Source organism: Sinohyriopsis cumingii, chromosome 8, assembly GCF_028554795.1.
Source record: "Sinohyriopsis cumingii isolate HCF-2022 chromosome 8, ASM2855479v2, whole genome shotgun sequence".
Taxonomy (NCBI): Eukaryota; Metazoa; Mollusca; class Bivalvia; order Unionida; family Unionidae; genus Sinohyriopsis; species Sinohyriopsis cumingii.
Genome location: NC_142968.1, coordinates 77,697,939 through 77,770,027, shown reverse-complemented (window position 1 = coordinate 77,770,027; position 72,089 = coordinate 77,697,939). Strand labels below are relative to the sequence as shown.

Sequence of the window (72,089 nt, the reverse complement as noted above, 5' to 3'; positions counted from 1 at the left end):
AATCGTTCTCAATTTTGAACCTACGAGTGGACGTGTACAATTCATGGCGATTAATAGTTGCACCTCAGTTTGTAAGTAGTTACAAGAATAAAGCAGGGCATAAACATATTTTGATAATTGTGTTGGTGGTAAATGGAAGTAAATTGTGTGGGATAATATTGTGTATTTTTTGACGGATATATATCTCTCTATAGGCCAGGGGCCCCGAGTGACCGAGTGGTCTGCGTGGGTTTGAGTCCAAAGCTCAGCTAGCGTGGGTACGTGGGAAAGCCTGCCAGTAGCTTATCGCGAGTCGGTGGTTCTTCTCTGTGTTTTCCAGGGTTTCTCCTTCACCAGTTATACTGGCCGCCATGTATAGCCTATCTTGTGCTGAAAAATGGCGTTAAACCCAAGAACAACAAAAACAACCACTCTTTAGACCACGTGCACAAGCACATAAACTTCGTTTAGTAGTACAGTACAGCACAGTACAATGCCGCCAAAGCAAGCAAGTGGGAGCAAGGCTTGAAGGGTTGGCAACCAAGAGCATTGAAATACGGAGCGTCAAACATCGGAAGCAAGAATGTTACAACTATAATTTTCAAGAATACAGAATCAATGGTTTATATTAGTTAATACAGGACCATAAACAAGAAATTACACAGATATACAAGAGGAGAAAATATAGAGTGAACACTATTCACGCACAAGGAAAAAAAACAGAAACATGGCGGAGGCTCACAATGCATTTAGGAAACTAGAACTGTTCTTCAAGGCAATAAGAATTGAGACTGAAGAAGGGTCTTTTATTGAATGCAAATATCAGGAAGGTACTCAGGAGTTAGACATGAGACCTATACCGAGGGAAAGAGTTCCGAATAAATCTACAGTAATAATAGTGTTCAAAATGATGAACCCGTACATTTTCGAACAAATCTACTCCATCAACCGAAAAGGATACGAGGGATACATAATACTCCCAAAATGGAAATTACCGGCTTTACAGTTTGGAGAAAAAAGTATTTCTGGAGTAACTGTAATAGTTAAAGAACCAGCACCCATTTTAAAAAAGATCAAGAAACAGATAGGAGAACTATATTTATCGGATATCCCTATGGAAATACCCCTGGAAGAAACGGTTGACCGATTCGAGAACAAATTCGGTATAAGAGTAGAGAAATCAAGGCTGGCGACAGTTCCAGGTTTCAAAATATACAACGGTACCAGAATATTGGAAGCTGAAAAAGCAAAACTAAGAGAGATCAAAAGGGCTTTCTACCTGTATGGCTTTCTGACAAAAGCTTGGTATAAGGGGTGTGTATACCACAGAAAGTGCAACAGATGTGGAGAGACACCAGAAAACCAGTTAACGAACACAGAACAAGTCTAAACATCTACACTGGAAATCGTCCCAACTATGAGGCAACAAGGAAATAAACAACAACAACAAGGGAAAACACAACAACAACAAGGGGATCAGGAACGACGGCATAAAATAGAACAATGAAAAATAACATCACAATCACAACAACAACAAGAACCAAAACAACAAAAAAGGAAAATACAACAAAAATGGCAACAACAAACGCAACAAAATGGACAAAATAAACTCCAACAACAGCAAGAAAAACAAGAGATACAACGGACAAATCGGCACGAAAAGCAAGAAAATAAGAGCTTAAAACAACAAGAGAAACAACAACATCAATTAGTAATAAAAAAAAACACCAACAACAACAGAAATCACAACAACTAACAGGAAAACCAGTAGAAGTAATCCAAAAAACATCAAAAGAACCCCAACCAACAACATCGCTAGAAGAGGAAATAAACAGTGACAGATGCAGAAGGAGAGCATTTAAGAAACAAAAGAGAAAAGAAGAGGCAAAACTGAATCAAACCTGCATATAGAAGATGATGAATGTATTGAATAGAATATTCACCTTATGTTCAGCAACAACAACAAAATATGTAAGAAAAATCATCATGTAAAAAAAATTAATATATTTTTACAATGCTATATAAAAATGTATACAAACATGTTTGAAAATCATAAAAAGATGGAACACTATAAATAAAGAAAAAAATAGCACATACAACCACAAGTAGAGCAGGAGAGCCTCCCGAAATGGTCTGCAAAGATCAACCAGGGAGAGCACCCTCCAAATAAATCTTTAAAAACGTTCGACCACAGGGAAGAGATAATAACATACTCTATGATTGCTGCTGCATGCCAGTTTTAGTGACTTCAGTATAGATTTTCTATAGACATAAATCATAATTCAAGTCAAAAGATATACAACTGCATATCAAAGTTACTGATATGATGGCATAGCTTCTCTATGCACACTTCATACATTCTTTAGCCTTACTTGACATACATAATGAAGCTCAAGTGCCAGAAATTTAAGGTTCAGACCGCCACACAATATGAAACCCCATGTAATATCAATAATGAAATACACAATGCTAAAGAACGATTGACTATTGAGCCAGAAGATTACATTAATCGACAGTAACAAAATTCGTTATTGTTCATCAAGTGTGATGCATAAAATTCACCGTATCTCATCAGTATGCACACACAAAAAAAAACACAAAAAGGGGGTGGGGTGGGAAGTTGCATAGGACCGGAGGTGGGACTTAAAACTTAAAATTCCACACCAAATATTTTCTAAAACCAGGATTGCATTTCTCTGCTCCTCTGCCGTTCAGTTGAAAGTGACGCTAATTACAATTCAAGTAACTGTGCGCAGTTGCAAGCCCTGACAAATGATTGGCCAGTGAAACCGATGTCACCACTACGGGACAATTCAATTGGCCCTTCTGGGCTCTGTTCATTGTCATAACAGAGTAAGCTAAAACATTGACACAACCTCCTCACACCACCCATAAATGTACTTACGCAGGCGTAAGTAGTTTTATGGTCTTCGTTCTTTTCGAATGCACAGATTATGATTTGCAAATAAAGATTTCAAAACTAATTAACTGTATGAAAAGCTACAAAAACTGTATCATCTCATATCAATTTTGTTGTAGGCCACGTATGGCCGTGTAGTCTACAGCGCCCGCCGTTAAAGATCAAAGGTATCTCGCCTGAACCCGACTCTCATACTCAGCCAGCGTGAGCGTCTGAGAAACCTTGCTATTAGTTTCTCGTGGTACGGTGGTTCTTCAGGGATTATTCCGGTTCTTCCTCCACAAGGTATACTGTCTGCTGATTAATTATTTGTTTCAACATTTATCGTTGTGTCCTCTTGTCTGTAGCACTTCCTTATTTGGACAACTGATGTTAGTACCATAATAAACAACGGAATACATATTTAGATGCCCCCAAAAGGGTAAAGGTCTTGATTAAATGTTCTACTTACGGCATTAAAATCACCATTGATTTGTTTTATTTCAATGATTTTGATCTTATGAGCTTAAAAAGTGTGCTTTCTGGGCTCATTTTAAATATTGTTGATAGTACTTGTTGTGTGATAGGATATGTCTGTTGTAAACTGTTCTTTGATATTTTAGAGTGAGCATAATTTGAAGTAAAACTCAAAAAAATTGTGAACCTGAACCCTGACAATTCTGTTAAAAGATGGAAAAAGGTACGGTGACATGTATTTCTGACATCTTGATAATGACATAACGCTTGTCATGTTTCTTTTGAACCACGACGCAAAGTCTCCAGAATGTATCAACATCGTGAGCTCAGCTTGCACTAACTTTAGTATAAGAATAGTGAACTGAGTCTTTATCGAGACGGGTATATACGTCATGGGCCTGTGTTGACAGGGATATAACTAGTATGGGCTCAACCTGTATTGACATGGGTATAAATATAGTGAAGACAGCCTGTAAGGCATAGTTAGAGAAATCAATATCTCAACCTGCATTGGTACGGGTATATCTGTCGTGAGCTCAGACTCTTGTGACAGGGTTATACTATCACGAGCTTAGCCTGCATCAACTTGCATGTTAGAAACATGATCTTAGTTTGGCCTGTATCGACCAGGGCGTGAATAACATAATCTCATCTCAGCCTATATAGCCATGGATATATATATATATATATATATATATATATATATATATATATATATATATATATATAGCGGACTCAGCTTGTAGCAACATCAGCATAAAGACCGTAAGCTCATCCTATATTAAAATGGTTACAAATATCATGAGTTCTTCCTGTATCGACATGAGTATAAACGTCATGAACATGTATCGATAGTGATATAAATATTACGGGCTCTGTAGCGACATAAGCATGAATATTACGAACTCAGCCTGCATCATATGGGATCATGATCTCAGAGTCTACTGACAAGGGTCTAAATGTCATGATATCAGCCTTTATCGTCATAGGTATTTCTGCTATTAGCCTGTATTAATAGGGTATAAATTTCATAAGCCCAGTCTGTATCGACATGCGTATGCAGGTCATGAGCATGTATCGACATGGATATAAATATCAGGGGCTGAGTCTGAATCGAGATGGCTCTAAATGAACCTTTCATCCGCATGTTTGTGAATATCATGAACTCAAATTGATTATAACTAGCTCAACCTGTATCGAAATGAGTAAACCTCATGAGCATAGGTACAAATATAATAATCCAAGCGTGCATCGCCATGGGTACAAATAAATGGCCTGCATCTACATGGATATAAATAGTATGAACCTAGCCTGTTTAAAAACATTGGTGTGATTGTCATGATCACCGCTTGTATCGACATGAACATAAATATTATGAACTCAGCCTGTACAAATATTGGTGTGATTGTCATGAGCTCCGCTTGTATCGACATGAACATAAATATTATGAACTCAGCCTGTACAAATATTGGTGTGATTGTCATGAGCTCCGCTTGTATCGACATGAACATAAATATTATGAACTCAGCCTGTACAAATATTGGTGTGATTGTCATGAGCTCCGCTTGTATCGACATGAACATAAATATTATGAACTCAGCCTGTACAAATATTGGTGTGATTGTCATGAACTCCGCTTGTATCGACATGAACATAAATATTATGAACTCAGCCTGTACAAACATTGGTGTGATTGTCATGAGATCAGCTTTTATAAACATGGATATAAAATATATTGACAAGGACCTTGTGCTTACTTAATTATTGATATATGATAAGAAGTTCGACAGAAATTCAAGCTATTTAGTAAGTCGAGGTTTCTATTGGTTTCGTTTGGAGATAAGAAGTTAAAGGTTATGAATACCACACGTTATCGCAGTCAAGAAATAGAGACGTATAATTGCTTATATAGGTAGCAATTAGAGTTGTGTTTAGGTGAATGTCGCAGTGATTTATTGCATCGAACTTGTGTGGAATTAAAACAGAATCGATTATTTTACGCAGTTTGCTTATTTCAGGCATCAAATGGCCAGGGTAAATACTTGTTTTATGTGTTACTTTGAAAAAATTATAACATTAACCGATGAGAACTGAGCTACTGTAAGCACAAAGACAGTTGAAATATGACACTATTATTATCTATGAATATGTTGTAACTGACAAATCAACTGAGGAAAGGAAGACTGTTCGTTACTTTTCATTTTGTCTTTACTGTCTTTTTGTGAGGGTTTTTTCATACAAGTAAATTATTGCAGAAATCAATATATTACGTGGTGTTTAATGTCAACATATAGCATATAAAGTCACCAGCCTGATTCCACCTTTGTAATTGTAAATTATCCAATTAAATTTATGAAGCTAAAACAAACGTTGAATAAATTTCAAACAGAAAATGTATTTATATTGGACTTGCAAAATCTAGCAAAATCAATATACTATGTTTAAGTTGAAGGTTATCAACGCATCAATTATTGTTCCAAATAATAAATCATGTCTAATTTATAATATCATTTCAGACAAATATCACACATTATCGATAATTCAGGGAAATTTTTGAGTTAAGGCGAAAAGAATTATCTCAAATTCAAGCCCAGCAATAATTTCAGGTGAAAAATGTAGCGGTCTCTCTGCATGAAGCTACCATAATACAAAAGCACAAAAACAAGCAAAGAAAAAACCCAAACACCAACCACTCATTTAACAACAAGCAAAAAAGCCCCCCCCCCCCAAAAAAAAAACTAACAAACAACAAAATGAACATTTGAGCGCATCCATTATCCAAAATGATTTGAAAACACATTTTTATTAATGATAAGTCTGCGAAAGATTAAAATGAAATAGAGGAATCATTATCATTTACATGAGAATCGCCTACCTAATTATTTTAGAGTGACAGTTACGAGAAATGCAAATTGTCTATATGTATATCCAAATACAACATAGTCATCGACCCAAACAAGAAAGTTACATTTCATAAAGTATTTATAGTGATAGAGTCATTAGCATGTTGGTATCTCTTTAGGCAGTCACATGATCAAGTCCTGTCTGCTTTAATGGATGTATTTACTCATTATACAAAGGGAGTTTCTCTTCAAGTATATATTCTTTGTACATTGCGTGCAGCCTAAGCACGTATAGTGAACAAAGGGAGAGAGATAAGGGCTGGAAAATTTACCACAATATATAAAAAAAGCGGAGGGCCTATATAAAAGAGAGGAGTTAAAGCGGGGGTGGGATATATTGAAACTTTACAAATTAATGAAGGAAATGTTTCCGACAGAAAGAAAAATTTTAAAACATATTGAAGAATTTTATAGTAAGCTGTATACCTCACAACATATTAATAATAACTCAATAGAGGAGTACCTACAAGGAGTAGATTGCGAGATGATATCATCAGAACACAAGAACTTGATGATTTCATCTCAAGAGAAGAAATTTTAAATAGTATAAATAACTTGACTAAAGGAAAATCCCCAGACAGAGATGGACTAACCGCGGATTTTTATATGAAATTCCGTGGCGAGTTGTCGCCCATTTTAGAATGGTTATACAACAATATTCATTTGAGAAATGATAATATGACAGAAAGCATGAGGGAAGGGATTATAACACTAATATACAAAGGGAAGGGGGATAGGGAAGATCTATAAAAAAAACTGGAGGCCCATCTCACTCCTAAATACGGACTACAAGTTATAAGTACATTTTTAGCAGAAAGATTTAAAAAGGGAATGAATATAATCATAAACATAAATCAAACATGTGGGCTAAAAGGGGATATTGTATTTTTTGACCAGCAGAAAGCATTTGACAGATTAGAACACAACTATATGCAAAAAGTCTTAGAAAAATTTGGATTTAGAAATAACTTTCAAAAGTGGACTAAAATCCTGTACAACAAAATAACCTCAAGAGTTCAGGTCAATGGAGCGAACACGGGAAAATTCGACATACAATGATCAGTGAGGCAAGGATGCACACTATCTGTGCTATTAGATGTAATAGCAATTGAGATCCTAAGTATAAGACTGAAGTAGTGAAGGGGGATATTATAGCGTCAATGGGACTTATCATTAAAAACACCCCTGGGAACATATAGCGTCAAGGGAAATTTAACATGGAGAAAAATCGTGGGAACATATAGCGTCAAGGGAAATTAACATGGAGAAAAATCGTGGGACTGTTGAGCGTCAAGGGGATTTGAACATGGGAATAGGGGACTGTATAGCGTCAAAGGAATTTAAACAGGGTGGGACTGTATAGCGTCAAGGGAAATGGAACATGGGATTTTTTTTATTAAAAAAATAAAAAAAATAAGAAAGGGTAGGCACTTCAAAGGCTATCTCTTTTCGAGAAATATGGCTGGCCCTGAAAAGGGCCTTTGGGTTTATGTTAATGTATTCATTAACATAAAGGGCACCGTATTGGTCTTCTTCTTGTCCTTAGGCTGCGTCTCACTGTTGGCCCGTAAACCAGCACTCTTTTCAGGCATCCTTGTCTTTCAACGTAGATCCTACGTATCCACAGGCTGGTGTTTGTCCTGTGGACAACGGTCCACTTGGATCGGACATACATGAGCAAGTCTGTCCGAAACATCATGGAAGACACAAGGGTGGATGACTCAACTGTGGCCCACATCTTGAAGCGACGAGAACAGGTGAATCAATGCACTGAACTGCGCTTATTATTAAGGTACAGGTAGGATTGAAACGGATTGAGTTCATTCACCAATCCGAACACGCGTTACAAAATTCAGTCAGCCCGCATCCAATCCGAAGAGAGCAGTCTGTGACGTCACGTAGTCTATATAGATTCGTTAGCGCTTGTGTGCAGTCAATCTATGCGACAGTGATTCAACATGACGGAAACTCAGAAAACGATCCAATGGGGTGCACCAGCAGGGGAGACCACCCAAGGGAACCCGGACTTACTTTCAGAAGAGGTGAATTGGGATTTTGTGGATTTTCTCTCCTCGCAAGAATTTGTTCCGGAACCTTCGTTACCTTCTTTATTACCGCAAGTGGAGAATTTTAGACAGAGACAGAAAGAAGAATTGGAGAAATTTATACAACGACAAAAGGAAGCGGAACAGGCTTTTCTCCTACAGCAACAGCAACAAGAAGAAGAGGTAAGAAAAAAACAACAGCAACAACAGCAAGAAGAAGTAGCAGCAAAGAAACAAGAGGGTGAAAATCAAACGGTCACGGTACTGTTGGACATTTTAGCGGAGTTAAGAAGTCTGAAACAAATGTATCAGACTTCTTTATCACGACCGAAGAGAATACGACCTTCCCGAGCTAAACACGTCAACCCTGTGACTAAGCCTACCGTACCACCCTTAGTGATTTCAACCCAATCATCATCAACATTACGCAGTTCAGAAGTAGGCCTTGGCCGTGGCAAAGGCATAAGGCAGTTAAAGTTGATTGCTTAAACTCACCCCTACACCATAAAGAGAAAAAAGGCCCTTTTCAGGGCCACCCACATTTCTCGAAAAGAAATACAATTTCAATTTGCCAATAACTCAAAAAAAAACCCCACCCATTTTACCTTTATAGTACGTGTCTGTGTATGAGTGCGTGAGTGTACGTTCTTATTTTAAAATCAAAACTAAAAGACTCTTACCTTATATCATTCATTTATTCTTTTATCCATTTTTTTACAATCCAATTCACAATTCACAACACAACACTTTAATAAAAAAGTTCAGTGACTTCTTCTTTCTCCTTCTTTAGTCTCTCTGTTTTTTGAATTTCTTCACCGTCTTTTCCTCATTTTCTTCCCTTCTTCTTTTCTTCTTCTCCTGTTTCTTTGCCTCTTGTAAATAGAATTGTCTTTTTTCTTCCTCTTCTTCTGAAGAATTCCTCTCTTCATCCGAAGAATCCCTCTCTTCTTCTGAAGAATCCCTCTTTTCTTCTGACTCCTCTTGTTTCCTTTTTGGGCAATCTGGAGACCAATGTCCTTTTTCTTTACAATAATAACAGGTATCTTGACTTTTGTCTTTTTTAGTCCCTGTTTTTGTTCTTTTTTGACGGTCTGGACACTCTGAAGACCAATGCCCTTTCTTCTGACAGATATAGCAAGTATCTTGACTTTTATCTCTAAAGGAAGGAGAGTAGTCCGTAGGCTGGTCTGAAGAGAATTTTCTAATGACCCCTCGCAAAGCTCTGACGAAACGTTCCATCTGGTTAGTCTCTTCCATCGTTGTGCTCGGCTTGAGAGTGAAATGAATAGTGAAAGGACAAGACACACACCCTTTTATATACGCTGGTATGCTATGACTATAAAGTAGTTCATGGTGTTTGAACTTGAGTCATTTGACTTTTTGCTTTCAAGATGAAACGATCTAATTCATTCGAGAACAAAGAAGAAAGAAAGAAGTAAGAGGCAGAAACGTGATCTATCGCCTCGTACCAGGGCTGAAATCTTGGCACAAATTCATGCCAGTGATTTTGAAGGGGACATGAGTGAACCAGAATCAGAACCCTCTAAACCAATTTCACCACCCTTAGTTAACCCTGAAAAGTACTATTCTATTCGAGAGACGGAAAAGCGCTCCTCTAGAAAATTTAGAACTACGGCTTACAAATACACGGTGAAGTTTAAAGATTTCAAGGCTGAAGTGCCGTTAGAGAAAGCAGAAGTGTTTATCACTGGGGTGTGGGATTCTTTGCTCACTGCACTCAAGCAACAATGTCAACCCAAAGAAGACGATCGCTTGAGACTTTCCATACAACACGACGGTTTGAAATCCCCTGTTTGGATCGAGTTTAGCACCCCTGCAGAATTGACCGCTTCCAAAGTCATGGACAAGATTCAACACGTGCAACAATCTAATGACCAGTTTGACATCACCGATGGAAAAGCCACATTGGACATGACCCACGTCTCTCCTCCTCAAGGGACCGGACGCAAAAAGATGTTATTGGTGAACGACCTTCGCAGCATTAAGCGTAGCCTTGTCCAAATTCACAACCCTCATGACCAGATGTGTTTAGCCCGTGCCATCGTGGTGGGACGAACCTATGCCAACAAGAACGACACGGTAGAATGGAAAAGAACCTGGAAAACTATTCAACAATCCGACCGAGCCAAACAACGAAACGAAGCAGAACTTCTGTTACAACAAGCCGGACTGTCCAAAGACACACCCTGTGGCATTCCTGAGATGCAAAAATTGCAAGATGCCCTAGCTCCACGTTACACCTTGAAAGTGCACCCTCAAGAAGTGCGCGGGTCTTTGTTGTTTCGAGGGCAAGACTTTAAGGACGGAAAATACATTCATGTTTATTATCACGATGACCATTTCGATACCATTACCACTATCACCGGATTCCTGGGATACGGTTATTACTGTGAGAAATGTGACCATGGTTATAATAATCGAGAGCAACACAAGCATTGTGGATCGAAATGCTCAGGATGTTTGGCCTCTTCACCCTGTCTGAGCGAAGAACCAGTGCCTTGTTCAACTTGTCTGCGCACGTTTGTTAGCCCTACCTGTTACCAACAACATCTGAAGACGCAAGGTTCACAGAAGAAATGCGCTTGTCAACTTCTGAGATTGTGCCCTACGTGTGAACAAGTCATACGTACCAATAATACCAAGGCACACGTATGTTCAGGAAAGAAAAAATGTCACATTTGTCACCACATCGTGGACTTGGAACACCAATGTTACGTGCAAAAATACCAACCCCCACCAGAGAAAGAGGACGGTCACAAGAAGAAAGGCAATTTCATCTTTTTCGATTTCGAATGCATGCAAGAAACCGGCATTCACATTCCTAATTTCTGCGTGGCTCATCGAGCGTGCGAGAAGTGCATTCAAGAACCTATCTTCAGTCATTGCCCTCACTGCAGCAAGATTCCTGGAGGACGTGAAAAAATCTTTTGGGGACCGAACACGCTAGCCGATTTTGCCCAATGGGTCTTAGACCACGTCGACAAGACGTGGAGCCAAGAGGACATCGAACGTTAGGGAGATTGTCATCGTCATGCCACGGCGATGGCTCACAATTTCTCCGGATACGATGGACAGTTTCTTTTGAGGTACTATACGGAACAAGGCACCGAGCGTCCTAAAGTGACTTTGAACGGAGCCAAAATCATTTTCATGCAAGTGGACAAGTGCAGTTTAAAGATTCGATGAGCTATTTGGCCATGCCTTTGAGTCGAATGCCTAAAACGTTTGGAATGACAGAAATGGCTAAAGGTTATTTTCCACACTTTTTCAATACGGAAGCCAATCAACATGCCGTTCTACCCCATTTACCCGAGGCTCACTATTACGACCCCGACAACATGCGTACCGAACAACGAGAAGCTTTCTACGCTTGGTACCAGGCTCACGCCTCGGACCCTTTCGACTTTCAGGAAGAAATGCTAAAGTATTGTCGTTCAAACGTGGACATTTTACGGCGTTGCTGTGGAAAATTTCGAGAACTGTTCATGGAACACGGAGGGGTCGATCCTTTGAAAGAAGCTTGCACCATTGCCAAAGCGTGTTCCTTAGTGTATCGACAACGATTCATGCCTGAAAACACCGTGGCTGTCATCAGTCCTCAAACGACCCACTATGTCAAACGTCAATACTCGGTCAAAGCCCTACGTTGGTTACATTACTTGTGCGACAAGGAAGACAAGTGGATTCAGCATGCCCGCAACGGAGGGGGCGAAAAGACCATCGGAACGTATTCGGTCGATGGCTGGGACTTAGAAAACCCCAAGATCGTGTACGAGTTTAACGGTTGCTTATTTCACGGATGTCCCGTCTGTTACCCTGACCGTGGCACTAAAAATCAGTTTTTGCAACGAACCATGGAAGACTTGTACCAGGACACTTGTCAGCGGCGCCTAAAGTTAGAACAGCAAGGATACCAAGTGGTGGAAATGTGGGAACACGAGTACGATCACCGTATGAAAACCGATCCCGAGTTTAAACGCCTTGTGGAAAGTTACCAGTTCATGGATCCGCTGAACCCGAGGGATAGTTTGTACGGAGGAAGGACCAATGCCACCTGTTTGCTGTACCAAGCCGACGAAGAGAAAGGAGAAGAAATCAAATACTTGGACGTGTGTTCGCTGTATCCCTACGTGTGCAAATATTGTCGCTTTCCTGTAGGGCACCCGCAATTGCTGACGGAACACATCGACCTGAAAAACATTCGACAATACGAAGGCTTGATCAAGTGCAAAGTTTTGCCTCCCACGAACCTATACCATCCCGTCTTACCTCACCATTGTCAAGGCAAACTGATGTTTCCATTGTGCCGTACTTGTGCCGAAACGTGCAACCAAGACCAACCTTGTCATCACAACCAGGAAGAACGTGCCTTGACGGGAACCTGGGTCAGCGTGGAATTGTTCAAAGCTCTGGACATGGGATACCAACTGTTAGAAGTGTACGAAATTTGTCACTTTCCCAAGACACAACAATACCGCAAGGGTGACCCCACGCAGAAAGGCATTTTCACAGACTACGTGGATGCCTTTTTGAAACTGAAGCATGAAGCCAGCGGCTATCCTTCCTGGTGTCACACTCCCGAAGACCAAATAAAATTCAAAGAGAAATACTACGAACAAGAAGGCATCACTTTAGACCACATCGAGAAAAACGAAGGCAGGCGATCGTTTGCCAAAGTGATGTTAAATTGCTTGTGGGGTAAAATGGCACAACGACCGTGTTTACCCAAGACGGAATATTTGACAGAACCTTCCCGCTACTTCCAGATGATTCACGACAAAACCAAATACATGAAACACGTGGACGTCGTTCGAGAGAATTTGATCTTGGTCAATTACGAAGAAGATCTGGACTTTGTACAAGACGACCCTTTTGGAAATGTCATCATTGCGGCTTACGTGACAGCCCATGCTCGCTTAAAATTGTACGAAGCTTTAGAACTGTTAGGGGAACGCGTCCTGTACTTTGACACGGACAGTTGCATTTACATCCATCACCCGATTCAACATCACCCTAACATCGAAGGAGACCGTTTAGGAGCCTGGACAGACGAGCATCCCGACGACAAGATTTTAAGTTTCGTCAGTGGCGGTCCCAAAAATTACGGCTACCAATACCGTGACAAACAAGGAGAAGTGCACACGACGTGCAAAGTGAAAGGACTGACTCTGAATTATCGTACCAGTCGTGTGGTCAACTTTGGGGTATTGAAAGAAGCCTTGCAATCGGGAGAGGATGGAAACTTTAAAGTGACCACCTATCAACCGAACAAAATTGTACGTTTACCCACTCACCACATCGTCAGTCGACCCTTGGAAAAAGTCTATCAAATCGTGTACCAGAAGCGAGGTCGACTTCCCAATCATTTCACCTTACCGTATGGACACGTTGGTATAAAACATTGGTTGTAAGAGGATAGCCACCCACTAGAAAGATGACTTCGCCACAGCAAGAATCGAGTGAGAAACCCGATGAGAACTCCAAGTTCAAACCCTACCATTTTCCAGTCTTCTTACCTGACTATTGTGATAGTGCCCGTCGATTGGACACGTTTCAGAAATGGCCTACGGATAGGGAAGGATTACCTTCTTCGCATGTTTTAGCTAGAACAGGATTTGTCTACTTGGGACCTGAGTCAGGATTGGGATACGAGGTACAGTGTTTCGCTTGCGGACTGAAGTTACGAATGGATCTATGTATCTATAAAGATTCAGCTATTCTGGAACATACTCGATGGTCTCCGCACTGCCCTTACCTTTCTATGGCCTTTCCACCCATCACACTACGGTACAATGTTGACGGTACCTTAGAGACGGTACCTTCCGAAACAAGACATAAAAAACGTAGAAAAGGAAAGATGTACAAGCTGGAGACTGCATTGCGACTAGTATAAAAAAGGGCTATGGTCAAGATCGATAGTTCATTGTGACTACCAAGACCGAGCGAACAAGATGAATACTTTGAAAGAGACATCGTTCCAGTTTGGGGATTGTAAAAAAGTTGTATCTTCCTCTAGTGTGACTAATATTGGATGGATAAGACCCAGACATTGCGACGGAAAATGTCTGGAAGGAAACTGCGATTGTCCATGTGGTTACCATTGTAATTGCGTAACGGAGTTTGCAGACGAGTGCGATTGTGAGCCTTGCGATGGATACGATGCTGTACCTTGTGACCTGAGCGATGCCGTAAAGCATCATGGGAACTTTGTTCTCACTGCCCCTATCATGGAAAGTGATGTTGTGCGTGTCAAACCTGAGGGATGCGAAAGCGATGCTGCTCGTCCTCTTAGACATTTTACCGGGTTTAAAGGGGAATGTCGACCTTCACGTTTACCTCCCTACGGATGTCATCCAGCCCTGAGTAAACTCCTACCCATGTCACTCAACCCTCATCGAAACGAACCTGTGAAAGACGAATATTCGTTTCCTGTGCGTTTGTCGGAATACTGCGACTTTGAAAATCGTCTTCAATCGTTCAAAGGAAAATGGCCAAAGTATCTGGGAGGACCGACCCCCGAAGAATTAGCCAGAGCCGGATTTTTCTACTTGGGCGAAGGAGATAAAGTCAAGTGCTTCAGTTGCGGTGTGTCACTTCACCACTGGGAACCGCAAGATTCGGCCTACGTAGAACATGCTCGATGGTCACCGAATTGTCATTACTTACCCTTAGTGGGACCGAGACATTGAAGTAACTTCTTACCATAATAATCTGTTCATGGATACTTTACAAGAGAACATTCGTGCTTTGCCTGTGGAGTTGAGAGAACGCATTTACCGAGAGCTGGTCAAAATACAAGTGAAACGTAAAGAACAATTGCATCCGTTACGTCACCGGTGTTTGAACCACTAGTACCTTCAGGCTATACAAGGACTGATTGAGTTGAAAGTGTTCCATTGGACAGACATTGATCAACGACCTCCTGGTTATAAAAAGGAATGGTTTGGTATTGACGATTCTATCTACTACATTGTAAACGTACTGCATCGAATTCCAGAGGAAGAGTTAACGAATTACCAACATCTTTCACGTAATGTCAACTTGGTGAAAGAGGAAACTTCTGAACGAATTGTAATGTGTAGATTAGTGGTGAAACGATTTAGATTCGACAATGAATTAAAACCATGTTTGTGCAAACAGTACATTTCTTGTGTCAGACCAAAGAGGATTTAGTATGACCTATTCATGGATACTTTACAAGAGAACATTCGTGCTTTGCCTGTGGAGTTGAGAGAACGCATTTACCGAGAGCTGGTCAAAATACAAGTCAAACGTAAAGAACAATTGCATCCGATACGTCACCAGATCTTTAACCACTGGTACCTGAATGGTATAAGAGAACTGATTCGTCAGAAATTCTTTCAATGGTCAGATATTGTTCAAAACTTTGAGGTCGCTAATGATCGACATGTTCATGATTATGGTTACTTCGAGATTCACCTAGTGCAACGCATTGAGGAAGACAAGTTAAAGGATTACAAACATATTTTACGTGGAATCTGCTTAGCGGAAGAGGAAACACCTAAACGAACTCTGACGTTTCGGTTACAGTATGCAAGATTTAGATTCCCTACTGGAGAACGAAGATCTCTGGCTAGAAAGTACGTGTATTGCATCCAAAAAAAAAGAGAATATAAAAACAGGCTGCCATGCCACGGTTTATGTCACATGTCATCCAACAGATTCCGTGGAAGGAACTCAATGACCATATTCAAACCGTGGATCATTACCATCAATTATTACAAGAATTGTATCCATTCAATTTGGGACGACAAGTGGTGTGTGCCTTAGTGACTTGTTTTCTGGGATTTCGTTTACCAGCCGATTCTTTGTGGACTCTTTACGATCAGTACTTACCACCTCCATGGCCTTAAATGGTCACGAAAAACTCCTTTTGCTCAAAGCCTTGCGTTTTCATCTGGATACTTCTCGACCTCAACAGGAGAAAAAGATTCGTCAACTTTTAGCTACCCAAGACGTGTATGACGATGTGTGTGTAGCTTGTGACTTACATCCCCATTGGACAGATGTCTGTGCCTGGAAAGAATGGGGTTTTGAGGCTTGGACCCAAGAAGTGGCCCAGTATGCACGAGAGTTGTTCAAGGAAAAAAGTTACTTTTCAACCCGTGTTAGTGACGGTGCCAGAAGAACCCGTCACCCAGGACAGGACTGTCGTGGACAGGCCTGAAAGACCCTTTCGGGAGGACACTTGTGTGACCTTACCCCCTACTATAGAACTGGTTAGAACATTACCCAAAACATGTGGTTGTTGTACAGACACTTGTGTTTATTCCACATTCATAGTTATCATGTGCCTTTTATCCTTGTACTTAAGCCTTTGGCTTTTATGTATTTTTGTCTTTCGTATTCATGTTTGAAAAAAAAAACATTCAATAAACGTGTTCTGAAAAAGTATCTAAACTCTTGTCTTGTTTGTTTTTCGTGTCACAAGTGACATTTCTCACACCATGGCTACCTCTACTGTCTCTGCTCCCTCTTCCTCTACTGTCAAAGTCATCGACGAACACTTAGATCGTGCCAGTTGGGAGGCTTTGTATCTTCGCCATCCCTTTAACATGCTCATTGCTGGACCTAGCGGTTCAGGCAAAACCGAATTCGTCAAACGTTTGATCGAACATAAACATCATTTGATCGATCGGCCCCCTCAACGGATCGTGTGGTGTTACAAAGAGTGGCAATCGGCGTACAGCCTCTTGCGAGAAAGTCAAGGCGATTCCATCGTGTTTGTGGAAGGCATTCCTAAAGAAGACGACGGCATCGTCTCTGACTCCCGTCAAACCCATTTGGTCATTTTCGACGACATGTTAGGAGAAGACGAAGAAGAAATTAAATTGTGGTTCACGCGCAAAGGGCATCACCGTAATGCCAGTGTCGTTTACATCACCCAAAATTTGTTTCAACAAAGTAAAGCCCATCGCACCAAAGGTCTCAATGCGCATTACGTGGTCTTGTTTAAAAGCCCTCGAGATAAATCGCAAGTGCAAGTCTTAGCCAAACAGTTAGGAACGCCTTGGCTGACTCAGGCGTACGACGATGCCACTCAAACGCCACACGCCTATTTACTCGTCGATTTTAAACCTACGACCCCCGAGGATTTGCGATTTCGTACCCACTTGTTTCACCACTGGTGCCAAGACGGAGGGTCTGTCCTGTACACGTCTCCGTCCTCGACTTCATTTCACTCCCCATGAAAAAAAATCTATAAAAACCTCAGACCCTTTTTCGTCTGTCTCACACAGTGTGAACATGACGTCCCTTCAGTCGCATCTTCCCGTCAAATTGATTCGTGCCTTGTATGGCATCAGTCGAGAAAAAGATCCACAAACACGAGCTCGTGTCTTAGAAGCTAGTCTCAAAGAAGTCTTACGATGGTTCACGGTGACGGCACGTCAATTACTCCAAGGAATCATTCAGATTCCTCATCAAACCAAACGCTTTTTCGATCGAAACAAAGTCGCTTTGGTCCAACTGGCCGATCCCCGCATCGACACTCAAACCAAAAAACAAATCATTTTGAAACCTGGAGGGAGCGGTACTCTAGGAGGGGTCATCATTCGCTCACTCTTAAGATGGGATCCTAATGCCCCCAAAGTTATCCCCAAGACAAAAGTCCAACGAAGCCCCAAGAAGAAAAAGAAAAAGACCAGGTCCCCAAGAAGAATAACTTCTCCAGTGGCAGGACCCTCCTCTGACCAGACACCACCACCACCCCGGAAAAAAGAAAAGAAGCCCCCAGAAAAAGAAACAGAGAAAAAGTCCCCAGAAAAAGAAAAGTCCACAGAAGAAAACTAGTCGCAAGAGAGGCACATCGGCCAGGACGCAACCTTACACTCGCAAACCACGACCTGCCACGGCAATGACTGCGTCTCCGGCAGCCTCACGTTTGTCCACTTCTCCGTTGATGTCACCAGGAACTGAAGAGTACTTGGAGACGTTGATCACACCAAGAACTTCTCCGTTGATGACCCCCAAAAGAACTTCCCCAGTGGCAGGACCTTCCAATTTAGCGGCAGTGGCTGCTGCTCACAAAGTACCTTCTCCCAAAATCAAAGTCCATGAAAGATCGGGCATGTTACAAAGTTTACTGGATTTGTCCAAGCAAGAACTGGCTCGATTTAGTCCGTTACGTACCCCTGCACGACGTGTCATGCCTGTCCTCAAACTGATACGACGTAAAGACAATCAATGGCGACGCGTTCCAGTATAAAAAAAGACCTGTGACCGAGTAGGGTATCAGTGTTTTTTCGGTGCTCCTAAAGACTCAAAGATGTCACCCTCCAGAAAACCCCAAGGAAAGAAAAGGAAAGGACTGCCACCACGTTTAGCCAAACATGGGGACATGTTATCTGTCCTGTCCAAAGCTTCTCCACCCCTACGAAAAAAACTCATTCAAACGGCCTCCAAAGAGGTCATCGATACCGTGTGCGAATGTTGTTTGAACGTTTTGAAAGGCACGATCCCTTTGTCCAAACACCAGAAACAATGCTTAGGCAAACATCGTCACGTTCTTCGGAAAATGGTTCAAAAGAAAATTCCCATTCGTCAAAAAAAGAAGATGTTGGTCCAACGTGGAGGCATTTTACCTCTCTTGTTAGGCCCCATACTGAAAGGAGTTTTGGGAACCATGTTGGGAGGACTGGTGGGAGCAAGATAAAAAGGCCCTCGGAAGTCCCAAGATCTCAGAATTCACCCCTGACAACCCCATGGAAGGACGAAAACTAGCTTTAGTGCCTTACAAACGATGGATGGAATACCATCGGTGGCAAGAACAACGCACCCCGCATTTACCTCCCAATCCCAATTTGAGCGAGATGTCCCAGTTACAACACGAATTGCAATCCTTGATGGATCGCCAAGATTTGTCCGAAACAGAAAAATCGCAAAAGTACGGTCAACTCTTGCAACGACTGCAACTCTTTCACCAGAAAGCTTTAGACGAAACAGCTTTACCCACTCTAAAAGATTTTAAGACCTTGATGAAAAGTCCAGCACCATCATCATTACCACCACCACCACCACTTCCATCCCCAAGGGTCACCAGAGATGCTACCCCACAAAGACCTGAGGAAGAAGAGATGCGCGAAGTGTTTCAAACACCGTCAGCAGCTCCCATTTCGAGTAAGATTGCAGCATCCTTGTTGACCCCGTCCCCCACACCCCAACGAGAAGAAATGAAAGCTTGGGTTAAAAAGATGATGTCCACGCCTCCTTCGACAGAAGTGAAAAAGAAAGAAGGGAAACCAGAAGCGAAAAAAGAAAAGAAAACCAAAGCCATTCCATTGCCACCTCCACCACCACCACCACCACTACCTTCGACTTCTACTCCCGTAGCCCATCGGACACGTAAATCCGTTTCCAAACCACCCTTTCGACCCACCCAAAGTAGCATCACCGAAGAGTGGGTGACTTATTAACACACCAACACAAAAAATGGAAAAAGTCTTAGCCAGCATTTACTACGATCCCTCGCATCCTGCAGGTTACGCAGGAGTTCAAAAATTGTATCGTGCTGCCAAAACGCGACTGAAAAGTCTCCGTTTACCTCAAGTGCAACGATGGTTACAAGAACAAGCTACCTACACTTTACACAAACCCATTCGACGCAAGTTTGCCAGAAGTCGCACCCGAGTGGAAGGCATCGATCATCAATGGCAAGCCGATTTAGCCGATGTCTCTCATTTGGCCAGCTACAATCGTGGTTACAAATATTTGTTTTGTGTCATCGACGTCTTTTCCAAATTTGCCTGGGTCGTGCCCTTGACTTCCAAATCGAGCAGCGAGTTAGTGCGAGCCCTGCAACGGGTGTTGAAACAAAGCGGTCGTCACCCTCTTCGATGGCAAACGGACAAAGGTACCGAATTTCTGAACCAAGCTTTCCAAAAAGAATTAAAGAAACGTGACATTCATTTTTTTAACACCGAGAATCCCGAAACCAAAGCCAGCATCGTGGAACGTTTTCAACGCACTTTGAAAGAACGCATGTGGAAATATTTTACGCATCACCACACTCTGAAGTACATCGACATCTTACCGCACCTGGTGCAAGCGTACAACCAATCTTACCATCGAAGCATCGGACGTGCCCCGCAAGACGTGACCCCCGAGAACGAAGTGTTGGTGTTTGAGCGCCTGTTTGGTACGTCCCCGACGAGGGCTGTCCCCAAGAAAAGTGGAGAGTTGACCGTAGGAGATTGGGTGCGCATTGGCAAAACCAAACGCACTTTCGACAAAGGTTACTTACCTAACTGGACGACCGAATTGTTTCGCGTCACTGGACGAGTGCATGGCCGTCATCCTGCCGTCTATAAATTGGAAGACATGAACGGAGAAGTGCTCAAAGGAACGTTTTATTTGCCCGAGTTACAACGTGTCACCAAAAAAGAAGACGACGTGTACGACATCGAAAGCATTCTCGAACGCAGAACCCGTAAAGTGGTCAAACGACGTGTCAAAGAAGTCAAAGTACGTTGGAAAGGATATCCACCCAGTTTCGATTCTTGGATCGACGCTTCGCAAGTCATCGACTATAAAAAGAAGAAGTGACCATCATGCCCATTCACACAGCAGACGCAGCTACGTCGACCACTCCTTCTTCCCCTAGTTCTTCTGTGCAAGATTTACAAAAACAACCCTTGTGGGTGTGGTGCGGAGAACGTGTGCCTAAAACTCAAATCGTCTTTTTCTGCCAAATCTTCGTGGTGTATTGTGTCATCGGGGCAGCCATTGCCAATTTGAGTTTGCAACAAGGAGACAAACAATTGTGGACCATTTTATTGAGCAGTTGCATCGGTTACCTGCTTCCCAATCCCTCCCTGAAATTCTCCTCGAACAGGAACGTTGTGTCCAGTGCCAATGCCAGTCACCACTCCAACAACAACCACAACCAGAACCCCATTTTGGGCGGAGACACACCTCTGACATCCACTAATATTCCCTCGGACAGCCACAGAACTCTGGAATTATGAGTCACCAAAACCAATTTTACTTAACCTTACCCAGTGACAGTTCCATGGAGGTGTTTCCCAACAACACGTTGTGCTGTTACACGGCCAAATTACCTCAGGCCATCCCCTTAGATCACGAAGCCCATTGGGAAGTGGCTTTAGTAGAAATGATTCACCCGACCCAAGTCCTCAATGTCCTTCCCAATCAAAATTATTTTACGGTTCAAGTTCATGACGATCAAGTGCAAAAGTGGATGGATACCCATAGCAAATATACCATGAAAAACCCTAACAAAGAAAATCCAAAGTGGACCGACTATCACTTGTTCATTCCCCCAGGTTATTATTTTAGTGGTCAACATTTGGTCAACACCATAGCCACCAAGTTTAATGGTGTGTTTCTGAAAGCTTTGGTGACTGCCCAAAAAAGTGTCACCCTGGAGTACCACAAAACAGCTCGTCGCTTCCTGATAAAATTTCCTGAGGGGGATAAAATCATGTCCTTCTTATTTTGTCCTGAATTGTTTGACATGTTGGGCGGTGACATGGAGCTGAGGAAGAGAGGAGAACAAAAAACAAAACCCGAATTATCAGTCATTTCTGACAACGATTCTTTTGCCAAGTATTTTCGTACCCCGGTAGAACTGAACCAAGGACTGAATTTGATGTTCGTGTATTCCGATGTGGTGGAATATAACGTGGTGGGACACACCTCCGTGCCGTTACTGCGTGTCATTCCTTTCAAAGTGGATTCTGCCGCAAACGCTGACGAGGAAGGTGGAAACACTTACCACGTTCACCGCGAATTTGTCCATCCTCACTATTTGCCGGTCAGCAAGTCGTATTTGGACACGGTCAACATTACTATAAAAGGAGATTTGGGACAAAATATTCCATTCACCAAAGGAAAAGTCACGGTGAAACTCCATTTTCGAAAACGGTTCTCTCACGACTCGTAAGCAAGTCATGTATCCAGTGTACCGAGGGGTGGCTCGACAGCGAGGACACGGTTTAGGAGATATGTTAAAATCGGCCTTTCGTTCGGTGGCCCCGGTGTTGAAACCGATGGTGACACGCGGATTGCACGCCTTGAAAGATGCGGCACTGACACAAGGCAAAGAATTTCTCCAAAATGTCATCATCGACAAACAAAACCCTAAAGAAGCCTTCATGAGGGCAGGCAAAAATGTCTTGCTGCAAACGGGCCAAGACCTTTTGGGCCGACGAGACACACCTATAAATGCCCTGCACGCTACCGAGTCAGGCATTCAGCAAGGACAAGGCAGAAAAAGACGACGACGAAGAAAACACCCTTTCACCAGACTTCAAGCTAGAAAGGCCAAGAAAAGAAGAACCGTTCGAGACTTAGACGTTTTCGATTATTGAGAAAGAACAGAACAAAATGATGCACCGAGAGTCTTGTGCCTGTTCCAAGACGGAACTGGATATGTTTGCCATGCCCCCCACCATGATGACGATGCAAGAATCCCAGTGGGTGGAATTTCATCCCGTCTCCTCATTGACCGATTCCGCTCCCATCGAGTTTGAAATCAAAGGACAGCCCGAAGATTACATCGATCTGAATAGCAGTTACTTGTACTTGAAAGTGAAAGTGATCGAACCACCCAACACTAACCTAGACAATAATGATGCAGTAGCTCCCGTCAACAATTTCATGCATTCCTTGTTTAGCGAAGTGGACTTGTACTTGAATAACAAACTAGTCAGCAGCAGCATGGATACTTACCCTTACCGAGCCTACCTGGAAAATCTCTTGACGTACGGAAAAGAAGCCAAGAACACTCATCTGGATGCTTGCGTGGTATGGAAACCTGACCAAGCGACTAGGTTCAACACCGTTACAATTGCTGGGGATGCTCAAAATTTATCGGGATTTGTAGAACGACGAAAGAAAATTGCTGGAAGTCGTAGTTTAGAACTGATGGATCGCTTGCATTTGGACATGTGGTTACAAGAAAAGTATTTGCTGAACGGAGTGGATGTCCGCCTGAGACTGAATCGCAGCAGTGCCGCTTTCCATTTGATGTCTGGTGTTGCTGATGATATCCCTTTTTACAAAACCGTCATTCAAGAAGCCAGACTTTACGTGCGTCGTGTGGAAGTGTTGCCTAAAGTGGGAAACGACATCAGTCAGACGTTGAGCAGAACGACCGCCAAGTACCCGATCCGACGCGTAGAAGTGAAAACCTTCACCATTCCTGCTGGACAGCGATCCATGATCGAAGATCATCTGTTCCAAGGACAGTTACCCAAGCGTTTGATCGTTGGTATCGTCAAGAATACAGCCTTCAACGGAGCCTACAACGAAAATCCTTTTGAGTTTAAGCATTACAATGTGTCCAAGATCGAGGTCAGTCGCGATGGCAAGACCTTGTGTACCCGACCTTTCGAGCCTAACTTTGCCCAGAAGAATTACTTGAGATCGTACTTGTCCCTGTACGAAGCCACCGGACAGTTAGGAACCAACACCAGTCATGGCATTACGTACGACGATTATGAAGGAGGCTACACTTTGTGGGCTTTCGATTTCACTCCAGACCAAGGCAGCGACGAGGGACATTTCCACCCTATAAAATCTGGCCAGATTCGTGTGGAAATTCAGTTTGCGAGTCCACTACCCGCAGATAACACAGTGAACGTCATCCTGTATGCAGAATTCGATAATACCATAGAAATCAACAGTTTGAGAGAAGTCATTCTAGACTATTAGAAACCATGGAAGACTGTTATCCCTCTTTACCTAGTGAAGAAACTTTAAAGATGGAATGTGAGGAGACCGTGGAAAAAGAAGAAGAAGTGATCATGATGAAGTCGAGATGGCCAGAACAAGAAGCCCATTTAGTCTCCTGTTTTGCCAAACACTTGGTCGACAAAATAACGGAATTGATCAAGAAAAATTGCTATGTATGTCAAAACGATCATCCCAGTCAAATTCAACACGATAAATGCCTAATGTTAAGTCAAGAAGAAAAATTGGACGAGTATCTGGACGAAGCTTGGAGTCTCATCTCGAACAAAGACGTGTTGCACCAGTGGTATAAAGACTTGCGTGAACATTCTTGTCCAGCATTAACCACTCAAGAGATCCATCGTATCGAAGCTCTTCTGAATCAAAGTGAGGAGACGAAACAAAGAAACGGTTATTTGTCAGACATTTTCAAGCAAAAAGTCAGGATCGAATTGACGACTTATTATTACCTGTGAAGAAGAAAAAAAACACACACAAATCAATGGATACCTGGGAACTTTATTACCTTTTGAACCACAGTTCGTATACGGCTTCTTGGAATCCTGTCGTCTGTGCTAAAGATGAACTCCCTCATCGCAAACCTAAAGACCATCAAGCTTACGTGATCAACACGGACGACAGTCATCTCCCAGGAACCCACTGGGTAGCCGTCTACTTTCCTCAAGAAGGATGTGTGGAATATTTCGATTCGTACGGATTGCCCCCTTTGGAAGACGATATCATCGACTTTATGAGAAGAAATGCTCAAACCACCCAATTCAATAATGTGAAATTACAAGGCACAGATTCCTTGGTGTGTGGACAGTACTGTGTGTATTTTCTGCATCATCGCAGCCTGGGCTATTCCTTAGAACATTTAGTGACTCATTTTGATCCTCGTTCTTCTTCTAGAAACGATGTGAAAGTAGATCGATGGTTTTGTGACCATTATGCTTATCTTTTGTCTCAAGCTAGGAAACGTAGTGTCCATCAATGGCCTGATTTCCAACAGTGGAAATCACAATTTCATTCACAACGTTGTCAGCCCTGTTCAAAGTAGATTGTAGATTGAGAAAAAATGTTTGTGATTTGAAAAAAATGTTTGATGTTATATTGTTGGATTATTGTTAAAAATGTTAGAGTTGTTGTTTAGTGTTAAGTGATTTTTGAATAAAAAATGTTGTGTTTGGAAAAAAAATGCCTTTGTGGTTTGTTTAGCTAGAAGAATGTTGGATTCATGCTCTTTCATTTCTTACTATCCCTCTCATGACACTCACTGAACGTTGCGACTCGAAAACCGTGTGGGGGATGTTTTCCTTCACGTCCGCGCTTTGACTTTAAGAACCGGGGTTGTTCCCAGTCTAACCATCCATTGTCGACTCATCCTCCTAAGAAGATGTGTTCCAAACTCGCTAAGCTCAACGAAGCCTACGTGAATTTGCATAGGGTCAGACACAGTCTGATACCGAAGCCAGAAGAAATAGAGAATGTGAGAATGTTAAAAATCACTGAAGACCTGATAGAAGAGCTCTTCAGAGAAGAAATGAACAGGGAAAAAGAAGAATGGACAGAGAAGTACAGACTTCAGAGACAGCAGCAACAGCAGCAACAGCAGCAACAACAGCAACAACCTGAAGCTGACAGAGGCTTTGTCGATTGCCGTATCGACACCAAAGAGTTCTTCTTCTCTTTCCGAAGAAGCAGACCTATCGCCAGAAAGTCTATCCTCAGAGGACATCGCATTCTTAGAAACTAAAAAAGAATGCCATAGCAAACAAAAAAACAGCCCTTTTCAGGGCTACCCAATACTCTAGAAAAGAAATAACGATCGATTTGCCAATGTGTGTAGGTAGAGTAGTGTGAAAATAAACACTAACTCTTTTATAAAAAAATGTGAGGGTATGTGTTTGTGTGTTTGTGTTTGTAAGAGCTAACGTAAGTTGGTAGGGGTAGTAGATTAAAATGATGTTTGGTTTTTTTTGGCTGTTAGAGGTGTATATTTGGGGTTAGATTGGATTGCTTTGCGTATGTGGATAGTCTATTGAAGTGATTTATAAAAATTTTACAATAGTGATGGGTAGCATAAAAAGTGAGTGAGTGTTTCTTTTAGGTCCGCGCGTTGTTTAGTCATGATCTAGGTAAGATGAATTTTATGTTTTTAGGGGGATGTTTTCCATCACGTCCGCGCTTTCACTATAAATTGAAACTCGCTGGGCAGTCTAGCTACTCTTGTTGATTGATCAACACAGCCAGAAGAATGAATAGCAGAATAGTGAAACTGTTATAACTCCAGATGCACCTGGAATATGCCAGGCGCATAGTAAACGAACTATCAGCGGAGGCTATCATAGAAGAAGCAAGAATGAAAAAAGAAGAGGAGGAGAGAAGAGAGAGGGAAGAAGAGGAAAAGAAAAGAGAAGAGAGGATGTCGTTCAATATTCCCGAGACAGAGGATTGGGGTGTTGAAGCGAATCATCCTCCCTCTGCGCTCCCCAGAAGAAAGGTGAAAGAAGACTGGGGAAGAAGATGCGTGTGTGGCGCCAGGCCAGGACGGTGCAACCATTAGATAGGTGCATCAGGAGTTCAAAAAAAAAAACCAACAGCCCTTTTCAGGGCTACCCCAATACTCCAGAAAAGAAATAACGATCGAATTGCCATTGTGTGTAGGTAGAGTAGTGTGAATATAAACACTAACTCTTTATTAATAGTGGAAGTGTATGTGTTTGTGTGTTTGTGTTTGTAAGAGCTCTGGTATGTTTGTGTGAATAGTAGATTATAGGTTTTTTTATTGTTTCTTAGCGCATGTGAAGAGTATAGTTTGGGTTTGATTATATGAAATGAGAAAAGTGGGGATGTTTTCTTTCACGTACGCGCGTTGATGGGTCATGATCTAGGTAAGATTAATTTTATGTTTTTAGGGGATGTTTTCCATCACGTCCGCGCTTTCACTATAATAACCCACCACGTTCGTCGTTCGAACCATTCTACGGAATAATAAAAACGAAGATGGTGGTTGCAAGTGACTTGTTCAACAATTTGGTACATATATACAACTGGATAATAGATGGTATCTATGTAGTGGAGAGACTGGAAAAAGAATGGAAGATAGCAGAGTACCTGGACTACGCTAAATGTCTAAACATAGCAAAAGAAGTGATAGCAGGAATGATTGAAGAGGAGGAAAAAAGATTGAGAGGTATGATAAATCCCACCTATGTCAGAGTGGGAAGCCTAAAGGAAGCACTTGACAATGCAAGCAAAGTCAGGTGCTTTCTTGAAAAAATGTCACATGGGACAGAGTGCTCTTATGTGGAGAGAGGCCAGGAAAGACTGAGGAAAGGAGAGGAGTTGATGAGAAAAGTGATGGAGGTAGAAGTCAAGAAGATTAAAGAGAGATGGTATAAAGAAAGAAAAGAAGAAGAAAATAGAAAAAAAGGGATGAATTTGAAAAACTGAACACAAACTGGATGAAAATCCAAGAGAAGTTCCGGGCCATGGGCCACCCGGACTGACTGCCGGAAACAGAAAAGAAAAAGAAGAAAGGAATGATGGACAAAATAAGAGGATGGTGGAAGAAGTTAAGAAGTTAAAAGAAGAAGAAGAAAAACCCAAAGGCCCTTTTCAGGGCCAGCCATATTTCTCGAAAAGAGATAGCCTTTGAATTGCCTACCCTTTCTTATTTTTTTTATTTTTTTTTAAAAAAAAAATCCCATGTTCCATTTCCCTTGACGCTATACAGTCCCACCCTGTTTAAATTCCTTTGACGCTATACAGTCCCCTATTCCCATGTTCAAATCCCCTTGACGCTCAACAGTCCCACGATTTTTCTCCATGTCAATTTCCCTTGACGCTATATGTTCCCACGATTTTTCTCCATGTTAAATTTCCCTTGACGCTATATGTTCCCAGGGGTGTTTTTAATGATAAGTCCCATTGACGCTATAATATCCCCCTTCACTACTGACTGAACAGCAAATTTGAAGGTATTAAAGTTCCAAATATAAAGGAGGAAATTGAGATGCTACAACGTGCAGATGATTGTACTAACTTTATAAAAGACCCAAATTCCTTCAAACACCTTGAAAAGGAATTTGAAAAGTTTAGTAAGGCTTCAGGGTCTAAAATCAACCACGTAAAAACAGAAATATTAAAGATAGGGAACTGGTGGGGCAATCACCCCGAACTGCCACCCCATCTAATCAAGGACCGAGTTAAAGCATTGGGAGTCTAGTTTGGGAGAAGAGACGAACAGGAAAACATGAAAAAGAAAATAGAAGAAAATGTGAATATCTGGGCACTAACGCCACTTTGTATAATGGAACGGGCCCAGGTGGCCAAAACATACATGTACTCTAACATAAGCTATATTTTAAAATCTACAGAAATAGAAAATGCCACTTTAAAAAAAATAGATAATGATATTATTAATTATATATGGGACTATAAAACCCACTACATAAATAAACAAACGTTATATAGAGCGAGAGAAAGGAGGCATTAGCATTACCTAATCCCATTTTAGTTAAATATGCCAACATTTTAAATAGATTTAAAAGATTAAAATCTGAACCCAACCTACCGTGGGAAGGGATATATATATATATATATATATATATATATATATATATATATATATATATATATATATATATATATATATATATATATATATATATATTGGTACGGTTTTACGGTGAGTAATAGGAGGGAAATATATATAAATAATAAAATAATTAAAAAAAATAGAAATACCTAGAAAGTTCAGACATATTAAAGAATTACTAATTAAATATCGTGATAAAACAGACTCAAGGGGAAAGGATGAAAAAGATACTTATCAATGAATAAGAGAAGATACAACAAAAAAAGTAGGAGTAAAGTAGAACAAGAAAATTTAGGTGTAAATTGGGAAAGAGCCTGGGGGCACTCGAACAAATTAGGACCGCTTAAAATACAAAGCCTCTGCTTCAAATACATGCACAATGCATGGTTGACAGGAGAAGTGGCAGTGAGACGGCACAAGATCAGAGTATCGCCAAAATGTCCACTGTGTAAAAACGCCTTTTTCAGTAAATACCATACCATGACGCAATGTGAAAATAGAAAAGAAAAAAGACTAAAGTTAATAGGGGTATATTGCAAAATGGACAATTACAAAAGAGATTTTTTTTTTATTTTAGATGGGAAATTTGATAAAAAACAATACACTTTATAAAGTTACAGATTACATTGTTGTAACAATGAGGGCCTGTGAGCAAATAATAGTGATAGGTAGATAACTATGAAATAAGTTGCTAAGAAATTGGTATTTGGGGGAGAGTAAGGAATATAAAGGGGAGGGAAATGGGAGGTAGAGCTTTGGTTGGCTACCCATTAGGGGTGTGATACTGTTAGTGCGCAGGCCAGAGCCTCCAACTCCTTCTCCGACCCAGAAAGGAGCCCAACCAAACAACATGACCCAATTTCAAGTCTTAAAAATTTTGTTTTTGTTTTGTACTAAAACTCATATACATAATTTGAAAATCTACTAAATCTAAAAATACGAAACTACAGGGAATCCACAGGGAATCTATATGGGGAAAGTACAAAGCGATGACATCATGGGGCTACGTCACATGGCGCTACGCGAAGTGGACAGGCCTATGAAAGAGTCTTGGAAAAACACCCCATATAGAATATAAACAGACAAAACAAAAACACAAATACAAACAGATAATACTACATAGTAAATACCCCCACTTGCCCCTTCTTTATCTCAAACCATGCAGCTCCCATACTGTATGGTTGACAAATCTACAATCCTGTAGTTATACAAACAATTTTGGATTTTTTAAAAGAAATAATTTAATAAAATATTAAAAAGAGGCCTAACTCGATTCAGGAAAAAAACCATGAGAATAAAGAAGTGTGGATCTTGAATCGAGCACAGCCTATCTATTCCTAATTATAGCACGTTTTGCGAGGAGCGACACAGATTAACACTCGAATAAAACAATATGAATTTTTTTCATAACCTAATATATTGCACCGTTCCGATCGCCAAAATTCTAAATTGAAAATAAATTCACGGAAAATAAGATAAAATGGATTCTAAATCCAAAAGAATTGAAATAAGACAACTGGGAAAAAACTAGATTTATACTTGCTGTCTCAAACACAGAAAATATACGATGCACACAATATAGGGGGTTTCACGGTTGCAACGGAATTACTGATCGTAGCGCCTAAAATTACCTCCCTTAGCTCCAATGCGCATGCCCACACAAAATTTCCAGTTCCGAATAGTTCACCATTCTACACTTGGTTAGGTGGCGCTCACCAGATAATATGTACTTTTGAGAGAGTGACGTATGTAAGGTGAAGTAGTTCGCATTTAAAACATGCACAGTGGAGAGAATGTTTGCATACCTCTATACTACATTAATGTAATGTGGATGATATTTCTTTTGGATGATGTACTTCTGGAAATTTTACATGATTTAAGCACACTGCTAACTAAAATGACTGCTCCCTTGTGTTAAAAAATCAGTCTGAATTAGTCTAAAGTACACTATACATAGCAGCTATTAAAATAGGGAAAATGAATTTTGCCAGACTAGACAATACCAGCTTCTGAAAGTGCAATGAATGAATTATCAAATATATAAAATGTAAAAAAAAGTTATAGGCTCTGTTTTATACAATTTACCTCTAAGTTCAGGAAGTGAAAATGACCAAGTAGAGCTAGCACTTTTTTGAAAGCTGCACATTTGAAGTAAGGCCAAGCTGTATACTCTATAACCCATAGTACACCCATCTATCATACACCAAATTAAAGGTTCTTTGCACTATACCTAAGATATACAAGGTCTTTTTTTAAATAGCCAGTATAACCAGTGAGGAAAGCCGGGGACATTCTTTTTCTTTAAAATCCTAAACCCATGCAAAATGCGTAACTGTATAGCGCAACCTTAGCAAACATAAAGTCAACAATGGGAAGGAATCGTAGCTGTACAGATCATTATGGTTAAACCAATGAATAAATTATATATGTCAAACATCTTTTGTTTATACTAGGAGAATAATTATAGACATTAAATCAGAAAATTGGAGTCAGTGTCCATACTTATATCATATCAGATAATTAAATAATATTTACTTTCCATACTTAAATTATATCAAATAATTAAATTAAATACACTGTCCATACCTGACAATATAGATCCATTATCCATAATTTCAGATACATCTGTAGGAACATTTCACTTTGCTCTCTGGATTTAAACATTTATTGCACAGTTTTGGTCATATAACAATCTCAACAATTTGCTTTCTTCATATGTTGATATATCCTTCTTTCTCAGTTACTTTTGCAAGGCTAATAGTTCGTTTATAACACGAGTTAATAAAGTTATAACACAAGTTCGATAAGAAAATTATAACACGAATTCGATACGTCAGCTGATTTGTAATGGTGAATATTTTAAACCAGAAATTATTTTTTATATAAATGGAACGCATTATTGTATTCAGAGGAACTTAATAAAGTAATAATTATATTAGCTATCATAACGATAAAGGAGTGTAATTAATGCAGACGAAAATTGGGTGTATATATCGTACAATATTCAGATTAAATAAATGACATGGATTTTGTTTCATGTTCTTTTTGACTTTTTGAAACATCAAGTATCGGACAGTACATGCAATACCTTTCAGCATGATTTTTCTTTGCTTATGCTGGCACGTAATAACTCTCAAATTTGCTGGGATCTTTAGACAACATTTCTGATTGCCACCAGCAAATTCATCTAGAAAAGCATTCTTAAAATTAGTTTAATTCTGTTTAACTTTCCTTGTGTCAAATATGTAAGCTTTAAAGATCCAATTATTTCATAGATTCCATCCTATTACTTTGGTTTGCCTTTTAAATCAATATTGATTCACGTGACCGGATGTGAAATTGCAAACAGTATGATTTTAAAAAAAGAGACTGCTTGTAAGAACATGCTCAACAATTCAATAATAAATGGACACTCACAAATATTGATATTTGTTGTCTTTATCTATCAGTCACTCTTTTTATCTTAGCATCATTTTATACTCGTTTTTAACCAGAAGTATGTTTATGTAATATACGTATGCGAACACACATTCATTCGAGGATATACATAGCCATGCACCAGATGAAATGAGACATACATACATACAGACAGACAGGCAGATAGGCGAGAGCCACACATGTCATATACATGCATATTGTGTCTTACATCGATATTTCTCCATATTTTACACTCTAAAATTTCCAAATGTTCAAAGAAATAAAATTAAAATAATCATCAAGGAGACTCGTACGTGTGCCCTGTCTGTTCAAGCGTGGTTGACACTTGTGCATTTTGAAAAAACTCAAGTTATTTCATGAAAAATATAATGCACGTTAGAAAAGCAACAGTCTAAATCAATAATAAAAGAACCTTAAGAAGTTCTAATTTTTTTTCTCGTTGTCGTTCAACCTCCATTAACTGCTATGATTGAAGTTGTATAAAATAAACATATTTTCATTATTCTTCAAGCGAGATAAATTGCAAGAATTTTTTACGCAGCGATACACTTTCGCACAATCAAATAATACAAACTAGAGAATAAGGTAGTAATGGAAAGATAACAAAGTTCTGAAATGGGCAGATAATATTTATTTGAAAGCTGTAAGCAGCACAAGTTAGTGAAAAAGACATAAAAGACGTAAAAACAATCGATCAAATATTGATAGAATTTCTTTTTAAGATAGTGAGATATCAGTCTTGCTTCTATAATGTGAACGGTCTGTCACATTTTCTTGACCTACATCTGCCATCTTAATTGATTGAACTATCCGGAAGTGAGTTGCACCAAGATGCCTTCTGGTGTTTTCAAGGGGAGATACTAAGCATGAAACCCCCTATAGCACTAATACACATAGCAAGCACTGAAACTTAGGCGACCTCTAGCAAAGGTCACAAAATTTTCAAGGGAAGGGACTTTGAGCAAGGTGAATAAAACCAGGCTCGGATGATAACACTAGAGAAAAATAAATACCCCATCAAAAATTTAAATTAAAATTTTTGATACAAAATTCTGTTTAAATAGAACATACAACATATCTGAGGGGGAAACAAACAAACATAAAATACTTTTTTAAATATTTTTTTTTTGGGAAATGGTGGGGGGGATCTGTCTGGTGCCCCCCCCCCCAAAAGTAATGTGAACCTTTAAACGTGATAACCGAGATTAAGTTCTGCCATTATGTGTCCAAAACTGACACTACTGCAAAATAATTATTCAAGAAAACCAATACAACCGTTAATAATACTGTGATTAAAAACTTAAAGATTTTAAACTTAAACTTAAAGATTTTAAAAACTACTGGTCATAATATAGGGTTTATATCGTATGAGAAATTATAAATATCTTTAAAACACCATTTGGCATCATTTAAAATACACCATTTAAATAGAACATCTAAAATACAAGCATAATACAATACAAATTAATATAGCTTGTATAAAATTTGAATGCACATTTTTATGCTAGACATATCATTGTAATTACCATATGTATATATTTGATTTGTTCATATTTGCAGTTGAAGACGATGAAGTCTTGTTAGATAAAATAGATACAATGATAAAAAGAAAGAATGGCTTGTTTTAGATGCACCAGAAAAAAGAAAAATTACATTTTGATTCGTGAAAATAAATATCAATATTACTGTAATATGACAAGTAATTATTTTATGCACGTGCGCATAAATACCAGCTTGTCTCTCATAATTGTCATATAGTATGAATCAATAGATATAATATTGTATAGGTCTAGCTATCAGAAATCAAATCTTTAATTGAATAGACTCAAATGTACGTACAACTTCAGATATCCTTAAATGTGTATTTCTGTATATAGTTTTATTCATATTATGTATCTGTTGACTAGTATAGTTACACAAAATAATCATTTTAAATCCATGTGAGTACATGTCTGAGGATACTTGAGTGTGTTATGCTTGTTTAATAAAGTTGTATTATTATTATTACTATTATAAATGCATGGCGCAAATATAAATTCACTGTTCAAGAAAATACGGAGAAAAAATAAAATAAAAACACATTTTCATAATTCTGTTTTCGGTATTATCAAGTACAAATGCAATTTTCCTCTATAATTTTCCCTAACAGGCCTCGGTTTGCCAAGAACTCTTAGGTGCTCGCCATTGGTCTGGTTCCCTCCCTCGTATGCTCCTTGCTTTGCACACTGCTATCCTAAGACTATGTATCAATGAATTTATTTAATACGTCACTTTGTGAGGTTATCAGGGTACCATACATCAGTATATCAATGTTCTAGCATGGTTTAATATTAAGTGATTAAACTTTGATTTCTCCAGATTAGCTATACTCTTGTTATGAATACCCCCCCACTCCCCCGGCATACTCACACAAAATTGATGCTGCTATTAACATCTCCAGAACAGTAATGAAAAGATAGGAACTGTTTGTTTTATATCAAACTAAAAGTACTTCTAAATCACACTATTTACTTGAATGTGTGATCCTGTCCTGATGCTGTGGTGGTAAAGAAAGACCAAAAGCATGTGAGGTTGCAAACAATTTGAAATCTTTCAAGAAATGCAGTCATAATGCACAATGTAAACAATGCAATGCTTTTTGCTACAAAGTAGTCACTTTTCTCAAAGCATAATAACATTCTTAGTTTTTGCACACAAAAAGTTTTCCTTTTTACCATTTTAATAGATAATGTCACATTATGTGATATGTACACAACTTTTGACATAAACCATTTCAGACAAATTCTTAATTAAGGTGTCAGGGCTAGTTTCATAATTGACCCCCAGGGCAAATTTCTTTACTTAAGGCTATGGTGTGATTTGTTCACCTATTATTGTTTACTAATTAAAGATATAGATATATTGGTGATCTAGGTGTTTTGGGCTTGTGTTGTTCTTGATATTGATGTCAGGCATGTACAACTTCAATAGTTAATCTGCAGTATGAAGATAGTAAAATACCAATAGTCAGCTAGGAAGATGAGCTAGCCTCCCATTACATAAAAATGGCTTGGATGACAACTATTTTCAATTGCAACAGCCTGTATAGTACACACTGTTTTGAAAATTATCATCTAGAAAAAGGACTTGTATTTGTACTGTGAAAATCACATGGTGTCCAAAATGACCTTCAGACATGAAAATTGCAGGTATCAATTTGGGGGTGGAGTGCATAAACGTCTTCTGCCATAAACTGCCATTGACTTCTCTAGTCAGGTGGTTAATATTCTTATGCTTTGCTTTAATATAGTTATCCAGAAATATGGACGTTTTTGACCTCACTTGTGTATCTTATTTTGTATGGTATTTTATACTAAGCTGGCAATTTGTTCAGAAAAATCTAGCCCTGTCCCCTTAAGAAAACTGATATTTCTTGTATTGGTGCATTCAATCACATCTATTATACTTTTCTGTTTCTATATTTCAATAGTTTGTATGCATTAGCTTCATTATATTTCCTTTCTTTTTCAATATATCACCGTGTTGTATAAAATGCTCTTTTGGAAGGGAGGTTAACTGTGTTTTGTACCTCAATGTGAGAGCTGTTAACATCATGACACAGTAGCATATTTTGGACTTAATGTACTAAAATATGGGAACATAATGGGAACCATAATGTATTGTCTTGCTCTTTCTGTAGTCATCAAGGTTTGCACCCCTATTTTTATGAATATTTTTCATATTTCACTACAGACACACAAACAATTATATAACATGTCAACATGCATTCTTACATGTAATTTAACTCCACAGGAGCAGACAGACTTCACAGGAATCAAACAAACATACTGCTGTGAATGTTGAATGTCACCAGTGGAATGGTATATGAAATAGTGATGCATATGACATCTTGCTTGCTATATTTGGTGAGAAGAATGAAAGCTTTTGCACTGACATAGTTTCTACCTTCATGACCCCAGCGTGTAGTTAACATGAGATTCTTACCTCACACTTGAGTGATAATAGGAAATGCACCAATGTTATGCATAGATCTTGAAATTTCTATTAAGTAGCAGTTTGATGAATTTGACAATAGACATATAGTTTCTCTTCTAAAAAAAATCTGTTTTTACTGAATGTTAAAAGTACATCAGCATCAGTTGTTTCTATTCTTTTTACAGGTCTCAGTTTGCATGGTAAAATGGTAAAATATTAGGATTAATTGGTTAGTCATGCTGAAAGAAACAATAGCTGGAATCGCATCCAGGTTCTCATTCTTATCTAAGTGCACAAGAGAGTGACTTTGACAGATTTTGTTTATGGTACGTGCTTATTAAAAGCAGTTGAAATGCTACCTTGAACTAAATTTTCCACTGTGAATATTTGTTCTATACCTTATTTTATTATTTACTATGATTTTCTAAACTCCAGAAATCATTAAAGTCAGTTGTAAGTGAATTGGTGTCTCTGACGAAATGTCTCTGTTAAATTGTATTGAGTAATTTATTTGGATGGTCAGTTTCAGAGGATATGTATCAATGAATTTATTTGATATGTCACTTTGAGTTTACAAGTATATCAATATTCCGGCATGGTTTAATGTTAATTGATTAAACCTGGATCTCTCTAGATTAGCTAGACTGTTGTTATGAATATCCCCCACAACACATACTCAAAAAACATTGATGCTGCTATTAGCATCTTCAGAAGAGTAATGCATGGTTAGAAACTGTTTGTACTTGTAAAGCACATTATTTACTTGTGTAATTTATTAAAGTTTGCTAGAAAAGTTTATACAAACATTTCACTTTTCACTAACAACATAGTATTTCTGTCATTCACTCCTAAAACTTGAAACTTCCAAATCTCTTCTTAATATTCAGGAAACATTGTAAAGGAATTTTGATTCTGTCCTGATCCTATGGTGGTAAAGACCAAAATCATGTGAAGTTGCAACCAATTGAATTCTTTCAAGAAATGCAGTCAAAACTCACAATGTAAGCAATGCTTTTTACTCAAAAGTAGTCACTTTTATGAAAAGCATAATACATGTTCTATGTTTAGTTTTGCACACAAAAACATTTCCTTTATACCATTTTACTAGATAATGTCAAAATATGCGAGATGTACACAACTTTTGACATAAACCATTTTCAGTCAAATTGTTAAAGTGGCAGGGGCTTGTTTCTTGATTGGCTGCTATGGCAATTTTCTTAAGGCCATGCTGTGATTTTTTTAGCTATTATTGTTTACTTATTAATGATATAGATATATTGGTGAACTGGGGGTTTCAGGCCCGTGTTGTTCTTGAAACTGATGTCAGGCATATACAACTTCCATAGTTACTCTGCAGTTTGTAGATAGTGAAATACCTACAGTCGGCTAGAAATAGCTAGCATCCCATAGCAGTAAACACGTGGGTTTGGGGCAAGTAGAATATCCCAAACATGGCTTGGATGACAACTATTTTCAATTGCATCAGCCTGTTTAGTACACATTCTGTTGCAGAATTATCGTCTAGGAAAAGGCCTTGTGTTTGCACTATGGGTATCGCATGGTGTAATAATGACCTTAATTTGGACATGAATATTGTAGGTATGGTTTTGGGGTTGGGGTGCATAAACTCCTTCTGCCTGGAATTGCCATTGACTACTCTGGTAAAGTGGATAATATTCTTATGCTTTGTTTTAATATAGGTACGATAAAATATGGACTTTTTTCCACCTCACTTGTGTATTTTATTTTTATGATTTTTTTAAATACTAGGCTGGTGATTGCGGCATAAAATTTGTTCATAAAAACCTAATCCTGCCCCCTTTACAAATCACCATCATGTTCGTCATTTCCTTATGGTATGTTAGAAAGCATGGTAGTAGCTTCCCTTGGGTCAGTGGTTCTTCATGTGATCTTTCCAGATTCTTCTTCCATCAAATATACTGCCCAATATGTTTAGCTTATAAAGTGCATAAAAATGACATCAAACCCCAAAAACGAAAAACATAAATTTTCCCTAAATTGAAGTCTGGACACATGGCGGTATATTAATATAGACAATAGTAACCGAAAGAGGAAGGTTAATTTCTAAACTAAATAGAGTAAACCAAACTTTGATCAAATTACGTCAAGTTCTCTCTGATATTTATAAACGCCATAAGTTCCGGCTGAGTTGATGATGTTTATTAGTGTTTTCATGCTGTTTAATGTCATGCCATAGCGAAATCGTAATTACACAATTTGCAAAACGCAATGTTTCCTCCATTATCAGATGGTTTAATTAACGGATCTAAACATGACAGCATGTTTGTCCTTCCTGTTCTGTTTTCTTTTCTTTCATGGAGAAAATTCTGAATCTTCTGCATTCCTTTTCAATATGATTAGAAGTTGAATATTATGAAAATGAGGTAGAGTGATAGTGGCAATAGCTTTGCGCAATCCAATATGGTGGTTAAAGACTGCTATGGCAGCTTCGATTTCAAATGAACCAATGCGATACCCTGTTCTCAGAATGGAACTGGATGCCTGTTCTAATGAGAAAACTGCAAAGAAATTTTGAATTTATTTTATTTATAAAAATTTTATTTTTAAAAAAAAAACACCTGTATTACGGACCAAAATACGGGCTTTGCAACTGATAAAAAATAAATTAAAACATATTTGACTGTATACAAAACGACAAACTGTAAAAGTATATAAAATCAACCATTAAAATTTAACAATAATGTCTTTGTCCATTACAAACTTGATGTAAATTTCCAAGTTTGACTTCAAGCAGCAATATGTCTTGCAACACGTTTGACTAGCTCCCAGTAAAATAGGAATAAAATATCACAGCTCATGTTAACAAACAATACATAAATCCTGCTAAGGTCTTCATTCCATCCAAGTAGGATCAAAAACAAGTGGAAACAGCTGTCCCTCCATCTTCTCTCCCTTTAAGATGATATCAGAAAAAACATATTAGATATTTTTCCATGATTTATCAATCTATAATCTGCACAGATAAATTCACTATAATGTCATTATTATGTCATATTAATGCACAATTATATTACAATTTTTGCATTAGATGTAATAACACCAAATTTTGAGCACTCAAAGCAATCATGATATATAAATTGCAAAGGAAACAATTTTGGTTGATGTATTATTGCAAAGGAAAGATCTTTAAAAAATTCTTTAAAGTATATATTATGGTTATAAATTAAAATTTTAGTTTGATTCATATGGACATACTCAAGATAAACCAAATTAGCAAGCTGAAGATACAATCTAATAAAATCAAAAATTATTGCATTTAAGAAATTGTAATCCACAAATATGAAGTGGACCAGTATATGTCCTTTCCAGGTTCATATTAGTTATATTTAGAAGTTTTAGAATGCACTGATGGTCATAAAGCACACAAGGGGTGTTTTTAGAAACAAGACTGTGAATGAATTGATGGTCATAGAGCATACAATGGGTGTGTTTAGAACTAGTTTGAAAATGCACTGTGTCATGAAGCACACAAGGGGTGTGTTAAGAACCAGTTTGAAAATGCACTGATGGTCATAATTATAGCACACAAGTGATGTGATTTGTTGGTCTGACCAAAGATATATCCTCCGACCAAGAATTAATCAAACAGAAATATTTACTTATTAAAGGAAATGGATAAGTATAAATAAAAACTGCAACATATCCTTCTTTCGGTCCAAGTATATTGGTAATATCAGTGTAATATTCATACAATCCCATGTCCACCAACTTGTTTTTCTTTACTTAAGCATAAACTTTTGTAACATGCGGGTAGTGTCAAAAAACCAGAACCAGGGTCACCAACACACCTGAATAATATCAAAGTGAAATGTGGTCCTGGTAAAAAAAAAATCAAGTTACCTTTCGAATTTTACATCCTTTTAATATCTCCTCGTTTGTATTAGAAACCACTCCATCTTCAAAGTAATTGACCACAGCCGCTCTGCGTGGACTGTCTGACCTGGACAGATGTTGAAAACTTTGATAATGTTGCTTAAATTAAGTAACTCGTCGGCAAATTCTGATATCGATCCATACCAGGAAATAAGAATATTGTCATTTAAAACTGTCCTGTGATTGACAAAGTAATCTTGGACAAAATGTTGACTTTTGGATTTCTTTATATATTTTTTGTAGTATTATTTCTAGCAAATGACAGAAGTAACACCAAAACCTCCAATATTTTGTATTACTCTACTTCACAACTCTGTACACTCCTTAAATGAAAACAATACTTGCTTTAAATCAATGGGCCATATGTTATCCAATTTTCTTAATTTTTTTCTTCCATGCAAAATATTGCAGGAGAATAATATTTGTAATTTATTAATATTGTAATGTGTTCTTAGTTTTGTTGGTCACTGTGGGGAGCTCTACAGATATTATGTACTGCTGAGAGAGTGGCAGGTGTATGGTGACATTAATTACATTTGCAACATGCAGAGTGAAGAGAATCTTGGTATGCCTTTCATGTACTGTGGATGAAATTTCTTTGGACATTGTGCATGTGTGATTTGGATTTTCAACCTAGCTTTAACATTTTCTATTCATGTCTGCAGTGTGACAGTTTATTGTGATGTCTAGCACTGTAGCATCATGGCGCAGACAAGTAGCATGATGTCCCACCCAGTCACATTATCCTGACACTAGGCCAACCAGTCCTAACACTAACCTCTTAATGCTGAGTGCCAAGTGAGGCAGCTGTTAGTACCATTTCTGTAAGTCTTTGGTATGACTCGACTGGTGATTGAACCCATGACCTCTTGTATCCGAGGCGGACACTTTTGGATATTGTACTTGTGGAAATTGCACGATCTTAGCACACAGTTAACTAAAATAACTGCTCCCTTATGCTAAGAAATCTACCTGAGTTAGTTTAAAGTATACTTAAGTAAATATTTAGCAGTATTAAGATAAGTAAATTGAATTTTGCCAGACTACACTACCAGCTATTGAAAGTGCAATGAATGAATAACCAAATATTTAAAATATAAACAAAAGTTATTGGCTCTTTTATTTTCAATTTACCTCTGAAGTCCAAGAAGTGAAAATGATCAAAGAGAGATAGCAGTTGTTTGATAGATGCACATCTGACGTAAGGTTAAGCTGTAGCTCTATATCTCATATTATGCACATAAATCATACACCAGAATAAAGGAAATTAAAAGTTCTTCGAATAATACCTATAATATACAAGGTCTATTTTTTAAAATAGCCAGTGTAACCAGTGAGGAAAATCAGATATTCTTTTTCTTTAAAAAAAATCTAATGCAAGATGTGAAACATTAGAGAGTCACCCGTGTCATAAAGCTGGTATACTGTCTTATGTATGTGGAGAATATATTTCTGAAACTCTGCTATTTCTTAGCTTTAATCTTTACTTTCATTAGTCTTCAAAAAAAAACTTATTACATGTATACCTGTTGCCATAGGATCCATGGACAACTAATGGATGATGAAAGCTTATCTCCCCTTTCTTAAGGTTGCCACAAACAGGTTTAAACTGGGCCCTTTCCTCTTCTGTCAGGACAGTCTAAAATAAATTAAAAAAGATACCAAAAAAATCAGTTTTCAGCATATTCTCCAACATTTTGAAGTCTCAATGTTCATTATGATTTCTCGTTTTTGTAATGAGGCAAAATGGTAAATCAATAATTTTCCTTACAGCAAAAATTGGTTGTCACAAGTTTTATTGAATTCATATAAAAGTTATCTTCCAGTCTTTGAGTTATTTAAACCAAACCTGTGTTGATGCAAGTAGAAAATGATATCATGTGAATGTAATATTATCATAGTAAAGGTATCCTTACCTAATCATTAATGTGTATGTATGTATGTTTTGTATGTATGTATGTTTTGTACGTATGTATGTATGTATGAGCTCTAACCAGTAACTCAGTACAAGTATGGCCATATGGTGCCAATTAAAATCAAGAAAATAAATGTTAAAAATGCCTGCACAAAAATGTCGTAAGATAAATCCTTACAGCAGTATAAAATATAAAAGGTAAAGCTAGTTAAATTCTGTAAAAGCTATAAAAATCCTAAAATTACCTGGCCAAATTTGTTACATAAACTGCAAATAGATCTTTCAATGTGAAACAACTTCACGAAGTTTCCTCACTGATTTCACATCCAGTTATGGGTATAGATAACTGAGGAATGATGGAATGCAGAAGTGGCAACAGGTAGAATGCAGAGATATGTGTGGAATGGAAAGTGGAACCGTGGGTAAAATGCAGATTAAAAAATTTGGAATGGATATTTTTCAACATAGTTGTAAAAAAAAGAAAAACTTTATGATACATTATGATACAAAACATAAAAAGTGTTATAATCACAAATTTAATAATGATAATTTTTTTACATTTTATTAAATGTTCAAGCTAAACATGAATGCTATTAATCATGTTGCTATTTGCATACATTGCAAATGTAACAGACATCATAACTTTTTCTTGATTTCCTAGCTGGTGGTGATGCTACATCACATATGTAACGTACATCATCAAGTACCTCATGCCTTGAGAATGTTAATCGTTCAGGTAGAATGTTAAGTTCATCTAGGATCGACAATGCAATTATTGGCCTTGAGGGTTTAGTCATAATACCAACTTCATCTCGGATTGTTATGATGATCGGATCATTGTCACCAATAGCTATGATGTCAATATCACATACTATTGGTTGTTCCCTTCCTTTCATTTATTGTGTCACAGCTGCGTTAGGTTAACAGGACCTTGATTGATTTCTTCTTGGATACATATAGCCATACATGTAGCAATTATATGGTAACATTGAGAATTTATAGGGCAGAAACTGCTAACTGTACAAAATGAGCGAACAACCTAAGGTTTGTTAGTGCCACTGACAGCAAAACAGCCAATTATTCTATTAAAACACTTCAACCATCTGTACGTTTGTGTAATTTCTTCATTGAGAAAGATTTACTATGTTGGTTGGTTCCTGATTGTAGTCGATAATGGTGTCATGCAAACTAATATAAAAAAAATTATAATGGATCTATTCATATGCTTTGATTTGTCATGTATGATGGAATACATGTACATCATTTCAAATTATCTGATTGATTATTCTGATGAATTGTTGCTAAATTTTATTGTCAAATTGCTTTAGACCGCAATTTTTTAATATATATAATTTTATATATATATATATATATATATATATATATATATATATATATATATATATATATATATATATATATATACAGTAGTCCCCCTCTTAAATGTCCCCCCTAACCAGCAGCCTCCTGCTCCTTGCGTCCAGAATCCTTTGGCACCGACAAGTTTGTGTTCAAAAGTACCCCTCGTGAAAGTCCACCTGACCTGACTAATGTGACCAGCATATTAGTGCAATAATAAAAAATATACCCCTCACAAGCGGCCGCATTTTATTTTAATATATATCCAGAACCAGTATTTTATTCATAACGTGTGTTAAGTAATCCGATTTGTCTCCCGATATCAGGCTTTTGTTATTGAAAGAAGTGTTGACTAAAGTACATGTACCACTAAGGTTAATATTATATCATTTACCCTAACCAGAAGCCACATTTATTCCATAAAGCCGAGAAAGACTCAAATTTTAAGCCATACAAAAGGGAAAGTACATGTAATCCAATTAGCCGTACAGCTGTGTTATCATAAGATGTCCAGTTTAGTCACTGATAATTGTTAAGATTACAATTATTGAACAGTAGTATCAGCTGAGAAGTGGCAGTATCGATGTACAATACACAAGTCAGCAGGAAAATGCTTTGATAGCCTTTATGGCTTCCCTTAGTAAGATGTTGAGCTTGCTGACTTTGATAATTAGTGGCTATTACTGCTGATAAAAATTGTCAAAATTACATATCCTAACAGCCGTGAGGTCAAATCTGCGTGACGTTACTGGTACATATCACAACCGTTTTGGCTTCTCTCACTTAGTGTAAAAAAATGTATAAAAACAATAGGGTACCAGACTGCGACTAACAAATCACACGGCAGTTTGTTTAGATGCATACAAAAATTGTTTTATCAGTATTGTAGTTGGCAAAATGAATAACTTACTGCAAAAAGATCAAAATGTCATCGAGGAAAAGAAACATTCTCAGTTTAGAAGAGAAAGTGAAATTAATTCAACTGACCAAGAGGTGTGGGTGGGGGCGAGGAGCCTTGCAGAAAATTAATGTCGGAAAGACTCAGATAACAATATCCTGAAAGATAACGAAACAATTCTGCAGAAGTGGGAAGGTGAAATGGCCAGAGAAAGGAAGATTGTTTGAGCCAGGAGATGTTTGTTTCCTGATTTGATTGACAAGAGAAAGCAACAATTTTGTCAGTTGAATTGGGATATAACGACTTTATCACAAGTAACGGATGGTTGCACAGATTTCAAGTGTGACACAATATTAAGTGTTCTGTCCTTAGTGAAGAATCAGCTGATGTTAATAATGAAGATTGGAACAAAAGACTAAATGATATATCCATGGGATAAGACAGCAAGGATATTTTTAATTGTGATGAGACTGGATTGGTTTTTAGACTGTTACCAACAAAGTGACAAAATGATGTGATCTGCAACATAATTATAAAGACAGTTTTAATACCAATGGTTATTCATAATATTCTTTTGAAAATGATGAAACAGTTTGTTTTACATTTATTTCACAACATGCATGTGATTTTGTAATGAAAATATTAAATGTTTTAGAATTAAATGTACTTGTGACTTTCTTCATATGTATTTACTATTCGCATGTCATCCCTCTCTAGAAATGCCACCCTCATTATAAGACCACTTCCCTGCTGCAATAGGGGTGGCCTTACATGAGAGGGACTACTGTATGTATATATATATATATATATATATATATATATATATATATATATATATATATATATATATATATTCATTCCAGTTTTTCCTCATTCTACCCATTACCAATTCTGCTTTTTATCTATGGAAATGGAATCAGAAAGGATGAAACTTGGTCTTTTAGAAGTTTCAGTGCAGTTCAAAGATTTGAGTATGGCTTTGGTATAACTTGTAACATTATCAAGTAAAAGGCTCCTGATGTTGTCATTGAGTACAAAAAGGAATGTCTTGTTGTCTTTTCTTTCCTTCTTTATCACATAGAAATAAAACATGATTGTAACATTTCTTGCTGATTGTGTTTATGGTAGGAACTGTAAAAGTATTTTTATTGGATAAGGGGAACAGAGGCACCAATTTTTGGCAATAATATGCCCCACAGAACCAGTAGACTTCTTTTTTATCAGTACATAGGGGCAAGGAAATGCTACGAAATACAGAAATACCAATTTTCAGCATAATCTATTTTAGAGACTTGGCATACTGTGTGGGGGAATAGATTTATACCAACCCACTGAGTATGGATGTTGCCATCTCATTATAGTCAGCATTTACACTTAATCTGGTTCACAAGGTAAAATTTAAATGCAAACCTTTATTGTGTCCATGTTTTCAAAATCAAGTTCTGTATCAAGAAGTGGACCTCCATCTCTATTCCATCTACAACAATGAAAATAGCAAATATTTTTTGTAAGTAAATAAAGATAACCTAAAAATCTTGTTGAGACTAAATTAACAACTTTGGTTGAATCGAGAAATATTTGAATCAATTTCAAAATGAATTTCTATGCACTCTATCAAAATTTCGTCTTTGCCTAAAACCCAGCAATTTTCTACTCCTAAAGAGTTACAATGCTTTGTGATTACAAATGTTTCACAATTATGACAAACCTCCAAGGGGTTATTACATATTTTTGCATGAAAATTATGCACTGAAATATTAAAAAAATCCACGTGAGTGTGATACAGGTCAATTGCATGCATGCAAAAGAAGGAAAACTTTCAGACAATAAAGCACAGTCACTGATGTTATGTGCAAGTTTTTTTTTTCACTTTGAACAGTGAAAGTCCACAGGCTTATAAATGCACCATAGCTTACTGTGTGCCAGACAATGAATACATAATCGAAGCAAAACACACTAATATCTGACGTGTGCTTTAACTGATTCATTACACACCAACTGGAATGATGTATTCCATCTTTTATATTAATCTCCTGGGTACAACAGAGGAGAGGGTCAATGGATTACTTTGCAGTCTGGATGTTGAGAGATCATCAAAATTTCTAACTTCTGTTCAGGACACCCCCTAAAAGATAATATCTAATACATTTAGATGAGATTTGTAACAGAAAATCTTACAAGTATGACATTACATATTTATTATAATTGCATAAAATTTGCTAGCAAATGTACCTGTGAGAACCAGGAATATAATAGAGGGCTCCGTTCTCTTCTGTTTGATTGTCTAGTGCAACATGGACCTGAAAACCAATATTAAACAGCTTGTATTATTTCATGATTACTGAGAGAGGTATCTTTTGTTTGTATCTATAATTGTGTCATTATTTGTTAGTATGTAAAGTCATAGCATCATAGTTGTGGTATGATGCATACTTACTGAGAAGTGTTTCAAATAAAGTGTTTGATGTAACAGTCATAGACCCTTTTTGATAAATACTAAGTTTTGTAAATCAGTGAATCCATCCCAAGAAGTCTGCAGTCCATGATAGCTAGTTTTCAGTCCATGATAGCTAGTTTGCAGTCCATGATAGCTTAGTCAATAATTATATGATACTCAGGCAACTATGCCCAGGTGGCCATAATGAAGAATATACATTTACAAGAAAATTATTGAGATGTTGAAAAAAATATTTGTAGACTACATTTTTAGCAACCTTAAAGTGTAAAGTATATATTTATAAACTGTTGCAGTAAAGACAATATTTCATATAAGCTTTACAAACATTGAGCTATTTCTGAGAGCTTCAGTATTCTGTTTTCCTTCTTTGTTTTAAAACTGTATTCCTTTGTACATCATTCTAAATAATGAGTGAAAATTGACTCCCGTTATGTTCAAACTGTACTTTTGCAGAAGACAGAACTCAATAAATCCACTTGCTTACTGCATGATGGCATGGGTTTAATTTCATTGTACGCATACACAATTTCTTTTTTTTTCTTCCTGTATGTCTCCTTTTATGTTGCATAGCTTCTGAGTGATTGTTAACGAAAATACTTGCATAATGATTGTATAAATATAATAAGAGAAGGTATCATTTCTGATTTTACAGTTGAGCGTTCATAGAGTTTAATGTAAAAGCTATTCAGAACAAAGTAAGGAAAATAATGATCTTACAAATGTAAAGTTGACTTTAAGAAATAATTAAGGATTGCTTTGTTTAAATATTTAGAAAGACATACTATTAAGTGCATTATGGGTGTTGTTTTGGTCCACAGTGAGTAATCCTGGTGCCTGAAAAAGAGCCAGAAAGGAACAAATCAATTACAGACATCAACAATTTTCTACTCTGCACAATTTAAACTTACTGTAGCCTATTGTAATGTAATGTGCTAATACTGTAATGCATAATGCCAAAACCCTCCATTTCAGCAGTTTGCATTATTTTCTAAATGATGGCAAGTTGTAGACTGATTCTGGACATGACAAATATAGTTTTATATCTCTTCTTTGAGATTCTTCCTACAAGGGTGCAAACACATCCTTCTGAATCAATCCAGCCAAAGTAAAATATTCAGCTCATACCTGAAATTATGGCAGAAAAAAGCACTGGCCCAAAAATAAATTGTGATAAACTGAATGGATTGTGTTGCGATATTATAACACTTTTATTCCAAAGACAATTTTATACATAACCAATGACAATGGCAAAAACTAAATGTTTTTTTTATTTTGTGAGAAAAAGAGAAAATGAAATATACCATGCAACAACTTTGTCATTTTTTGGTGGCTTTGCAAATAGTTGATCATGCCAAAAGCGAACTTTCTTCATGTTTTGATCGGAATTAATCAGCTGTGATGTTGGCACCTGCAATAGAAATGAATGTTCTTTAATGGTATTTGCTATTTATACAACAAACCACAGGAGTCTAATATTTTATCAATAAAGTACGGCAAAATCTGACAACATGAAATCACCATATCGGTAATATAAATGAACACTTATATTACCGATAAGGTGATTTCATATTGTCAGATATCACCGTACATTAATGATTAAATGTCAGACTCCTGTGCAACAAACCTATCAATAATCAAGGTTACTATACAGCCATGTTGTCCAATTCTGCGCGTCTGGTAATTCTGCATGATACATCATTTCTGTAAACATTGGATAATGTGCTCTTTTGGGTCAAAAATCCATTTTGTATCCAAAAAAGAACAATCGTACATTAATTAAGAAAAGTGATATTCATAAAGTGTACAAAAATATCCAAAACTTAGACTCGAAATGCACATAAAAATGTGATTTCTAAATGGCAATGTGAAGACCCACTCCATGACCTTCTTAAACCTGTAACCCAGAAAATTTGATTTACTTATGTATCTTTTAGAATAATACAAATAAAACATTATATAAAAGATGGAAATGTGTACCATAAAACAAAACTGTATTTTAATCCAAGTTTCCAATTTTGCAAGTTGTCCCACACGTACAAAATCGTCTGCTACCCAAAGTAGCTGCGGCTAGAACATAAATTATCAACAAATTCCTCGGCATAGTCTGTTTCTAAATTCTGTAGTAATTTTTCCCCATCAACAAGACATCCTATTCATTGTTGTTTCTTTTCCATGTAATAGCTTATTTTTCATAAAATGTTGAACTTTACTAACTTTTTTACAAGATTAGTTAGTTTGCTTAATACCTCTTGCCATTTATTGGCATTTTTATGTTGAATTTTGTAAAACTGGCTATAAACCTGACCTAGTTACTCAACTGAACTGCTGACAGAAACAGTCCAAAGTAATATATTTCATTTCTGTGGCCCAAATGGATAAACATGACATCTTTTCAAAGCTATGCGCAGAATAGGCCGACATATCGCGAGTCAGGAAAACAAGGAGGTGGTATCCTCCATGTCAAAAATTAATATTATTTTGAACAGAATATTCTGGTGACCATTGTATCTTTTCAAATGGTAAGCATTGCTGTATTTTATTTTGGTCAATCGCTCGAATTCCATGTGCGTTTTGCTTCAATATTGGAAACGAAAACCATTAGGTGCGCAGAAACGCCAGACAGCAGTGTAGCGTCTACTGATGCTCAAAACAACTGTTTATGTGTCTACAATTTTGCATTTAACGAAATCCACAGAGAATTATTATTGTATTGAGAATTATTGCATGAATTCTGAGCAGCTGATAACCTACGAATAAATAAATCATACACTTTATGTTGGCAAGTCTCAAAGTATGCCGATAAATCAGCCCCATACCTAGGCTATAATAATTTTCAATTACTGGTGGTTTATGGTCTGATATTGCCTATTCATTAAAACCTGCAAAAATCTGCTGCCACTCTTGTCTGCACACATCGGTGTATATTGTATACATTTGGTGATAAGTAAATGCTATTTTCCTATGTTTGGCGACTTGCAAGTTTATGTGGAATAATAAAACCGTCTTTCCAGTGGCCATTTTGAATTTTGTGCTAGATATAGCTGTTACCAAATACTGGTAAGTGTATAAACTGTACGCATTGTGTTCCGGAAAGATTTGTAGACAGCATTTTAATAAACATGCGATTACACACCTGTATATCTTCCATCATGAACTAAGATGGGGGGGGAGGGCTGATTTATAGGGCTAAGATCACGGCGTTTTTAAATTAAAAACTCACAATCATTATAAAGATACAACAAATGTACTATAAAAGTGATATGAATGGAGTGGGACAACATGAAATCACCTTATCAATAATATACATGTTCACCAGTGTATTTAAATATGTTTAGTACTTCCTGTCATGTTTACCCCGACCCAGAGTAGCCCCAGTTTGAAACATGTATAATCAAAGTAATTCTGACAAGCCATTGTTTGATGTTAAACATTGCCGCAGGCTACCACTAATCCATTACGTAAGATTGCCATGGCTAGAAGTGGAGAGCCGGACCTAGGAGTTGCGAAGCCGCCAGATAGCCAATTATCACCTAGTTGTGGAAACGTTTGTCCAGATCAAAATAAGTTGCCTGAAGAAGTGGGAGTGTCTTAACTTCTTTTCCCTGCAGACAGACAGACAGGTTGAACTGGCCACTAAGACGATTGGACAGGGTCACAGCGCCACCCAATCGGAATCGAGATAGGGGAGAGACCTTGATTTGGGTAGAATGATATCTCCGCGTCTCCCGGCAAGAATTAGTTCGCTAAGAGAAATTACCCAGAGGAGGTTAGCTTAACTCCGAATAGCCATTCGTTACTGGTGGGAAAATCTTAGAACAGGAAATTCTAAGTACAGAAAGCTTCAAATAAGGTCAGTGAGCTAGTTGTTCGGTCTTTGAGGAATGCGACTGCATTTTAATTGTAGGTCATATGTATACTTTATTATTACTAGAATCATAGTACGAAGAATTACTTTGTTTTGTTAATATGTTTGCATATTTTGAAGAAATGAGTTGATATTTGTAAAGAATTATATAGCTTGCTAGCCATCGTAAGAGTTAATATTGTAATTCACTATGTGGGTATTTTATAGTAGATTAACACATGTGTTCATGTGTTTATAAATTTTGCCATTGTTGAATATTTGTGTAATGTACAGACATGCGTCTGATTGTTGTCAGATTGTAGTACACTGAGATTAAATATATATGTGTATATACTGACGTGACGCAATGTATTGATGTCTGTATGACAATTCGCTGATACTGTATTATTACGCCATTGTTTACCCTGCAAGAAGTGTGTGGGAAATTCGATGTGTACGCATGTGTGACAGAAACCGTGATAACCTTATCTGATGATTAATTGTTGATCTAGTGTGAGGTGAGATTCGATAAAGCAGATGTTAACACCTTGTGGTTTTTCACAGGACGCTTTGAGGGACAGACCAGTTACAGTTTGGTCCCATAGTCTCATTAGAGAGACGGAGGAAAGGAGAAGAAAGGAAAGAAGTCAGGAGAAGTTGAAGTCTGGGAGCGAAATTGGAGGAGGAGATAGCAGAGAGGGAAACGGAGTCGAAGGAGGTCTTAGAGGAACGGAAAGAAGGAAGGAATTAGCGGGAAAGAAAGAGATGAGTAGATGCAAGGACAGGAGGAAAATCGAACTCACACTGTAAATCACGGGATGAATTAGGCTGTCACTTGGTCAAGGGAAAGATGGGTGATTGAAAGTTATCGTTTTTAAATTATCGAATTTATTAAATTGTTATTGATTGAATTTCATCTTCATTTTCTCTATAATTTAGCCATCGGCATTGCTGACTGGGGGCTCAGAGCTGTAAATCTACCTCGTCACTAATTTAACTTTTTAACCTCACGAGCCAGGGTGGAACTTTCATCATAATTTAATTAAAATATATTGGAAGAACACCACCCCACTGCGTGCAAACATCACACTTCCTATAAGCTGTAATTATGTGAGCATAGCCATTTGTAAATAAGTATGCGTATATAACCGTTTGTATATCTTTATGTGTTCATAATTGTTTGTAAATCTGCACATGAGTGCACGTTATTGTTAAATAGTCATGTAAAGTTATTAAGAAGCAGAAACTCAAAGGTTACTCTGCTCCTTCCACAGGTCTCTGATTTTTATATATAGAAGAAACCCATGAAAATAGGTCACACAGACCAAATATTTATGAAAAGCCAAATCATTATCAAAGATGTAATAATGTTGCTACTTTACATGGCACAATAAACATATTTTTTAAAGATGATTTTGGACATTTATTTAAATAGTAACAATAACATGTGACTAAAGTCATTTTGACTTAATTGGTATGCGCAATTCACATTTAATCTACTCTGTACCCAACATCCATGGACACTAAAGATCTGTTCTAAACTATATTTACACCTGGAGGGGTGGGATGGGGTGGGTGGACCGTGTGAATCCATTCCATTACGAATAACAAAGAATAGATAAACTTGCCATATTTTTAAATTCCTATAAAAGCTATTCTTGCAGCAACGAAACTTGAGAAAACAATGACCAATAATTCATCGAATTTTGCGAGTTTCTTCTTCACTTGGATCTGACACCTGATTGAGTCGTATAAGTCTAAACTATGCGCGAGTTATTTGCATTGCAAACTAGACATCGGTTATATCAGTGGCGTCACTGGGGGGGGGTGCGTGGGGTGCGGACCGCACCGGGTGACTGTACCATCAGAGGGGGTGACACCCAAATGACTGTCTATAGAAGTTTCGACTTTTGTGCAGGAAGGGGGTCCATGGGGGTGACACCATGAGTTACTGTACATGACTGTCTATAAAATTTTAGAATTTTTGTGCAGGAAGGAGGTCCATGGGGGTGACATCATGAGTTACCGCACTGGGTGACACCAACCCTAGTGACGCCACTGGGTTATATGTCTATGTTTAACGTTCCATGAACATTCGCTGATATGTAGAGAAGGCTAAATTGTATGCAAACTTCAGACAATGTTATGTTTCGAGTGAAATTCCACAACAATTTGAACCGAAAGAATTCCACATAGTTTATGCGACTTTGTCCCAATAATCAATTAATAAACATTAAAAATCACAAAAATCTTTTTAAAGTGTATGTTTATAGTTTAAAACAATCAATATAGTATATTTTTGCTATCGTTTTGAAATAACATACCAGAAATTGTGGGTGGAATACCAAGTCATGGAACAGCTGTGTTAGCCTCCATTGTCCTTGGCAATGTAGAAAAACGTTGTTAGATTGGCCACTTTTCTTCGTGTGATGCTTGTACAACATATCAATACCTGGATGCCTGTCTGAATCATCCTGTCATAGAAAATCTTGCATAAATAATCTGCTGAAAACGTTAAATACAGAAACAAACATCCACTGTCTTTATGCGTGTTTGTTTGTCTCAGTGGGTGGATGATAGTTTTGGCATCGATTAAATTTTGTGTTGGCTGGATAACAACAGAAATATTCTTACAACCAGATAATTTTTCTCATCAAGTAGAGAACTTACTTTTGCTGATTATACGAGACACGTGAACAGAGAATGTGAAAATATATTTCTTGAGAGCGGATTTCTTTAATATACAAACCAACACTAAAATGTACAAGCCTTCTCCGAAAGAAGGTTGGTGTTGTGATAGACAATTAAGAATTGATTTTCTCTTGTTTAGAGAATGCTCTGCGTTGGATTTGTGCCAAGAACATCTGCCAGTGAGCTGGAAGGTGCAGATTAGAAAAGTGTAATTTGTCTTGTAACATAACTCAGTTGTACAAGACGTCAGGAAAATGTCTTGTTTAATGCAATTGTGTACAGACAGCATGCATACATGTCTGAGGAGGCTTAAAGATTTTTTGTTTTACAATGTCAAATAGGAATATTAAAACGTTTATTAAAATTTTCCATACATGGAGTCGTATGTACCTTCCCCCCGTATTGTCAGCCATACCATCTTTTCTGCCTCAGACTGTCTCTGTGCATGTACTTTCATTATTAGGATTATTATTATTAATTTTATTATTATTATTATTATTATTATTATTTATTTATTTATTTATTTATTTTTAGACGCTTTCACTTTTTCTTGCATTGATGATGTCACTTCATGCTATTCTGTAGGTAGGCGATATGCAAGAATTACATTGCTTTAGTTATGATGTTTGCTCCACCTAGTTTGCCACAAAGTAAAAAACAGCGACACTACAGATAAGGGGACATTACTTCTACGACTCTGCTTTCTATCTTCAGACCTTAGCTGATAGGTCTGGTGACTGTCAATTTATTTTGTACTACGTATGACATCAAATACATTGAAATGTGCCATTTCACAAGACTTAATCCTAATTATCTTTTACCTCTTGAGAACTAAAGAAATAAACAAACATAATCTTTTCCAAAGATGAAAGAGTGTATGCACTATATTTGTATTTACTACTTCTAGCCTTAATTATTGCAACACATACATACCATGAGGCGTTTAACATCCTCATTGATTCGGTCACACTGGTCATGAGTGAGGACTGGGATGTTTAGGAGGTATCCATCATTCCAATACTGCTCTATCTGCTGATCAGTCAGCTTGAACTTTGTCCAATTCTTTCCATCCTGGCATTGAAAAAATAAAGCACTAAAATTATGTTTACTTTGTTCTCGTAAAGTAAAAATACGTATATAACCTTGACCTCATGACCTTTTATAAGTAAATTTAACAAAATGGTTCCAGGTCTAAAAGGAGGAAAGAACTATCTAGACTTCACCTAATTGGTTGATAAAAGTAGCGATTATGTTAATATCATAGGTCACCAGAACATGACCCCTAAGCGGTCAACTGTCAGATCTTCACGTTCAACAGTGGATATCTGATTTTAATCAGATTGATGAAGCAATAAAACAGTACATATATATATATATATATATATATATATATATATATATATATATATATATATATGGATGCATTTGATAAGCATATATAATTAGAAGAGTTTTGCTGCAAATGTCCATTGGAGGTTGCAAAGTTCACCCATATACGATTCAAGATTCTTACCCATGGCAAATGTGATATTCTGCTTGCATATAACTCAGGAATATATAACAACCCATGTAGGTGGATATCTACATAAGCTTTATATATATATATATATATATATATATATATATATATATATATATATATATATATATATATATACATGATGCTTAAATATATATATTAGAACCCACCAACCAACATGATATCAGATTTACAACATAGACGATTTGCCTAAGATATTGGTGATATTTACAGCTACTGTCCACACGACTTACTGTGATAGGTTTAAACAAATAGTCCTCTATTGGGTAGTGGACAGTGCTGAAGTCTGGTACACCTGGCAAGAATTCCTCTGGTGCTGGTATTGACATGATGGATCGTAAAACTTGAAAATAAAATTAGCTTATTATTTTCGATATGCTGAGACCATAATACGATATATATGAAAAAAGAAAGAAATAAAGGTGATTGCATAACTCAAAATATAGACTGATGATTCACCTTTAAAATTGGCGGTCCATGTCAATTCAGTCAATTAATGAAGTTTTGGTATTCATTTTGTCATTATTAAGCTACAGCTAGCTATAAGTCCAAACAAAAGAGTTTAACATGATGCTAAAAACGCTGGCCTAAGTGGTTAGAGCGTTCTCTTCGGATGCAGGAGGTCTTATGTTCAAACCCTGGCAGAGTAATGACAGAGACTTATAAAAATAGTAATAACAGCTTCCTCACTTGGCTCTCAGCGTTAAGAGCTTAATGTTAGGATGGGTTGGCTTATTGTTAGGAAAATGTGACTGATGTTGCATGTCTTAGGCATGATGCCATGTGCTCGGCACATGACACACTGTAGACTGAGATATTTTAAAGCTACGTTAAAAATTCAAATCACACACACACACACACACACACACACACACACACACAGCATTATAAAGACTACACAGCATTTATACAGCGTATACAACAATAATGCTGACTATATAACTTTTATACAATTGTTGCAAAATTTATACAGACTATACATTATCCACACTATACAAAACTTAAATAGACTATACATTATCCACACTATACAAAACTTAAATAGACTATACACATTATCCACACTATACAAACCTTAAACAGACTATACATTATACACACTACATTATACACACTATACAAACCTTAAATAGACTATACACATTATCCACACTATACAAAACTTAAACAGACTATACATTATCCACACTATACAAAACTTAAATAGACTATACATTATACACACTATACAATACTTAAATAGACTATACATTATACACACTATACAAAACTTAAATAGACTATACATTATACACACTACATTATCCACACTATACAAAACTTAAATAGACTGTACACATTATCCACACTATACTAAACTTAAACAGACTATACATCATACACACTACATTATACACACTATACAACATTTGTACAGACTATACAATACAAAATATATACGATATAAATAGATTGCAACAGAACAGATGATGTGTATCGACGATCATTCAAGAGCATAACCTCGCATTAATGAATATGGATTGCATGATAAATTGGCAAAATTCGGTTCATTAAAGTCAATGCCTTTTGACCTCGATCAATCTTGCATACAGGGAACCGTATACGATAAAAAGTATCGCACAATTTAATGATATTTGAGAAATTACATAAATTGCACTCAAATCGCCACAATGGGACAGTAATGTCTGAATATTTAAGGAAATGCGTGTTTTGAAACTTTATCCCGGGTATTTGGTTTGGAGATTCTACTCGTCGTGTTTACCTTTATGTTCTGACCTACTGAGAACAAAATAACATAATTAATCCATACATCGATCACGTTATCAACAGAATAGAATGAATTACCATACTATACATTACAAAGAAGGTCATTCAACCACTGCCATACTTTATCAACTTGTATCGTCTAGCAAAACATATAACAAATGAATGTTGATAAATTGAGTGTGAAAAAAAAAATAATCGTGTAAGACTCGTACACGCCTTAAGCTGTAAAAGTGTACATCAGCATATTTATAAAGGCCACCCATAAGAAGAAGAAAAAATCTTTTGTGTGGTATTCCTAGATGTTTTGCATGCATATTAAAGGTACAAACTGATAACGTTGTTTTTGCATTGTGATATATGATAATCTGATAGATATATAGTTACATGCCCATTTGTAAGAAAGGCCAAGGGAAACAATAACAATACATAAGAGTGAGTGTTTCACCTAAGTGAAAAATAAATCTCGGTTATATTGAAACTTTATATTTTTGTCGAACGTTTATATGTCAAAATGTCATTACAGGCACGACTACGCATTGATTTAATGTCCTTAACATCTGCGGATGCGGGAGGTCGTGGGTTCGATCCCAGACCGAGTCATACCAGAGACTTAAAAAATGGTACTAACAGCTGCCTCGCTTGGCGTTCAGCATTAAGAGGATAGTGTTAGGACTGGTCGGCCTGGTGTCAGGATAATGTGACTGGGTGGGACATCATGCTACATGTCTGCGGCACGATGCCCCATTGTAAAACTGCCACACTGCAGACATCGTAGCGATATGACTGAAAAATTGTTAAAGCTACGTTAAAAAAAGTCAAAATCACAAATCACATCCTTAACATCTGGGGCATGTGTGTCAAACTCATTAGCTATGGCGGGCCAAATTTGGTATAAATGTACTTCTCTCGTGTCATATGTATGTATGGCCCTACGCATGATGCACTACGACAAACAAACATACCAATTCGGCACTAAAAAACTAAGGAAACCGCAAAATCGGATGCCCTAGATGTCCTTAACGAACCGAGTAATCAGCTAGGATTCCTGTCCTAGATGTCCTTAACGAACCGTGTAATCGGCTAGGACTCCGGTCTCTTGCTAAATAAAGTATAAATAACATTCAATCTCTAAAAACATCAATTAATAAATAACTTAAAGAGGTAATATCTAAAAACTTATATATAACATAACGTAGGAAACACACCCTAAACACCTCGATTAGTAATACCATAATAATCTTGAAAATCTCTCTTCATACATGATATCTACTAAGAACCTCTATAAACAGCATAGAACATCCCCCCTCCTTTTAGAACATTTTGAAGAGAAAAAAAACAAAAAAACTCGAAAAAAAAAATCTCGAAAAAAAAAAATCTCGAAAAAAAAAATCTCGAAAAAAAAAAAAAGGCAAATGCAACAAGAAACCAGCGATGTAAAGCAAGCAAGACCGTTCCCGAGCTCTCCTTCCCACTAATGACAGCCAACCATTCAACTGTAGGGACCTTTATGGACCCACAGATTGAGGCCAAACTATCAGGGTTCCTTGAATCCATAAAAGCCTGGGGGAGGTGGCACCATCCCCTTCCCCAGGAACAACTAGCAGGCTGCGGTGCAGTCAGAAAAAAGTGGCACATGCACAATTGTGCGAACGCTACTATAATTAAACTCAACAACAACAAAGAGACCTGGTCTGCGGACTTGACTAACGAGTCTGGCGGTCCGTATGTTTGACACTCCGATATAGGATCTGACAGGTTGCTTTATATATATATATATATATATATATATATATATATATATATATATATATATATATATAGTAAGAAATGTTCAGTTATCATCTTAACTCATGATTCAACACAACTTGTGTACATTACTGAGAAAGGAGATTTCCTAACACTAAACACAAATTTTGTCCTTAAAAGAATGCTGAATGCCTCCAGTATTTATGTTTGTCTGTTGTGTCCTTTTGTTTTTGCTAACTTGATATAAAACACATTATCCGCAATACGATAACTATGACCCTGTAAGTGATATTCATGGTCGGACATATTTTATTACATTTTACGTGACTCAGATCGTGCCCTAGGAAGGTTGCACTGGGCTATTTCGAAAGTAGATGCCGGTTTTCGAGAAAATAAAACGCACTAGTTTCTTTTCCGAAATTGTACAAAGCCGCCCCACTGTTGATATACACTTTGTTGATTCACTATCACTGATGTTGCATTCCTGAGTAAGCCTGTTTGGCTAGCTGTTTAGTTCAAATTGTACATGCAAAAGGATCATGAACGATCGACAGAAAGTTTTTAAATTTTATTTTTGACAGTGATTTATATGTATTGCGTAAATCAAACATAAGATCCGATGTAAGGTGTGTTAGAGAGATTTAATAGTCATCTAAGTCAATAACGCATTTAACTGGAAAAAATCGGGATTGATTGGCATACAATCGGCATTCTATGGAGGATGCATTTATCAGCCTCAATCATAACTGAATTACCAAAGAGGAGAGTATAATACCTCTAATAGATTTAACCTCTGTGTCTTCTTCGACTTTTCTGTAATATGTCATGCGAAAATGACCTTATATCATTTTAAGGCATGTGATGAATATGACAGAAAAGGTCTGACAGTTTTGATGATACTTTTGTGAAATCATATTCTAAAAAATGATCGTTGACCTTTTATTTCAAGGGTCACCGGGTTCCCATTTAGAACCCATTATGAATGTGTGGAATCTGTTACTAACTCTTCATACAGTGGGCACGTTACACAACATGTGTTCTAGACACATAACCCAATTAGACAAAACTATTTCGAAAGGGAATGCTAATTTTAGTTTTCGAGGAAATCAAGTCAACGGTTTCATTTTCGAAACTATTAATGTAAAGTCGCAACACTGTTATGAATTTTCTTTGTTCACTGTCGTCAATGCTTCATTTCATTACTAAGCTACATTTGCAAAAGACGCACACACGATCGGGGGAAAAGTACTTAAATTGTATTTGTGCCAGTCATTCAAACATAATTTAACATCAGATACAAAAAGGTATGTTACAGAGCTTTAATGGTCATTACCATTGAAACCTCAAGTTACTGAAAATTATAATCATTTTGTCATGGAATGGAATCTGCGTTCTTCTCAAGATACATGGCTCATTCTTTGATGTGGCGGAAGTATTTAATTATTTCAAACGAATCTAACATAGATTTTAGCATGACAACATACTATCTATAACAGCTTTAAAGGTGTCATCTTCAGTAATTTTTCAGTTACGCTATTGTGAAAACTTACCTTACTTGCATTTTATAACATGTATTCAAAATTCCCATTCATGAAAATGATCTAAAAGGCTTCTGCAACCTTTTGTCAACTTGTCTGAGGAAAGTTTTAGCAGACTTTTTATTTCAATGCTCTCCCAATACACATTTAGAAGCCCCGTATCCCTATAAAGACGGTACTGTTGTTGAAAATGTTTTGAACAGAGAATACATCTTTTGCAATCAATAAAACACTTTTGTATAATTATTCATGTGAAAATTATTGTGTAATTTGGCAAATGTACCGGACAGCTTGAATAAGTCTAAACCATTTCGAATGCAGAAGGCATATTATTTATATATCTAAAATACTAGAGTGACCAGTTGATGCCCAAATGTAATCAGATCCATTCCTTCAAAAGGTTATGAAAAACATTTTCAGCAATGAACTCAAGGGAGATGTATGTTAAATCTACCAAGAATCAACATATTACACATAAATCATGAAAATTAGGACTCAAGAGTAATACAATTAAGATAAGTAATTTTTACGTCTAATATACTGTAACCTTAAGAGACAAACGCTAAGTAAACGCAAAGTAATTAAAACGATTAATTATGACCGCTTAAGTAACACCATGCATAAAATTCAGTGTCACAATAGAACTTGACAAACATCGTACCTGTACAACAAAGTGCGCTACTCTGTACTCCTCGTCTTCAATTTGCTATCTATCAAGCAACAGTAGATGAAGGTACTCGAAAGTAGGAAGTATTGAAACGAGCTTAGCCTGTATCGACAGGGATAATACTAAAATTTTCTCCTGCAATCCTATCTATATATGTATATATACCAGATATGCAAGGAGAAACCCAATATCATTGCGGAAAAACTGTAATGGGCTCACCCTATATCGCTGACGTCAGAATGTTTTGCAGAAACACAGTCTGTTTCGAAAGTAGAATTTTCCATCAGTTTCATTTTGAATGCAAAATAGACATATCTGACATACATCAGAAAGCATCGCATTTTATTTTAGAAACCTATCGTTGTTGAAATTAAAATTGATTTTATTTTACTTTTGGACATATATAGGAAAGATTCATTACGCAAACTCCTTTTCCCAAGTACGTCATTCAGTCAGTTTTGATTTCGAAGAAACATGTATAATGTTTTATTTTCCCAGTATTTATGAATCTAAATTTATGGGTGCTTCGCAATATCACAAATGATAATTCAATAATATACATTTTTAGTATATCATCATACCATGCTTAAAATCAACCTATCTAATTACCGGTGACTAAGGTAAGAATTATGGCATAAAGCCTGGTCTGAGCATTTCCATCATGTGGTATAATGTGGGACAAAACACACACACACACACACACACACACACACCTATACCATCTCGACCGTGTACATATCACCAAAAGTGATGCCTCAAAGTCGGTGTCGGTGGTTGAGGCATCCGTACACACACACATACATAGATGATAAAAACGTTTTTTTCGTTTTTTATTTACCTCGAAAAACGCATTTTTTTACGTTTTTTATTTTTTGCTGGACAATATAAATTATATGGAGGAAACCACAGAGTGGTCAGATCAGTCAGATGGTGATAACGATATTGAGTGAAAAAAATTCAATGTTATCTGGACTACGGTTTAAAAACTTTTGACATTTTCTCATATTTGTATCACTGAAACTTTAAAACTGGTATGTAGCGTGTAAATAAGTAAAATATTGATTTTTGTGTTGCCTAAAAACTACTGGAACGTTTTTTTCGTTTTTTATTTATTGAGAAAACAAAGGCCTTTTTTATTTTAATTTTAACGTTTTTAACATCTATGCACACACACACACACACACACACACACACACACACGCAATTGCCCGTCCTAAGACGGGAGTGATCAAAGTTTCAAAAAGTCAAAACAAATAGGATGTGCGAGTTAAGAAAAGAGCGAAAATAAGACATTTAAAAAATAGCTGGGAATCAGCGACCTCTTGTTTGGCAGCTGTGACAGACAGAAAGACACATACACAAATACACACCTTGTGTTACTGCAATATAACTTAAAGGGGTAAGCAATACTTTCACTTTTGCAAGGTGTAAAAGGATAAGACATGATGTATGTACGTATAATATATATCTGTTTTCAGAAAATATAATGGCCTATTAACACAAATGGTAGTCCTGAAATGAATGCGGCCTGTATCTAGAAGTAATTATCTTATGATAGACTTTGTTTACGTCCGCATATGTGCTTGAAATGTGTAACACAAACGTAGTGCCCTAGTTAACTTGTTGGTCTTTCCTTTTTTTTTTCTCTCGATAAAAATACGATAAAGTTCCAAATAAATCAGTTGGGGTCAAAGCGCTGTTTATACCAAAGGACAACGGCAACTTGACCTTGTGAATTTAATTGAAATATAATGAAGACGAAAATTTCGGACACAATCTCCGTCAAAAATGTTGTAATACCAGTAACGTTCAATCTGGTATCACAACTGTGTCATATGTATGTGCTGACGCAATGACATGGCGTGATGAAATGGTAGCGGAACGCTGCGAAACACAGTTCTATCCAGAAATATACCCTCTTTTTTTAACGATATTTAACAACCACCGTGTTCTTGTGGCAGCTGCTTGCTAATGCTAATAGTCACATAATGCAAAAATAAACTTAGCTGGTTTATAAATGCGCGCTATACTAGAATGGTGATACTCATTTTGACTGATTTTCCAAAAATGATCTTACAATCATAAAATACAAGAAAAAAAGGATACCATATATATATTAGGACATAACTTTTTAGTACAAGTAACAAGATTGAAAATTCCTCTAAATTGTATTAAGAGTAAGTTTTGATTAAATTGTATTAGAAGTAAATTGATAAATCATATTGGAAGTAATCTTCTACTAAAATATATTGAGATTTAATCCATTTATTCGTGTTACAATTATATACTACTATTCAACAATGATTACGCTATTATGATCAAGTACGAACCGTCTTAAACAAAACATTACTTGTATCTCAGACTTAGCATAAAAAGAGTACATTACAAAAATAGCGAACTAGACAGATTCCAAAGATTCCTATGGAGGGCAAATGTGCTGATCTTGCAGAAGTAGTTACGTAATAATGTACATAGACCTAGACAATAATCTGTAAGAGACTACGAAGCCTCGCTTTGAGATTCTGGCCAACGCAGAGAGCTAAAGAACGCGCCATATTTGGCGTTGTCTTAAGAAAACTGGTATAAAAAACCCAACGGGCCGACACCAGTTTTGCTGGCCAGAAGCTCAAACAGGCTTTGTCTTTGCAGGTAAGATAACCGTCTATGTACAATTTTTCATAGCATAAGACTTTTAGTGTTATAAGAATTTTTAGTGTTAAGATGTTAACCTAACATCAGTATGTTTAAACATTAGATCATTTTAATATTTCTTTGCTATTGTTTAACAAAATGTATTAGAAGTTTAATTGTTTGAAGAACTTATATTTACTTATAATTATATTATTGATTATAGTAAAAGCAACGTTCGCTACCAACTTCATACTCAGTAATAGTTAATTTAGAAATAAAATACTCTTTAAATAATGGAGTTTAATATGTTGACTTTTTAGAATAAATTCAGTGAAATATATTTCAATTACGATATTAGTCTGAAATATTGAATTTTAGATTCTTTTGCTATCGTGAATTTATTCGATATTTAATTATCTGTATTACATTCTAAACGACAGTTATGATACAAGTATGATGTTGGTAAGTGAAAGAATATCGTAGTTTAATATGTATTTCTTATATCCGAAAATTGAGCTTGTTGTATTTTGATATTGAAATGAAAGTTTATATGTTGAGCATTTCAATAAAGTTTTGCTGGCCAGAAGCTCAAACAGGCTTTGTCTTTGCAGCTCGATCCCGAGTACCTTCAATTCCCCAAGAATGTAGTCACGTCTTCATCATCGAGTGACACTACATCAAATGACTTGAACTTCCTTCCTTTCTTCTCTCTCTCTCTCTCTCTCTCTCTCTCTCTCTCTCTCTCGGAATTGAGAAACGGATTGACTTAGAGTTTACGAAGCAATTCTTCACATAAAAGCTGATGAAGAAATTTCTTACGTAAAAGCTGGTGAAGAATTCTTACGTAAAATATATGCTCAGCTTTGACTAATACTTGTAACCGGCAATTATTTTTTTACGGACGATACCATCTTTTTAGGGTACGTTCCATCTATTTTGTATACACGAATACAAGTCCTGGTAAATAACAAATTAATGTTGGAACGGGAATGAAATATTGTGGGGCTCTCAGGACTCTAACGGAAAATGTAAAGTTAAATCTTCTCCTACAGTTCAACGCACCATTAGGATTGACCATCGCACATTTATCTACTGGTCACTGTTATGTATATTTAGTTTGTATTTTGAAATGGATCTTTGACCATAAAAAGGGATATAGAGTTTTAGTGCGTACCGGATTTTTGTCTTCCTTGTAAGTTATAACTAGATGTTTGTTTTGGTTTGCTGTAAAAAAAAACAAGAAAAAAATTAAAAAAAAACAACAACAAAAAAAAACAACAGGTAAGCAATTCTCCCACCTGTAAAGGATAAGACGTTATGTATATAAGTGTAATATATTTATGATTTCAGAAAGTATAATGGCCTATATTAGCACAAATGGTAGCTCTGAAATGAATGCGACCTGTATCTAGAAGTAATCTTATAACATACTTTGTTTACGTCCGCATATGTACTTGTAATGTATAACACAAACGTACTGGCCTAGTTAACTTGAATTTTTTTTCCTTCTCTCTCTCTCTCTCTCTCTCTAAACCTATGATAAAGTTTTTGCTTTCAATCACCACGAACATCAACCTATATCACACTATATCAGTTGGGGTCAATGCAATGTTTATATGTAATGGCAACGTCAACTTTACCTTGTAAACTTCATTGAAATCTGATGAAGAAAATATTCCGGACACCATCGCCGTCAAAAATGTTGTAATACCAGTAGGGGTTTAAACGGGTACAACAATGACATCATATATGTATGCCGACTCCATGACATGAAGTGATGAAACAGCAGTGAAACGTTGAAGAAAAAAAACACAGTTCTATCTGAAATACACTCTTTATGAACGGTATTTAACAACTACCGCGATCTTTTGGTAGATGGTTGTTCAGGCTAATAATGACATAATTTTGATTAATACTTGAAGATTTTTTTTTTACAAAGGATATCAACTTTTGAGGGTACTTTTCATCTATTTGTATACACAAATACGGATCCTGTTAGGTAAACAATTAAGTGAAATATCTGTTGGAAACGTGATTTTAACCTTGTGAGGCTCTCAGGACTCTAACGGAAAATGTACTGTTAAAATTTCACTTATTATTCGACGCGCCATTATGTGTGACCATCGCCTACTCATCTATTAGTCAATATTACGTATATTTAGTTTGTAGTTTGTGCTTGACCTTTGTCAATGACTGGAGATTGAGTTTTAGTAAGTCCCGGAGATTTGTCTTATTTTTAAGTTTTAATAGCTGCTTGATTTCATGATCTAGCCTTGATCATGACTTTAGAAGGTTATAGAGATGAATTTATTTACAGTTTAGAGTAATTTCCATTAATCTGAGTTCTTTTAGGAAACATTTATTGCCACATAGCTCAAGTGGGGATGTATATAAAGTGGAGACCAAGAACAGTGTTCTCTTTTCATCTAATTTCAGTCTAACGAAAGTAGTAAGGTGGGATACCTTAGCCTCAATAGGAATTAGCATTACAGGACCCCTTGGGATCGTTTAGCCTCAATGGAAATTTAACATTGGGAAAAATCGTGGGATCGTTTAGCCTCAAGGGAAATTTAACATGGGGAAAACTCATGCGACACTATAGCCTCAAGGGGAAATTAACATGGGTGGAACTGTATAGCTTCAAGGGGAAATTAACATGGGTGGGACTGTATAGCCTCAAGGAGAATCGAATATGGGAAATGGAATAGGGTCGGGACCCTATTTTAATATGGTCCCGACCTGATAGGTCTATGGAAAAGGAACAGGGGAGAGGGATATAAAACACACACACACACACACACACACACACACACAAATAATAAAAAAATAGGCAATTGAAAGTCTATCTCTTTTCGAGAAATTGGAGTGGCCCTGAAAAGGGCCTTTGGGTTTATGTTAATGTATCCATTAACATAAAGGGCACCGCATTGGTCTTCTTCTTGTCCTTAGGCTGCGCCTGACTGCAGGACCGTAAATCAGGACTCTTTTGAGGCATCCTTGACGCTCCACATAGACTCTTCGCATCCACAGACTGGTGTCTGTTCTGTGGACAACGGTCCACTTGGATCGGACATACATCGGTATGTCCGTCCTGAACATCATCGAAGAGACAAGGGTTGAAGATTGAATGTCGGTCCACATCTTGAGGCGCCGAGAACAGGTGGATCAATGCAGTGAACTGCGCTTATTTATAGGGACAGAAAGGATTGAAACGATTGAATTCGTTGACCAATCCAAACACGCGTAACAAAATTCAGTCAGCCCACATCCATTCCGCAGAGAGCAGTCTGTGACGTCACGTAGTCTATATAGATTCGCTATCGCCTGTGTGCAGTCAATCCATGCGACAGTTTTTCAACATGACGGAAACTCAGAAAACGATCAATTGGGGTGCACCTGCCGTTGAGACTACACAAGGGAACCCGGACTTACTTTCAGAAGAGGTGAATTGGGATTATGTGGATTTTCTTACCTCGCAAGAATTTGTTCCAGAACCTTCGTCACCTTCTCCTTCATTACCACACGTGGAGAAGTTTCGACAGAGACAGAAAGAAGAATTGGAGAAATTTATGCAGCAGCAAAAGGAAGCAGAACAAGCTTTTCTTCTACAGCAACAGCAAGAAGAAGAGGTAAGAAAAAAACAAGAAGAAGAAGAAGAAGTAGCAAAGAAACAAGAGGGTGAAAGTCAAACCGTCACGGTACTGTTGGACATTTTAGCGGAGTTAAGAAGTCTGAAACAAATGTATCTGACTTCTTTATCACGAACGAAGAGAATACGATCTTCCCGAGCTAAACACTCAAGCCCTGTGACTAAGCCTACCGTACCACCCTTAGTGATTTCAACCAAATCATCATCAGAAGTAGGCCTCGGCCGTGGCAAAGGCTTAAGACAGTTAAAGTTGATTGCTTAATCTCACCCCTACACCAAAAAAAGACCCTTTTCAGGGCCACCCACGTGCCTCGAAAAGAGATACACTTTCAATTGCCAATAACTCAAAAAAAGCCCCATTTTACCCCTATAGTACGTGTCTGTGTATGAGTGCGTGAGTATAGGTTCTTATTTTAAAATCAAAAACCTAAAGACATTTACCTTTTATAATTAATTTATTCTTTTATTAATATTTACAATTCAATTCACAATTCACAACTAAACATTCTAAAAAGTTCATAGACTTCTTCTCTCTTATTATTTACTCTCTCTATTTTCTAAATTTCTTCACAGTCACAGACTTTTCCTCTTCTTCCTCCTCACTTTCTTCCCTTCTTCTTTTCTTCTCCTGTTTCTTTTTCTTTACCTCTCTACTTTCTTTCTCCACTTCTTCTTCTTCCTCTTCTTTCTCGAAAGAATCTCTCTCTTCTTCTTCTGACTCCTCTTGTTTCTTTTTGGGGCAATCTGGAGACCAATGTCCTTTTTCTTGACAATGATAATAGGTATCTTGACTTTTGTCTTTTCTAGCCCCTTTTTTTCTTTTTTGACGGTCTGGACACTCTGAAGACCAATGCCCTTTCTTTTGACAGATATAGCAAGTATCTCCACTTTTATCTCGCAAGGAAGGAGAGTAGTCCGTCGGCTGGTCTGAAGAAAATTTTCTAATGACCCGTCGCAAAGCTTTGATGAAACGTTCGATCTGGGTAGTCTCTTCCATCGTTGTGCTCGGTTAGAGAGTGAAATGAATAGTGAAAGGACAAGACACACACCCTTTATATACGCTGGTCTGCCATGACTATAAAGTAGCCCATGGTGTTTAAACTTTATTCATTTTACGTTTTTCACTCAAGATGAAACGATCCAATTCATTTGAGAAGAAAGAAGAAAGTAAGAGGCAGAAACGTGATCTATCGCCTCGTACCAAAGCTGAAATCTTGGCACAAATTCATGCCAGTGATTTTGAAGAGGACATGAGTGAACCAGAATCCAAACCCTCTAAACAAAGTTCACCACCCTTAGTTAACCCTGACAAATACTATTCATTCGAGAGACAGAAAAGCGCTCCTCTAGAAAATTTAGAACCACGGCTTACAAATACACGGTGAAGTTTAAAGATTTCAAGTCCGAAGTACCGTTAGAGAAAGCAGAAGGGTTCATCACCGGGGTGTGGGATTCTTTACTCACCACACTCAAGCGACAATGTCAACCCAAAGAAGACGATCGCTTGAGACTTTCCATACAACACGATCGATTGAAATCCCCTGTTTGGATCGAGTTTAGCACCCCTGCAGAATTGACCGCTTCCAAAGTCATGGACAAGATTCAACACGTACAACAATCCAATGACCAGTTTGACATCACCGATGGAAAAGCCACACTGGACATGACCCACGTCTCTCCTCCTCAAGGGACTGGACGCAAAAAGATGTTATTGGTGGACGAACTTCGCAGCACCAAAAAGAGCCTCGTCCGAATTCACAAACCTCAAGACCAGATGTGTTTAGCCAGGGCTATCGTGGTGGGACGAACTTATGTCAACAAGAACGACAAGGTAGAATGGAAAAGAGCCTGGAAAACTATTCGACAATCGGACCGAGCCAAACAACGAAACGAAGCAGAACTCCTGTTACAACAAGCCGGCTTGCCCAAAGACAAACCCTGTGGCATTCCTGAAATGCAGAACTTGCAAGATGTCCTAGCTCCACGCTAAACCTTGAAAGTGCACCCTCAAGAAGTGCGTGGGCGTCTGTTGTTTCGAGGCCAAGATTTTAAGGATGGAAAATACATTCACCTTTATCATCACGATAACCATTTCGATACCATTACCAGTATCACCGCATTCCTGGGATACGGTTATTACTGTGAGAAATGTGACTATGGTTATAATAATCGAGAGCAACACAAGCATTGTGGATCGAAATGCTCAGGATGTTTGGCCTCTCCACCCTGTCTGAACGAAGGGCAAGAACCAGTGCATTGTCCTGCTTGTCTGCGCACGTTTGTCAGTCGTGCCTGTTACCAACAACATTTGAAGACGCAAGGTTCACAGCAGAAATGTGCTTGTCAACTGCTGAGATTGTGCCCTACGTGTGGACAAGGCATACTTACCAATAATGCCAAGGCACACGTATGTCGAGGAAAGAAAAAATGTCACATTTGTCACTGCATCGTGGACTTGGAACACCAATGCTACGTACAAAAATACCAACCCCAACCAGAGAAGGACGATGGTCACAAGAAGAAGAAAGGCAATTTCATCTTTTTCGATTTCAAATGCATGCAAGAGACCGGTATTCACGTTCCTAATTTCTGCGTGGCTCATCGAGCGTGCGAGAAGTGCATTCAAGAACCTATCTTCAGTCATTGCCCTCACTGCAGCAAGATTCCTGGAGGGCGTGAAAAAATCTTTCGGGGACCGAACACGCTAGCCGATTTTGCACAATGGGTCTTAGACCCCATCGACAAGACATGGAGCCAAGAGGACATCGAACGTTACGGAGATTGTCATCGTCATGCCACGGTGATGGCTCACAATTTCTCCGGATACAATGGACAGTTTCTTCTCAGATACTATACAGAACATGGCACCGAACGTCCTAAAGTCACGTTGAACGGAGCCAAAATCATTTTCATGCAAGTGGGACAAGTGCAGTTTAAAGATTGGATGAGTTACTTGGCCATGTCTTTGAATCGAATGCCTAAAACGTTTGGAATGACAGAAATGGCTAAAGGGTACTTTCCACACTTTTTCAATACGGAAGCCAATCAACATGCCGTTCTATCCCATTTGCCAGAGGCTAAAGACTACAACCCCGACAACATGCGTACCGAACAACGAGAAGCTTTCTACGCTTGGTACTAGGCTCACGCCTCCGACCCTTTCGATTTTCAGGAAGAAATGGTAAAGTATTGTCGTTCCGACATGGACATTTTACGGCGTTGCTGTGGAAAATTTCGAGAACTGTTCATGGAACACGGAGGGGTCGATCCTTTGAAAGAAGCTTGCACCATTGCCAAAGCGTGTTCCTTAGTGTACCGGCAACGATTCATGCCTGAAAACACCGTGGCTGTCATCAGTCCTCAAACGACACACTATGTCAAACGTCAATCCTCGGTCAAAGCCCTACGCTGGTTACATTACTTGTGCGACAAGGAAGACAAATGTATTCAGCATGCCCGCAACGGAGGGGGAGAAAAGACCATCGGAACGCATTCGGTCGATGGCTGGGATTTAGAAAACCCCAAGATCGTGTACGAATTTAACGGTTGCTTATTTCACGGATGTCCCGTCTGTTACCCTGACCGCGGCACTAAAAATCAGTTTTTGCAACGAACCATGGAAGACTTGTACCAGGCCACCTGTCAGGAACGTCTAAAGTTAGAACAGGAAGGATACCAAGTGGTGGAAATGTGGGAACACGAGTACGATCACCGTTTGAAAACCGATCCCGAGTTTAAACGCCTCGTGGAAAGTTACCAGTTCATGGACCCGCTGAACCCGAGGGATAGTTTGTACGGAGGAAGGACCAATGCCACCTGTTTGCTGTACCAAGCCGACGAAGAGAAAGGAGAAGAAATCAAATACTTGGACGTGTGTTCGCTGTATCCCTACGTGTGCAAATATTGTCGCTTTCCTGCAGGGCACCCACAATTGTTGACGGAACACATCGACCTGAAAAACATTCGACAATACGAAGGCTTGATCAAGTGCAAAATTTTGCCTCCCACGGACTTGTACCATCCCGTCTTACCTCACCATTGCCAAGGCAAATTGATGTTTCCCTTGTGCCGTACTTGTGCCGAAACGTGCAACCAAGACCAGACTTGTCAGCACACCCAGCAAGAACGAGCCTTGACGGGAACCTGGGTCAGTGTAGAATTGTTCAAAGCTCTGGACATGGGATACCAACTGTTAGAAGTGTACGAAATTTGTCACTTTCCCAAGACACAACAATACCACAAAGGTGACCCCACACAGAAAGGCATTTTCGCAGACTACGTTGATGCCTTTTTGAAACCAAAGCAAGAAGCCAACGGCTATCCGTCCTGGTGTCACACTCCCGAAGACCAAAAGACATTCAAAGAGAAATACTGGGCACAAGAAGGCATCACTTTAGATCACATCGAGAAAAACGAAGGCAAGCGCTCGTTTGCCAAAGTGATGTTAAATTGCTTGTGGGGCAAAATGGCAAAACGCTCGTGTTTACCCAAGACGGAATATTTGACAGAACCTTCTCGCTACTTCCAGATGATTCACGACAAAAGTAAATTCTTGAAACACGTGGACGTCGTTCGCGAAGATTTGATTTTAGTGAATTACGAAGAAGATCTGGACTTTGTACAAGACGACCCCTTTGGAAATGTCATTATTGCGGCTTACGTGACAGCTCATGCTCGCTTAAAATTGTACGAAGCTTTAGAACTGTTAGGGGAACGTGTCCTGTACTTTCACACGGACAGTTGCATTTACATCGATCACCCTAGTCAACAGCACCCTGACATCGAAGGAGACCGTTTAGGAGCCTGGACAGACGAGCACCCCGACGACAAGATTCTAAGTTTCGCCAGACAAACAAGGAGAAGTGCACACGACGTGTAAAGTGAAAGGATTGACTCTGAATTATCGTACGAGTCGAGTGGTGAACTTTGGGGTATTGAAAGAAGTCTTGCAGTCTGGAAAAGATCAACACTTTAAAGTGACCACCTATCAACCCAACAAGATTGTACGTTTACCCACTCACCACATCTTTAGTCGACCCTTGGAAAAGGTCTATCAAATCGTGTACCAGAAGCGAGTACGACTTCCCAATCATTTCACCTTACCGTATGGACACGTTGGTATAAAACATTGGTTGTAAGTGGATATTCACCCACCAGAAGAATGACTTCGCCACAGCAAGAATCGAGTGAGAAACCCGATGAGAACTCCAAGTTCAAACCGTACCCTTTTCGAGTCTTCTTACCTGACTATTGTGATTGTGCCCGTTGATTGGACACGTTTCAGAAATGGCCTACGGATAGGGAAGGATCACCTTCTTCGCATGTTTTAGCTAGAACAGGATTTGTCTACTTGGGGCCTGAGTCAGGATTGGGATACGAAGTACAGTGTTGCGCTTGCGGACTGAAGTTACGAATGG

The 72,089-nt window shown here is 37.8% G+C and overlaps 1 protein-coding gene across 1 annotated transcript; it reads right to left on the bottom strand.

Moving 5' to 3' along the window:
- Positions 1-32,695: 32,695 nt before the first annotated feature.
- Positions 32,696-60,552, bottom strand: LOC149793925 (uncharacterized). Its single transcript, XM_089967861.1, has 11 exons — positions 60,387-60,552; positions 54,908-55,017; positions 54,068-54,205; positions 52,768-52,917; positions 47,901-48,007; positions 47,382-47,433; positions 46,374-46,441; positions 45,552-45,618; positions 41,496-41,608; positions 39,937-40,036; positions 32,696-38,988 (listed from the first exon to the last, which is right to left on the bottom strand). The coding sequence occupies exons 2-11, from the start codon at positions 55,001-55,003 to the stop codon at positions 38,929-38,931; spliced, it is 951 nt and encodes a 316-aa protein (XP_089823987.1). The 5' UTR covers positions 55,004-55,017; positions 60,387-60,552; the 3' UTR covers positions 32,696-38,928.
- Between the last annotated feature and the right edge of the window lie 11,537 nt (positions 60,553-72,089).

Bases quoted from the DNA above. Each gene is read 5' to 3' on its own strand.
- LOC149793925 (XM_089967861.1), bottom strand. From the start codon at position 55,003: ATGTCAATACCAGCACCAGAGGAATTCTTGCCAGGTGTACCAGACTTC. The intron at 46,442-47,381 runs GTATGTCTTTCT...ATTGGTTTTCAG, and splicing joins CACCCATAATGCACTTAATA to GTCCATGTTGCACTAGACAA. The intron at 38,989-39,936 runs GTAACTTGATTT...ATCATCTTAAAG, and splicing joins AAGGATGTAAAATTCGAAAG to GGAGAGAAGATGGAGGGACA.